Here is a 64,895-nt window from a genome sequence, read left to right as displayed (position 1 = left end):
CACAGATGAGAGAAGGAGTAGACAAGGACACTAAGACAGTAATTCTAATTCTATTCCATATGTTCCAGAAGTTAGAGGAAAATGTGAACATGCGAAGGAGAGGTGTGAAATACGTGAGAAAACCCAAAACAAATATCTAGACATGGAAAATACAATGTCTGCAATAAAAAATACATTGGATAAGATTAACGGCAGATTAGACACTGGAGAACAAAAGACCAATAAACTGGAAAACATAGCAATAAAAACCATGCAAAACAAAACACAGAGAAAATAGACACACAGAAAGTGAACAGAGCACCCACACACTGTAAGACAACTTACAGCGGCCTAATGTAGAGGTAGCTGGAGTTTTCAAAGGAAAGGAAGGAGAACTGAAGAATATGTTGAAAACAGTGGTGAAAAATTGGCCAAAAATGGTGAAAACTATAAACCAACAGATAGAAGAAGTTCAACAAATTCCGAGCACAAGAAACTCTATGACAATTACACCATGCACATAATTAAATTGCTCAAAATCAGTGATGAGAGAAAAATCTTAAAAAACAACCAGAGAAAAAAAGACACATTGCATAAAGAGGGACCATCAGGGCTGGCCCAGTGGTACAGGGGTTAAGTTTGCACATTCTGCTTTGGTTCGCTGGTTTGGATCCCGGGTGTGGACATGGCACAGCTTGTCAAGCCATGCTGTGGTAGGCATCCCACATATAAAGTAGAGGAAGATGGGCATGGATGTTAGCTCAGGGCCAGTCTTCCTCAGCAAAAAGGGGAGGATTGGCAGCAGATGTTAGCTCAGGGCTAATCTTCCTCAAAAAAAGAGGGCCCATCATTAAGATCACAGCAGAAACAGTATAAACCCAGAGAGAGTGGAGCAATATCTTAAAACTACTGAAAGAAAAAAAAAATATGAAGCTAGAATTGTATAACCCGTGAAAATATCTTTCACTATGAAGGAAAAATAAAGTTGTTTTTGGACATACGAAAGCTGAAAGTCACCAGTAGATACTAGTAGTAAATCTAAATCCAACTATATTAATAATCACATTAAATGTACATGGTCAAAACACCCCCTGAAGGGTAGAGATTTTCATATTGAATAAAAAAGCAAGTCACAGCTATCTGCTGCCTACAATAAACCCACTTTAAATATGAAGACACAAATAGAATAAGAGTAAAAGAATGTAAAAAGACATACTATGCTAACACTACTAAATGCAGAACCAGAAAGACCCAATTTGGCAGAGGTCTGTGCAAACAGACTTAAGGGTTTCTGATCACCTAGGTAAATGGTCTTTGATCTCTGATCCAGGATATGTTTTCAGTGTGTCTTCAGACATGGATCCAGAGTGGAAACTTGTCAAAAGGAAGGGCATCTGCTGGGAATCTAGATAAAATGCTTTCAAGTCCAGTCCCAACTTTGAAATCACAAGTATTTAGACAGCTGTGAAAACGGGCACTGTTTCTCTCTGAGGATCCAGAGTAGTTTCTGACACATTTCACAGCAATGGATTGAACAGGAAATCTGTTTAGACAGGCTTGGACAGCCAGGCTTGCTAACAACCTGAAAGGTCTCTGCCAAATCTTCAGAATGGAGAAATGGGATTTAATTGGAATAATTTTCCTCATCCATTGGAAGAAGTGCTCTAACTACACAGCACCCCCATCATTTACCATGACCTCAGCTCACTAATCTGGAGAGGAGAAGAGAAAGTAAAACAAGAAAGAGAAAAGGAAAAGAAACATGTAAAATGCTCTCCTGTGATGTACTCTGTTAAGTAAAGAGCTAAGATGACAGCCCTTGTTAGCTTACCTAAAGTGATCAAAGTTTCAAATGAACTAAATGAATATGGAAAGAGGAGATGTCTTCAGGGTAGAGGTGTGTATTAGTCAGCTTGGGCTTCTATAACAAAATACTAAAGACTGAGTGGCTTAAACAACACAGATTTATTTTCTCACAGTTCTGGAGGCTGAAAGTTCAAGATCAAGGTGCCAACAGAGTTGGTATCTGGTGAGGGAGATAAAGACTTGCCCCCTAGACTTGTGGTGACAGTGGCAGCCCTGATGACCTCTAAATGGATCATTCTTTCCTTTTCTTGAAGGATAACAGATGTTCACAGCTGAATAGCTCTATTTTCTTGGCCTGGAGAATACTGGAAGTCTAACAGCCTTCCTTCATTCTGTCGCATTTTCTATGTCTCTATCTCAGCCGGCAGCGTTTCTGCTGGTATAATCTTATCTTTATTCCTAGCTTCAAGTGAGATGGCTGACGCAATCTGTGGGCAGTCTCTATAAGGAGTGATTGTCCAGCCACGTGCTTGGTGTTCTCCTCAGATCATGCTTTCTCATTTTTTGCAGTACAAATAGGCTGAGAATTTTCCAAATCTTCAAGTTTTGATTCCTTTTTGCTCAACAGTTCCTTCAATTTGTCTCTCTCCTCTTATATTTTACTATGAACAATAGGCAGAAACCAGGCTGGACCTTTGCCTTCAACATTTTGCTTAGAAATCCCCTTGGCTAAATACTCAAGGTCATCCCTCACAAATTCTACTTTCCACAAAACACTGGAACACAATTCAGCCAAGTTCCTTGTCATTTTATAACAAGGAGCATCTTCCAGTTTCCAATAACATGTTCCTCATTTATGTCTGAGATCTCACCGGAAGCACCTTTAATGTTCATTTTTCTGCCAGCGTTCTGTTCATGGCAATGTGTATATTCTTGAAGATAATACAACCTTTCTCCATAGCTCTCCTTTTTCCTTTCTGAGCTCTCACCAGAATTACCTTTACCATCTATATTCCTACCAACTGTCCTTTCAAGGCAATCTAGGCTTTTTCTGGCATACACCTCAGAACTCTTCTAGCTTTGATCCATCACCAAGTTCCAAAGCCGCTTCCACATTTTTAGGTCTGTGTTGCATCGGCACCCCACTTCATAGTAAAGAACTATATTAATCTGCTCAGGCTGCCGTAACAAAATATCATAGTTTAAGCAGGGAGCTTAAACAACAGAAATTTATTTTCCCACAGTTCTGGAGACTGGAAGTCCAATATCAAGGTCCCAATAGGGTTGGATTCTGGTGAGGCCTCTCCCCTGGGCTTGCAGATGGCACTTCCTCAGTGTGTCCTCGAACAGCCTTTCCTCCAGGTGCAGGCGAGGAAGGAGAGAGATCTCTGGTGCCTCTTCTCTTCTTATAAGGACACATCACATTGGGGGTTAGAATTTCGACATATGAATTTGGGGGGGGGTCACAAACATTCAGTCCATAATAATTGTAATATATATATATGTCAGTATATGTAGTTATAACTATATATAAAACTATACATATTTAAAACTGTGTAATCATTCACACACACACACATATATATTTGTTTAATGGTGGGTGAATGGATGAAAGCAAAATAAATGCAAATGAGTAATCTCCTTGGGAAGCCCCAAATATTTTGAAAATGATTTGGAAATCACAGGTTGTATGCGCATGTTTGCCAAATTACTCAACACTGGACTGCTCTAATGTGAGAGGTAAACAACAGCAGTTTTACCTCCATGAACGTCCTGGGAAAGGCAATTGCTAGATAGTCTTGGTATGGAAATCCTTGGTATGGAAATGCAAAGCCACGGCAGCATCTCAGGGAGTGCCCCGTCTTGTGTCCCATGGAATAGGCAGGAGTTGAGATACTTGAGTCAATGCAGAGCCATCACACGTTAGTGTGAAGAGAGAGCTTTGTGATAGGTCATTGAGTAGTGCCAATTGACATTTTCTTGGGACCAGCTCTAAAGAATTTAAGTTTCTTGAGAATTTGGGGAGAGTGCTGTTGGAAAACGGAAATGAAAAATCTCAGCACGTTACTTAATTTCTCAGATCACGACAGTCTCCTGCTTATAACTTCATAGCCTTCCTAGAAACTTCGATGGGAAGCCATGCTCCTTGCCAAAGTCTCTAAGGCCTTGCATAATTTGGCCCTTTTTAATTCTCTAAGCCTGTCTCGTCACACTCCTTCTCATCTCTCACTAAGCTCTAGCTCACTGGCCTCCTTTCAGTTCATTGAACACAGTGAAATCTTTCCTGCCTTTTATTGTTGCTTCTGCCTGGAACACTCATCTGCAGAGCTTCAGTAGTTGGCTTCTTCCCACATTGTAGGCCCCTGTTCAAATATCAGCTCTTCAATGAGGCCTTTCTGTTCTTCATCACATCACCATGCTTATTCCCTTCACAGTACTCACTGTCGTTATCCTGTTCATGATTTAGCCATGTGTTTATTATCTATCTTCTTCTACTAAGTAAGCACTTTGAGGCTAAGTTCCTTCCTTGCTTACTTGTTCATCATTATGCCAAAAACACTGAATGGCACCTAGCATATTGTAGGTAGTTAATAAAAATCAATGAATAAATGAATGAATTTGTTTGTCTTGCTTACCAGGCTATGAGGTCTATAAGGACTAGATAAAAATATGCTTTGCGCACTACTATGTCCCCACACACAGAGGATGTACCTAATGAATATGTGCTGAATAAAAGCGAAAGAAAGATAATAAGTCAAGGGGCACTGTTAAAAATCTAAAAGGCTAAACCATTTTGACCGGAAAGCAGTTAACGATAGCAGCATCCTTCATTTCTGCTTTGTGAGCCTGCATCTAGCTGTGAATGGACAAAGAAAACGCTAGTGCAATGCAAGTTTCCCCAAGATCTCACCAGCCCATAGGAGCATTCAGAGTCACCTGAAGACTCCTGAGATTTCAGGATTTAGTCAGTCCCCTGATCTGCATACTGCTTGTCCTCAGCCCCTGATGCTCCCTTTGGCATTTCTGAGAGTCACAGGGATGTCGTACTTATCATCAGAAACAAATCTAGTCTCCCTGGATATCACATTTCTCCTCCAAGGGTCACCACTGCTCTCCTAGATCCTGTTCGAGGAGCATCTCATTCTTCTGCAAACCTAGTTGCTACTCCACTGAGCAAAAAGGACTTTGGTGATTCGTGACAAGTCGGAGTTCTCTCTCTCCCCTTTGTGACTTTCAATCTGAGAGGTCAAAAACAACGTGGTGCGTGTGTGTACCTTACTGTTTTATGGAGTATTCACTGAACGCTCCTTCAGTTTTTACTTGTAGCCCTCACTCGGCCTAGGACCTAGACATGCATGTATCCGACTGGGCTAGGAACAAAGAAAGCTACACCCAGAATCTCTTTTCTTCTTTGATGACTACAGGTTTGTTACTAGGGATCTGCTTGCTCCTCTCTGCTTCCCCCCTCAGGCTGCTTTCTCTCCCAGGAGACTCTATGACCCCCCTTCAATTTGACTTCTCTCAGAGTATCTCACAAATTCACCTCAAATGCCTTGTAGCCCAAGCAGGAGACCAAGTCTGAGCTCTTTCCCAGAGGTTCTTCAGGCCCCAGGAAAATAGACTGGCTTCACAAATTCCCCAGACATGCTCAGACAGGCAACTGAAGCCCAGGTTCAAGCTGAAACTCTGCTATCCTGATGCACAAGAAAACCTTCAAATGAACTCAGCAGTGACAAACCTTCAAATCATATAAAGCCATGCCACACCTCTGGTAATAGAGCAACAGAGGCCAGGAGGTGGCAGCAGCAGCAATTTAAAGGTCAACAAAAGGAATACAGAAGCCAATCGTCCCACAGGATATTCTGCCAAGGGCAAGAAGGAATTTGGGCTTTCAACAATTCTGCTGACATCCCTCCATGATACTCTTCAAACTAGGGATAAGGTTACTTGTTAATATATAAGTGTATTTACTTGAATAGACTGGAAGGATATAAACAACATTAAAATAGTTGCTATATTTGGATGATGGAATTGTGCTTTTTCTAAATAAAGTTTGTTTTTTATAGTTGCTTACTCTGTTTTCACAATTAAAGGACAAGAAAAAAAAGTGAAGATTGCTGTTATATATCTGTGAGCCTAACTATTCTAAGATCGTCAGCACAGCAATGACTTCTTGTTCAAATCAGGAATTAACAGTTAATTCCCTCTAATACCCTATTCAGTTTGTGAATATGTATGTTAAAAACATCACACAGAAACAGCAGGATCTTAGGTCACAAATTCAAAAGTGCCAGAACCATCATGTTGGCTCATAATCTATAAGTCACTTGGAATCCAACTCCGTGCCCCATTTTTATAGGCTAGTGGGAAATTCAGTGTCACTGGGGCTCCACCTGTCCAAGGCTGTGCCTTGTGTTTTGTATCACCAAGACTTTGGAGGGCCCCAGTCATTCATCATTTGCTCACACTGGTTACTGCTGAACTTCCCGGACATTTCCAGGGGGTCTGCTGCTTTGGTCCACATTCGGGGCCCTGGAATCATCAGGAAGGCTGACAGTATCTGTGCTGAAGGTGGAGCCCTCTGAGTGCCCCCAGGAAAAAGCCAGCTCCTGCAGGGTTCTTGCCATTTCTTGCCTCTGAGGCAAGGAAACGAAGGGATTGGCCACCTGTTTGGAATGAATAATCCCCAAAAAAGCCATCAACGTTAGTTCCTAGAGAACATTTATAACCACTAAAACATAGTTAACTGTGTAACACAGAGCCATGATAATAAACATCATAAGCAATATTCTGAAATTCGAAAATAATTTCCCCAGATTAACTATAGGTCATGAAATCATCTATCTAGCTATCCTATTTAAAATTATATTCTATTGTGTCTCCCATCAGAGGGCCTGAATTAACTTGTTCTCCGAATACATAAAGTAGCTCGAGACCTTTCTTCAGTTGCTTAAGAAAAAAATTTAATACTTGATTTTATTCTAATATTTTTGGGCCTGAAACTTCCTTTTTACTTAATTAAATGTGCATCTTTTAGTGATGGGAACAATGTCCCAATGTTTTCATATTGTTCTCTTTTATTTCAAAGCTCCTTAAGGATTTCATTCGTCCTGAATACGCAAATGCAGCAAGATGTTCATCTGGGGATAAAGTCACCCACCCACAGCCTCTTGCACAAGCGTGTGTGGACACAGATCTGATTCGAGTTCCACTTGCATCATGGCCATCCAGGATAGCGACTGCAGCACCTGTCAGAGGCTCCCTCTTTGCTTATCTTATAGGGCACGGTTGTACAGGGAGTGTCCTGCAGCCTGACTAGTTCTGTCAGAGTGGAACTCATGGACGCCTCAGGGGAAAGAAGGGAGCAACAGGTCCCCTTCCTCTAAAAACAGTCTATGTGAGAAAAACTAAGAGGCTCCTTGCCCGTCAACTCTGTAGACGAGTGCAGGGAGGAGAAAAGACAGAAGAAAAGCAGACATTGGTAAAATGGTAATGTTTATTTTGATACTATAGGTATCTTATAGAAAATAAATAATCAGATTTTTAAAAATGGAAAGATAAATAGGAATTCAAGGGGGAAAATATAGCACTCTTACATTAGTGAGTGAAACTGATGAGGTTAAAAAGAGTAAGTTTCTCTGGAATAGTACTTTAATAAGTTTTGCTATTTAACAGTTGGTAATTTAGAATTCTGAATTGTAGTCATTTGGGAAAGAAATATATCTTACTATACAATCACATCAAATAAAACCATATCACTAGGTATTGATAATGGTAATCATAGTAACCAATCCTAAGTTCCTGGAGGAAATATCAAGAGTGAAACCAAAAATGATGTTTTATACTTGTAAATAACTTCATAATTTTCAAAGTGTTTTCACTTACATGGTCTCATTTGACCTCACATCAGTTTATGAGATAGGCAAAACAATTTTTTTCATCTTTTTGCAGGTAGAAGATTGAAGCCTAGACCAGTTTAGTGACTTGCGCTGGGTTGTATGGCTGGGAAACAGCAAAACTAGGACTAGAACTCTGGACTTTTGCTTCCCAGCCCATTCGTATTTCCAATGGAATGATCATTCATAGCTCTACAGTTTCTGTCACCAAAAATAGTCATTAATTTTCAGAGCTGAGTAAAGTTTGTCCATGGAAAGGTATAATTCACAGTACTTATCCATACTGGCTTGATGCATTTCGTGTTTGTCCCTTTTCAAATGTTGTTAAAATAATATGTGAATCAACTTAATAAACAGCTCAGCTCAGAACTTGCTTTTGGGTTCTCCAAGAGCCTTACTCCTCAATCATAGCTTAGTTCGCAGATGGCTGAGTGTACCATGTGAAGAGCATCACTTCCACCTACTCCACCCTTTGACCCAGTTTCTACCAAAAGTTGGCACCACAGCTATTATATTGCATATATTGCACAAATTTTGAGATTAGTTTAAATGTGTCTCAGCAATTTTCAATCAGGCTATTTAATTCACTTTGAAAAGGGCAGAAGTAGGAAGAGACATATGCAAGGACATTGTCAGGTTTATTCTCTTCCTCACCTATTTCCTAGATCCATCCCTTTTCATCTAGGCCTAGGAGTAAATGTGCAGATGGATTAGGCTGGAAACTCTATCTGGGTCACACAGACCTTGAGAGGGCATATAAATGTCAGCTCTGAAGGATCCCCAGAAGCCATGGAAATTCCACATCTGACACTGTTCCATGGAGAACATTCTGCTTCACTTGGAAGTTTCTGGGTATCCCCTTTACTATCAGAAAAGGTCCACTTCTAGCACTTGTGAGCTCCAGGGTAGGAGTACAAATAGAGGCCTACGTACCATATGTCTAAGTATATAAATGTTATAGGTCAGGCTAACAGACTATAAAATTAAATATGTTCTCTTCTCCTACTGCAACAATAGTATGTCCATTAATAATAAAGTGAGTTACAGATCTTCCTCAACTTAAAATGGGGCTATGTCCCAATAAACTCATTACAAAATGGAAATACCAGAAGTGGAAAATGCATTTAATACACTAACGTACTGAACATCCAGCTCAGCCTAGCCTCCCTTAAACGTGCTCAGAACACTGACATTAGCCTACAGTTGGGCAGAATCATCTAACACTAAGGCTGTTTTATAGTAAAGTGTTGAATACCTCATGTAACTTGTTGAATAATGTACTAAAAGTGAAAACCAGAATGGTTGGATGGGTACAGATGGTTTTAAGTGTGTCAGTTGTTTACCCTTGTGCTCACTTGGCTGAGTGGGAGCTGCAGATTGCTGACTGCCCAGCGTCATGAGAGTATCCTACTGCATACTGCTAACCCAGGAAAAAACTCAAAATCAAAAATTTGAAGTATGGTTTCTACCAAATGCCTATCACTTTCTCACCATCATAAAATTGAAAAATCATAAGTCGAACCATTGTAAGTCAGGAACCTTCTGTACATGTTTAAAGCTATGGCTGTTTGTTACTGGTAGTTGGCAAAATATAAAAGACATGAATTTAATTATTATTCTACATTTTAGAGATTTTTGTTGATGGGCCAGCAATGTTTAGGTGAACAATAACATAAAAGTATATAATTTAGAAATTATTTATTTATTTATTTTAAAGATTGGCACCTGAGCCAACAACTGTTGCCAATCTTCCTTTTTTTTTTTCCTGCTTTATCTCCCCAAATCCCCACCATACATAGTTGTATATCTTAGTTGCAGGTCCTTCTAGTTGTGGCATGTGGGACGCCGCCTCAACGTGGCCTGATGAGCCGTACCATGCCTGCTCCCCGGATCTGAACCAGCGAAACTCTGGGCCGCCACAGTGAAGCATGTGAACTTAACCACTCGGCCACGGGGCCTACCCCTATAAATTATTTATAAATTGATTCATACCATGAATTTATTTTCCTTACTTTCATTAGAAAAATATCACTTACATTGCTTTAATCAAAATTTCTACATAAGTTGTGCTCTATTGAAAGTAAAGAGTTAAAGGACTAAAAATTAACTGTAACTATATTCAAAGCATTTAAAATTTGAATATGATTTCTTCAAAAATTAAATATAAAAAATAAAATTATTTTACATATATTATTTCAAAAAGTTTTCCTCTAAAATATTCAAAATGATATATTAAAATTAAAAGTCAAACTACAACTTCTAATTAATGCACATGAAAAATTTCAATCAAAATGATTTAGAGGCCAGCCCCGTGGCAGAGCGGTTAAGTTCGTGCACTACTCTTTGGCAGCCTAGGGTTTTGCCAGTTTGGATCCTGGCGCACACCTAGCAATGCTCATTAAGCCATGCTGAGGTGGCATCCCACATAGCAGGACTAGAAGGACCTACAACTGGAATATCCAACTATGTGCTGGGGGGCTTTGGGGAGAAGAAGAAGAAGAAAAAAAGAAGATTGGCAAAAGATGTCAGCTCAGGTGCCAATCTTTAAAAAAAAAAAGAGCATCAGTATCATACTTGATCATATTATATCTACATCAGCACTGTCCAACAGAAATATAGTGCAAGCCACATACATAACTTTTAATTTTTTACATTAAAAGTTTTTCTACATTAGAAAAAGTTTAAAGTAAACATAAAATTATTAAAATTAATTTTTGTAATATATTTCATTTAATCCAACATATTAAAATATTATTCCAACGTGTAATCAATATAACAACAATTGATGAAGGCTTTTGCGTTCTTTTGTTTCACACTAAGTCTTCTTCCGTGTGTACTTTATGCTTACAGCACTTCTCAGATGGACTAGCTACATTTCATGTGCCCAACAGCCATGTGTGGCTACGGCTAGCATATTGGACAGCGAGTATTCCTCAGTTGCTGTGTAAACTGTTGCAAATACCACATTGATTGGTGAGGGCCTTCGGACCCACAGATTGAAACACAAAGAGAAGCAAGAAAGTGGATGCTACACACTACCAGGAATGATGTTGAGAGGAAGAACTTGACGCACTAATTAATTTGTCTGTCTCTTCCACAAGGACTTCTACCACACATATCCATTGAAGCAGTATCCATCTCCAGTGTCAGCAGTGGCACAACTCACAAACCTTCCTGGGTGCAAGTGCCTTTTGTTTCAAAGGACACAGAATAGGAGGTTTGGAGAACTGAGATTCTCCTCAGGGCCTGAATGGGGTTAGGAACAAGAGTGGATTTTTGGGGTTATGGATCACACTGTGCAGCACTGAGCACCGGACAACGGGTAACAGAGATCCAACGTGCTTGTTAATAAATTTTTCTGTTGATATGTTTGTTGGGGCCCAGGGGAGGAGCTGCTCTTGCCCTGGTATGATGGAGGTACTGGACAGGGCAGCTGTAGACACAGCCAGGCTTCCCAGGAGCACATCACAATAGGAAGCGACTGGGCTAGACTGGGAGTCCAGGATCACACTAGTTTCTCCGAGTGTTGAGAGTTACTGAAGTGTTTGGCGTGAGGAAACTCACTGGTTCTATTTTCCCCTATGTTTTGCTTCTTGAAGCATTATCTTCAATATCAATATTAAACTTGAAAAAAGCAGGAATGGAAGAGAGGGAGATACCTTTTAACAGATGCGTGACAAATAATGACTGATCCAACCTCCCTCAGCAGCCCCTCACCTCCCTGCATACACGTCCCTTACCACACACACACACATATAAACAGCTCCAGGGGGAAAAGTATTATTGTATTGCTTTTATGTCTTTCTTTTAAAAAATATGTATGATAAAACATGAACTGCAAGTAGCCGTTTGTTACGGTGGTTAAGACAGAATGCTCAGATTATAGGAAGTGTGCAACCTCTCTATGTGGAGCTGCCCACCCAGGTCTTGTGTTAGTCACCACTGGAACAGAAAGATGTGATTCTAGGTTGAGGAGAAAGAGCTAATCAAGGCCTTTGCATTCATGACTCTCACATTTCCTGCAACTCTTTCTTCAAAGGTCACTTTCTTGGTAAGGCCTTTTCTGAGCATCATGTCTTAAACTCTACCACCACGTACCGCACCCCCACCCCACCCCCTGCATCCCCTGATGCATCTTCCTCCACAGCACTCACTAACCCCTGGAGTACTGGAGACTTTACCTGTGCAGCTCTTCATATCCCTCACTAAAATCCTCCACAACAATGAGAACTATTGTCCAATTTGGTCACTGCTATAGCCCTAGAACCTAGAACAGAGCCTAACATAACAGAAGCCACTGAGTAAATAGTTATTGAATGAAGGAATCAATTAATCAGTGGGGTTTATCGTTCTGACACTAGGGAGCCACTATCCTTCACTTTTCCCAACTAAAACTGAAGGCACACACGCCTGTAAAAATAGCATAAACCTCTAAAATATTCAGGAACATGATAAAAGAAGGTAGTGGACTGGTAAATGGAAAGAATATTAGACTAGTAGTTAGAAATCACTTTTCACCTTACCTAAGCCACCTCCCAGCACTGTGATTTTGGGCAAGTCAATTAACTTCTCTAACATTTAAGCTCAGCCAGTTCTAGATTTTAAGAGACTATGCTTTTTAAAAAACAAAAAACAAAGCATATTCCATTTTGCAAGGTTGGTATGTTCCAACTGGCAGAAAGATGTTGTCTGTAGTTAATAATGGTGGAATCTCTTGCCTACAAAATTTATCTGTCTTATCTACCCACAATGTTGACTGTAAATCCTGTTTGTTTGTTTACTTTTTGTAGACTTTTGATCAAAACTCTAAATCTAGCAAAATCTGAAATAATTATTCTTACGTTAGAAAAAATATATATATAACCATCTTTATATATCTCTTTTCAGGTTCCAGCTTTCACTATCCTGAGTTTTTAAATATTAAAATACTCAGCAATTTAAAAATTGCTTTTATCATGAGTGACCAGTTTTTTAGCTTTTTTTTTTTTAAATCTTGGATGTGATAGACTACGTTTGGCTTTAACATTATTCATTTATTCATTCTCACTCTCCACATACTCTGGGAATTCAAAAAATTGCAATGCATATTATGTTCATATTTTAGATTATGGAATACAGCAATGTTTTCTAGTTTATTATGAATATTTTAATTTCCAGATTTGTTCCATATAAGTTTATTAAGAATACTTTAATTTATAGGTTTTTCCCATATAAGTAACTCAGTTAACCTACAAATGAGAAAGAGAACAAGAAAGTGAAAGTAATCTTTTGGTCTCTGGGTTTGCTCAGGTAGCTGCATTCCATGAGTCCGTGGGCTTGGGGCTGCTCTCAGCTGGGAGGCTGAGATGGCTGGCTTCTCCTCCCATGTGGTCTTTCATCTTCAAGGAAGCTAACTGGGCTTCTTCACATGACCACAGCAGTGTTCCAAGAATTCAGTGAGTGGCAAGGCCAGGTCTAAGAGCACAAGTGCATGGATATGGTTAGCAGACCGTGGTCGGACTCAGAACGCACATGCTCCATTGAGTGCTGCTAACCTGATTTTTCCTGGGTGGTCAAATACCTAGATACAAAGATGCAGATTCTTTTCATGATTATTATTATTATTCTGAGTGGGCAGTTAGAGATATTTGTGGCATTTCAGTAAATTGGGCTATTTGGTGCTCTAAAGCCCTAATGTACAAACACTTATCAAGCATCTGTTTGTATTATGTTTGCTGGTGTCCCATTGGCCAAAGCTGATACGTGGGCAAATCCAGAATTAATTTGGAAAGGAACCCACAACTGCATGGATACTGGGAGGAACAATTCATGGGGCATTAATGTGACAATCTACCACAAGATCATTGAAAATTCAATATATAATTATCTTAAATAACTATTAAAATGGGAGCATATTTTGTCAATTAAAGATATCAACCTCAATGCATGGATCTTATTTTATATATTTAGTATTTGCATTTAATATATTAATTCCATTTATTATCAATATTACTTCATGTTTCATTGAATTCATGGATTTTTTTAAAAAGCATTGCTTTTTCTTTTCTTACATTACTCTGCTTCTGTATTTCATTGAATGTAATCAATTAATTTAACAATATTATCATAACAATTATATAGCGAGCCAAATGTTTTATTAGTACTTTTAAATTTTTTCTTTAGTCACAAAAGTTAACCATGTCAAAGGATCAGGAGAGGGTTAATATTTTAAACTATTTTTATGGACGAGTTCCTAATTTTAAGATGCTATTAAAAATTAAAAAAAACAAGTTGCATAGGTCACACAAAACATATCTACAGACTGAATTGGGCCCAGAGCTATCAGTTTGGAAACTGTGGCTCAAAATAAAAGTAAATGCTAAAATTAATGTTTTAGCATAGCAAGCCAAATTTTGGCTCCATGCTAAGTGGTCCAGAGAGGTCTTAAAAGAGTTTAGAATGTTGTTTTCCACCATCTGCTATTTTCAAAATGAAATCCTCGACCTAATTTGGAAAAAAGATCAGCCATACAGCAGACTGTTACAAAATCATATACATATTCATTAGTGATAGGCATAAAATCAGTTTAATGTAGTTATACAGTTAAAATGTTATGCAAGAAAACTTGAATGCAAGTCTTTTAGCCAGAATAATTTTAATTCAGTGCCAATTGATAAAGTTGGCTAAATCAGGCCTATTTTATGATTACTAGTAATCACTTTGTGGAGGCAGAAATGGGATGGATAGGACCGTGCTACTCAAAAGTGTGGTCTGCAGACCAACATCAGCCTTACCTGGGAACTTGTTAGAAATGCAAAATCTTAGGCTCCATGCCAGACACACTGAATTGAAGTCTGCAATTTAACAAGATTCCCAGGGGCTTGTGTGCACATGAAAGTGTGTGAAGCACTGGCCTAGGAAATCTTTCTTGGCTAAAAGTTGTCTTGTTCAAAGGCGCTGGGAAGGACATCATCAGTAAGCTCCTGGTGGTAGAGATGCAGGACGAGTACTTGGAGAAGGGCGCTGACCCTGGCCTTCACGAGAGCAGAGAGGTTTGAATTGGCCATGGAGACCCTTGCAGATTTGTTATACTGCTGCTCCTCAAGCAGCTGAGAACTATTTCCATATGAACGCCAGTTTCCTGAGAGGACACACAGTCTCCGCAAAATTCCTGCTGTCAATAAGTTTTGCTGAAACTTACTACCAAAACTCTCACCAGCATTCCATTTTTTGACTCAACCTAATGGTTTCCCTGAAAGCCTCATGAAGCAGCTCTGTGTAGCAGCTTTCTGCTGCCCTTTCGGAGCCGTGGTGCCACGCAGGATTGCAGGCCTGGTATCCTCTCAGTGCCTCGCTGCAGGAGGCATGTGGTATCAGTATGTCCCATTACTGGTCATGTTAACTTGATCATTTGGTTAAGGTACTGTCTGCCAGTTTTCCATTCTCAAACTTCCTTTTCCCTTTGTAAGTAATATGATCCCTGGAATGATGTTTCAGATTGTGTGAATATCTTGTTCCTTAACAATCCTTCAACCAATCATTTTAGCATCCATTGATAATTCTAGCCAGAATCAATTACTATGGTGGTTGGAAAATCTTGGCTTTTTACTCTTATCCCTTCTTCTGCATTTATTGGTGAGCATTTGTGTCAAAAGATACACAGATGTCACTCATTTACATTACTTTTATAGGAGTTGTAGGATGCCAGCTACTTCTACTTACATCTTCTCATTGTATAATTATTTAAAGCCTGTGGAATAGGAAGCAGTAAGTTGGAAATACCCAAATACCGGGTAAGGTAGTGTTAGCTTCTGCTTTCCTTACTAGTCACATGGAGTTTTACAGGATTTGTGCTCCGTGATATCAAGGAGGACAGATGCTGTGTCACTCACAGCCAGTCAGGGCATATTCACACATTTCAAGCAATCATCGCTTGGTTTTAGTTGTTTTGTAGTCACAATGTTTTATTTTTTGCCTTCTTATTCTTTCTGACTCTGTTATTATTCAGCTTTACTCTTTAGCCCCCACTTTTCTACTCAGATGAAATGTCTGCTCATTTACTTCTGTACTGCTACACAATTTTGAATAAAATCCTTAAGTATCAGTTATAGTGAATAGAGATTTTTATAAATATTCACCAGAAACTATAACCTACTTTTTCCTAGCTAGTAAATTAGTAAAGCTCAATCTTCATAGTGCTATGGGCTTATTTATTTTTGGCAAATGGTTGCCAGGAGAGTGGAGGGTGGCACTGGTGATTAGACGAGCTAAGATGCCTGGCGTGCGTGTGTGTAGAGCCGGTCACTATTCCCGTCACCACCGGCAATCTTGTCAAGTTAACAGGCCTGAAAGAGATTGTGATACATTGCTTTAGTCTCTATTTTCTAGATATATCTATCATATCTACTTATCCATCCATCCACTCACTCAACATTTGCCATCTATATTGACTATCTAGTCATCCAGGCACTGCTCTTAGTACCACAGATACAAAGATGAATATGATAACTAACTCTTATTACTGTGTAGGGATAACTCCTTCTCTAAGGCCTTCTCTCTTCTCCTTCCCAGTTATTTCCCCCAAAATGTAAGCATAGGTTCATGTTGTCCTCCTCAGCGCTGGTGCAGATCAAGGCTCCTTTTGAGGACTCTTATGCACGTCTGCTGCTTCTGGGAAGCCGAAAATTGCTGTGCAGCATCTCTTGGGCTCTCCTTTTAAGACCATTTATTGGAAGAATTGCATGTTTCTCTCACCTGCTGTGAAATGACTGAATGGGAAACACGATATAGGGAGAAGAGAGAGAAGTATTTTTTGTGAGGGAATAGACAAAATTTCTAAAGAAAATTTATATTTTCCTTTCCCAGTATATCTCTATGACAGAGAAAATAATGTTAATGGAATATCTAATCAGAGATGAGAGAATAGAGTTCATGTTATTCTTTTAAAGAACAATGAAAACAATGAACAATTCTAAGTTATCTAAATTACATTTGCGGTGGCTTAATCTGTACAATCCTGTTAAGTTGTCTTGGTGTTGGGGGAGGTTTTTCTACATGGGAATATACTACAGAAACTAGAATAATAGAATTTTTCCCCAAGGAAAGAAATAGTTATCAATGGTTACTCCCTTTTTGTACATACAAACTAAATCTTAGAACATTATATATGGTCACTTAATTCAATTATGACTGAAGAGAGAGAGATCACAATATCTCTTAAAACATCTTTTCAATTTCCAATAAAAATAACTTACTCTCTTTTAAGCAAGTTTATTGGCAGTTAACGATATCAGAGGTAAAAATGCCTTGCTTGAAATATACTTTAATATTCATTATCTCATTTGACCCACATAACCATTATAAAAAGCAGATAGAGAATGCATTCTCTCCATTTATCAGATGAGGAGATTGAGGCATAAAGAGACTAGTGACTTGCCCATGTCTACATACCTGAGGATCAGAGCTGGACTGAGGCCTCTTGATTCCTGGTCCAGGATGCTTTGCCTTGTAACCCACTATCTTCCTAGCTGCTCTTCTTAAAATCTATGATCTGTTGCAGACAAAATGCCAAAGGAAAATCTTAGCAGTAAAACAAGCAAGCTACTAGTTAGGATCTAATAAAATATGCTGAAAATATGTTGCTTTCCTTTAGTCTTACACTTATTTATCAAGATCAAAAAAGAATAAATGCATACCACCAGAAATTTACCATGAGACCAGTTATTTCACAGTTTTGTGCTCAACAGTGATTCACGTATCATCTTTTATTTGGAAATCTTTTGTACTATTCTGGACCAAAACCTTACTAATAATACAAGAAATGTTGCTGAATCTAATTTGTCTTTGGCAATTAAAATTTGTGAGTTTGTTCATCAGTTAAATTAGCTCTACCAGATAGATCTTATTATACACAGACTTGATTTAGTTTCTCCGTAAAATGATTTTCTTAGCTGGGCATGAGGACATAACATTTTTTTCACTTTCTATTTCGATTTTATATCTTGGGAGAATTTTATCATCCTTTATATCCTATTCACTGCCAAATGCCTGCAATTTAATTCTATATACCATGCTCTGGCCAGGACAGCATTTTCCAATTTGTGAAGAAACTTTTCTCCAAAGAATACCTGTTGGCCCCAGATATGAAATTAACTGATGTCAATTATTCAAAAAAAAAAAAAAGTTACGGAAGGCAGCAATGGGGTGGGGAAATCATTCTTGATTTGATTTTCAAAAAATAATGGGGTAGCACCCTGATCCTCCTCAGTGAGATTGTTCCATACATTTTATAATAGAATTAGAGTCTTTTGTCACAGTCTGTGTTCCACCCTGGGATTACCCAACTTTCTAAATGATTAAAAAAAAATTTCATATGTTAAGGTTCACTCTTTGCTGTAAAGTTCTACGGGTTGTGAGAAACGCATAGTGTTATTTATCTACCATTATGGTATCACACAGAATAATTTCACCACCGTACTAGGCATATTCAACCTCCTCCCATCTCCCTGAGTCTCTGGAAACCACAGATCTTTTTAGTGTCTCTATAGTTTTGCTTTTTCAGAAATATCAAATAATTGGAATCATATAGAATGCAGCCTTTCTGGACGGGGTTCTTTCACTTAGCAATGTACATTTAAGTTTCATCCATGTCTTTCATGGCTTCACAGCTTCTTTCCTTTTGTTGCTGAATAATATTCCATTGTATGGATGTACTACAATTTGTTTATCCTTTGACCTATTGAAGAGTAGCTTGGTTGCTTTCAGTTTTTGGTGATTATGAATAAAGGCGCTATAAACATGTGCAGGTTTTACGTGGATATCAGTTTTCAAATCAGTTGGGTAAGTACCCAGGAACACAATTTCTGGATTGTATGGTAAGGCTATGTTTAGCATTCTAAGAAGCTGCTAAACGTTCTTCCAAAGTGGCTGCATAATCTTGCATTCCTGCTGTCAATGAATAAGATGTCCTGTTGCTCTATAACCTCACTAGCAATTGGCATTGTCAGTTTTCTTGGAATTTAGCCATTCTAATAGGCAGGTAGTGGTATCTCAATGTAGTTTTAATTTGCAGTTCTTTAATGACAAATGACATTGAGCATCTCACATATTTATTTGCCATCTATATACTTTCTTTGATGAGTGTCCAGATCTTCCATTTATTTTTAAATGGAGCTGTTTCTCTCATTACTGTTGAGTTTTAAGAGCTCCTTATATAGTTTGGATACAAGTCCTTATCAGATAAGACTTTTGCAAATATTTTCTCCAAGTCTGTGGCTTGTTTTTTCATCCTCTAAACAGTTTTTCATAGAAGATTTTTATTTTAATGACTTAATTTTTTTCTTTCATGGATTGTGCCTTTTGTGTTGTATCTAAAAACTCATCTCCAAAACTAAGGTCACCCAGATTTTAACCTATGTTTTTATCTAGAAATTTTATTATTTTGCATTTTACCTTAGGTCTATGATCCAATTTATGCTAATTTTGGTGAAAGATATGTGGTCTCTGTCTCAGATTTTTAATTTGGCTTTGTGTTGTATAGGGACATACAATTTCTCCAACACCATTTGTTAAAAGACTATCTTGGGACTGGCCCAGTGGCATAGTGGTTAAGTTCGGCACACTCTGCTTCAGCAGCCTGGGTTCATGGGTTTGAATCCCAAGTGCAGATATACACCACTCATCAAGCCATGCAGTGGTGGTGACCGACATACAAAATAGAAGAAGATGGGCACAGATGTTAGCTCAGGGCCAATCTTCCTCACTCCAGAAAAGAAAGACAATCTTTTTCCCATTGAATTGCCTTCATTCCTTTGTCAAAGATCAGTTGACCATATATGTGTAGATCTATTTCTGGGCTCTATATTATTTCCATTGTTCTATGCGTCCATTCTTTCCTCAATACCCCACTGTCTTGATTACTGTAGCTTTAGAGTAAGTCTTGAAATCAGGTAGTTTTAAGTTCTCCAATTTTGTTCTTCTTAAGTATTGTGTTAGTCATTCTAGGTCTTTTCAATTTCATAAAAAACTTTAGCATCAGTTTTACCAATATTTACAAAACAGCTTTCTGGGATTTTGGTTGATGTTTCATTGAATATGTAGATCAGGTTGGAAAGAACTGACATCTTAACAATGTTTAGTCTTCCAATCAATGAACATAGAATATTATCTCTCTCCATTTATTTACATCTTTTTAAATTTACTTCATTAGGGCTTTGTAGTTTCCATAAATAGATCTTGTATATAATTTAGATATATACCTAAGATTAATACCTAAGTATTCTATTTTCTTAGATGCCATTGTAAATGATATTGTTTTTTAAATTTTAAATTCCAATTGTTTATTACTAGTAAAGCAACTAACTTTTGTATATTATCCTTGTATCCTATGAACTTCCTACCTTTGTTTATTGGTTTAAAGAGTTTTTGTTGTTATTGTTCCTTGGGATTTCCCACATAGATAATCATGCCATCTGTGAATAAAGACAGTTTTATTTCTTCTTTTCCAATCTGCCTACATTTATTTCCTTTTCTTGTCTGATTGCACTGGCTAGGACTTCTAGTATGATACTGAATAGGAGTAGTGAGAAAAGATATTCTTGCTTGTTCACCATTTTAGGGAGAAAATCTCTAGTTTCTCACCCTTAAGTATGATGTTGGCTGTAAGTTGTTTGTAGAAATTCTTCATCAGGTTGAGAAAATTCCCTTTATTCCTTGTTTGCTGAGAGTTTTTATAATGAATGAATGATGGGTTTTGTCAAATGTCTTTTTGTATCACAATAAAATCAATACAACTTTTCTTCTGTAGCCTGTTGATATGATGGATTACACTGATTTTTGGATGTTGAACCAGCCTTGCATAACTGGAATAAATCCCAATTGATCTTGGTGTCTAATTATTTTTATAAACTATTGGACTCAATTCGGCAATATTTTATTGAGGATTTTTACATCTATGTTTATGAGAGATTTTGGTCTGTAGTTTTCTTTTATTGTAATATCTTTGTCTGGTTTTGGTATTGGGGTCATGGTGGCTTCATAGAATGAGTTAGAAAGTTCCCTCTGGTTCCATTTTCTGGAAGCGATCGTAGAGAATCGATATCATTTCCTCCTTACAGGTTTGGTAGAATTTACCAGGGAAATCATCTGAGACTGGGTGCTTTCTTTTTTGGAAGGTTATGAATTATTGATTCAATTTCTTTAGTAGATACAGTTCTATTCAGATTTTCTATTTCTTCTTGTATGAATTTTGGTAGCTTATGTCTTTCAAGAAATTGGTCCATTTCACCTAAGCTACTAAATTTGGGGGCACAGATTTGTTCAGAGTATTCATTCATCATCCTTTTAACATTGCTGAGACTAGTAGTGATGACCAATCTTTCACTTCTGATGTTAAAAATTTGTGTCTTCTTTTTTTCTTAGCCTGACTAGAGGTTTGTCAAATTTATTGATATTTTCAAAGATGTGGCTTTTGGTTTTGTTGATTTTATCTGTTGTTCTCATTTGTAATTTCACTGATTTCACTCTAAGTTTTATTTCTTTTTTTCTGCTTGCTTTAGACTTACATCACTCTTCTTTCTCTAGTTTCCTAAGGTGGAAGCTTAATGATTTTAGATCTTTTTTCCTAATATAGTCATTCAATGCTATTAAAAAAACCTCTCTAAGCACTGCTTTAGCTTCATCCTATAGATTTTAACGTTATACTTTCATCTTCATTTAGTTAAAAATATTTTTAAGGGGCCAGCCCGGTGGCGTAGTGGTTAAGTTTGTGCACTCCGCTTGGACAGCCCAGGGTTTGCAGGTTGGGATCCCAGGCATGGACCTACACACCACCCATCAAGCTACACTGGCGCAGCCTCCCACATTCAGAATGGAGGAAGCCTGGCACATGTTGAGGCAGTATCCCACATACAGAATGGAGGAAGACTGGCACATGCTGAGGCAGCATCCCACAGACAAATTGGAGGAAGATTCGTAGGGATGTTAGCTTGGGGACAATCTTCCTCAAGCAAAAAGAGGAAGATTGGCAACAGATGTCGGCTCAGGGCCAATCTTCCTCATCCAAAAATATATATGTATATATTTTTAAATTTCTCTTGAGATTTCTTCTTTGGCCCATCTGTTATTTAGAAACATGTTGTTTAATCTCCAAATATTTTGAGGTTTGTCCAGTTATCTTTCTGTTATTGATTTCTAGTTTAATTGTACTTTGGTCAGAGGACATACTTTGTGTGAGTATAGTCTATCTTGGTGAATGTTCCACACATGCTTGAGAAAAAGGTGTATTCTGTTGTTGTTGGGTGGAGTATTTTATGTCACTTAGATCAGGCTGCCTGATAGTGTTGTTTAGGTCAACTATATCCCTACTGATTTTCTGCCTGCTTGACTTATCAACTACCGAAAAATAGATGCTGAAGTCACCAGCTATAATAATGGAGTTTTCAATTTCTCCTTGCAGCTATATTAGTTTTTGCCTCATGTATTTTGACATTCTCTTATTAGATGCATACACGTTAAAGATGTATTATTTTCTTTATATTTTGCTGAACTTGATAAATTTTAAATGGATTTTTACATCAATGTTCATGAGGAATGTTAGACTATAATTTACATTTCTTGACAAGTCCTTGTTAGATTTTGCTATCAAAGTTATGCTGACATTATAAAATGAGTTAAGAGGAGTTACTGTCTCTTCTATATTCTGAAGAAATCTGTGTAAGATCAGTATTAGTTCTTCCTTAAATGTTTCATAGAGGGCAATGATAGTATCTAGGCTTGGAGCTTTTTGTTGGGACATTTTAAAATTATAAACATAATTTCTTTCATAGTTCCAGGGCTATTCAGATTTTACATTTCTTCTTGTTTCAGTTTTGATAAATTCCACTTTTCAAGGAACTAGTCCTTTTATCCAATTTATTAAATCTTATAGCATAAAGTTCATAATATTATCTTATTATCCTTTTAGTGCCTGTAGGTTCTATAATAATAACTTTCATCTCTATTTTTTTTGTTTAGCCTGGCATACAGTTTATCAATTTTCTTAATCTTTTCAAAGAATCTACTGTTGGCTGTGCTGATTGCTAATTTCCTCAATTGGCTATTTTCTGTTTCCTTTTATTTCTGCTCTTTATTATTTCTTCTACTTACTTATATTCCAATTTACTTATTTCCCCCATCTCTCTAAGGTAGAAGCTTAGAATACTGATTGTAAATCTTTCTTCTTGTCTAATAAAAGTATTTAAAATTATTTATTTCTCTAAAGGCTACTTTAGCTGAATCCCACACATTTTAGTATGTTGTGTTTTAATTATTACTCAGTTTGGGATATTTTCTCATTTCTAACTTGAATTCTTTTTTAACCTATGAGTTATGTAACATCATGTTGCTTAATATACAAGTAGTTAGCAATTTAATAGGTATTTTACTGTTATTGATTTCTCATTTAATTCCCTTGTGGTCAGAAAATATAGAGTATATTATTTCAACTCTTTGAAATTTATTGAGAATTATTTGATGGCCCAGAAAATCATAGATCTTTGTGGATGTTCCGTGTGCACTAAAAAGAATGTTTATTCGGCAGTCATTGGATATAGTATCCCTTAAACCTCAACCAGGTCGAGTGGTTTACACTGTGATACAAATCTATATTTTTGCTTATTTTTTGTTCATTTATTCTACCAATTATAAGAGAAGGGTATTAAATTCTCTAACAATGCTTTTGAATTTGTCAAGTTTTTTCCTTAGTCTTTAAAAAAATGGCTTCATGTATTTTGAAGCTGTTATAAGGTGCTTACCTTTTACTGACCCTTTTCTCTCTTCTAGCTTTGGTCTGCCTACCTTTTCACCTTTTTAAGTCAGAAAAAGAAAAACCCTTCTATCATGTTTCAGGGACTCCTATTTGGAGTTTTTCTGTAATATATATCCAGATATAATGCTAAAGGATACAAATAGTATGCTTGAAAAGTACAAGATACCATGGAGGTGCATAAAATAGGGATCTAACCTAGTTATGGGATCAGGAAGAGCTTCTCCATGGAAGTGATATATTAATGGTAAGGCGGGAGTTAGTGCTAATAGGAAGTTGTGGAGGAGCATTCGAGAAAAAGGGGAAAGTCATGTGCAAAAGCCCTGAGGCAGGGAAGAGCTTGGCTCGTTGGAGAAAATGAAAGAAGTGCAGAACAGCTTCACTCGAGAGGGAAGGCAGAAGTGGCAGAGGCATGTTGGACAGGGGCATATGTGGAGGCTTTGCAGCATCCTGAGAGCAGTGGAAGCATCAAGAGGTTTTAAGCTAAGAAATGTTATTATCTGATGGGCAATTTAAAAAGAATACTCAAACTGCTATGTGAGAATAAACAGTGGAAGGCAAGAAATGAACGTCTGGAGACCAGTTCAGAGGTGACTTAGCTGACTACAGTGAAGAGGAGATGATGGGGGCTTAGGTTCCAGTGTATGCTATAGAGCTGAGGCAAGTGGAAGGAGTCAAGATATATTCTGCATGTGGAATTGATAGAAGTTGATCACGGATTGCCTGTGAGTGGTAAGGGAGAACAAAGTGTCAGTGATAACTTTTATGTGTGGAAATAGAGAATACGAAGGAAGAACAGATTAGGCGGAGGGAAACAGGTTTTCACACGCTGAGATTCAGATGCCTGAGGTACATCAAAGAAAAATATCACATAAGCTGTGAAATATATGAGCTTGAAAGAAGGACTTAAGCCAGAGATACACAATTGGGAGTTATAAACAGATGGCAATCAATGCCATGAGAACAGATCAAATAATTTAGATAGGAAGTATAATATAAGAAAAAAAGAAGACTATAATGCAATCAGAAATAATTCTAACATTCAAAGGTCAGAAAGAAGAGGAGCTGGTGAAAAAGAATGAGAAAGAGGGACGAGATATATAAGTGATGCTAGAAGAGCCAATATTTTCCCTCAGTTGTTATTTGTCTTTTAGTTTTGTATACAGATTCTTCAGGGTCAAGGCTGTTTCTCCAAGGTCTGAGGGAGGTCTTTCACTTTTGTGTGGTCATTCATTTTGCGTGAGTCCCACTGCAGAGCTGCTGGGCCCAAAACAATACAGTCATTACTAGCAAATTTTTTTAAATTCATTGACTTATAGCCATTTTCCTTAAGGCAGTCTCAAAGTATCAGGATGGCTGCTGAAGAATGGCTTCTGGAATCAGTTAATGCTCAGAATGCTGGCCTGGAACCCAAGAGTTGGGTTTTTATACTAAGTCCTAGAAATACAGCCAGTTTATTTCCTTTATCACAGTGAATTAATTTCCTCGCAGAGGCCCCTTTTGTCTTCTCCTCCGGTGAAACCAGACTGATCTTTAGTCATGACAACAGCAGGGTGAAGAGGCATTCTCCTTAACACTTTCCATTTATTATCAGATTTCTTGGTCAAGGTTGACATCACTGGTCAAGATGGAGATGTTATAGGATATAGTAAATTAAGTAACTGGAAACCCAGACAATATTCAGTTGAGAGTGACAGAGCTTTCTTCGGTGTAACCAAGCCAGGAGGAACTGGCAGAGATGCCACAGTTTGGGACTGTTATCACTATGACCTTGAATGAAAGACCTGAAATGTGGTTACACAGCCTTGAAGTATGGCTATGTGAAGAGAGATTGGAGCAACGGCGTTGACCTATAAAACAAAAAGACTAGAGACTGGGTGTACAGATGTACCTACTGGGTGACCCCCGAATAATGAATATACAATGCAAGATATTTGTGGGTGAGATTCTTGGGAAGGGAGGAGCATCTGTTCCTGGAAGTGTGGATCAGAACTGCTCAGGGTTATACAATTTGAAAGACCATGAGGCATTCTGATGCATAATTCTGGTGGAACTAACTTATCCTGAGCTTCCAATATGCCCTGTTAAAAATTACTGTAATAAATCCAGTATAAGACAAATAAACTGGGAAAATATATTTGCAACATATACAGCAAGCTGTTTATAATCTTATTACATAAGATCTCTTTTAAATCTATAAAAATACAGACAATAGAAAATGTGCACAGAATGCAAATAGTCAATTCTCAAAAGAAAGAAACTAAAACGCCAATAAACATGATGAACTGTTAAGTAACAATGAAATATCAGTATTTGCCTATCAGATTGGTAATGATTGCAAAGCATAATTAAATTCAGTAAGGAGAACAGAGTGTGGGGAAATGAGCACACTTTCATAGATTTTGGTGGAATTGTGAATTGATACAACATTTTTGGAGGATAATCAGGCATCACGTATCAACATTTTTAAAACTCCCTGACCCAGAAATTCCCCTTGTAGAAATTTATGCTAAGAAATAATTAGACAAGTTCACAAAATTGTGTATAGAGGGCTACTAATAGCCAAATTGATATTATAGCTCACACTGGAAACCACCTAAATGCTCATATATATTGTACTGGTTAAATAAATTATGGCATATCCATATGATGAAATATTAAGCACTTCTGATGTATCATTAAGTCTTTAAAAATAAGATTATGGAACAGCATTATAATAAACAACCCTTTGTATAAAGAAAAAAGAGCTTATATAAGCAAGTAAAAATCTGGACAAATAATCTCTATTAAGAATGAGAGATGAGATTATGGGGGGATTTTCACTTCATTGCATTGCCACTTTTTCAACTCTCATGCATTATCAGGAGAATATATGTCCATTTAATAAGATAAAAATAATTGTATACAAGGTAGCAAAAAAGTAAACATCTTAAAAATTCTAAAATGAAAGATGCCTTACGGCAAACACTGTAATTCCAAACTAGTTAAGAACGTCTATTATGTCATGGGTACTACATGTTTTTCATCCTTGTGGAGTTGGGGAGGAGTGGTGAGCAGAATAGAACAAAAGACTGGAACTAACAGACAGTAATTAGTATCATTGAAATTTTCTCCATTGTCTATATTATCCATTTATCAAAATTTACTTCTGTGAGACTGAGGGTCTTTCTACAGTTCTGCTTTATCAGACTACTTCCTTCCACTCCTGATTCAAGAGGCTCCCAGGTTCACTGTTCTTTGAAAGCACAGGTTGCTGACACTATTGCAACATGGAAAGAGGGAAATGCTAAGAAGAAAAAAATGGATAGCTTGATTCATGTTGTTAACTCTGTATAAGCTGTAAGACATTTAAATATATTTTGCTCTTTTATAGAAAATCTTTTTTTATTATAATCATATCCTCTCTGTTAGTTTTTGTAGATAACTGTACCTTATTTGGATTCAGTCCACACCAATGAATTCTCTGTTCTCAAAATTTTGCAGATACTATGGATACTCGTGTTTGATGTTGTCGTCATGATGCCACCAAGATCTTGGTTAAATGGCTGTCACCGCAAGTGAGTGGCCATGCAAGTCTCCTTCCCGTTGCACAAACACACCAGGTGGCCTTTGGTGCTGGTTAGTCACTGGTACTTGTAAACCACTTGTGAACTGAGTGTTGGATTGTTAGTCTCCATGTTGGGTAAGAGGACTTCAGAGCAGGTAAGTTCTAGGGCTCTGGTTCCGGGCGTATGTTTGGACAGCTCAAAAGTGCAAATAAACAGATTATTTTCCAGGTGGAGCATGGAGGAAGTGTAAGCGTCACTCCTGACTTAGATTTGTCATCACTTGTCTAGGGTTTTCTTATATGAGACAGGCGCCCCCTAGTGAATAGAGGGACTTAAATTGGCCTCCACTGCAAGAGAGAGACTGGGGAAACAGCTGAAGCAGTTTCAACAATTTCACATTGTGTTAAACAAGATGTTGAGGTTTTGTGTGTGTGAATGGGGGTGAGGGTAGGGGTCTGTTCCCCGTAAAAAGCATCTAGGATTTTACAATATAAAAGTAGTAATCAATTTTCTAGGTGAAGTTCAAACTGATCTGAACTTTGCTAATCATCAAAGTACATGAATAGAACATTGATTTTTATCCACTAGCCAAATGTAGAGACTTCACTAGATTTTTTTTCTGTAGCTACTAGAATCTGTCTGATACACAACTTGGGGTTGAGACTTCAGAGACCATAATTTCAATCCAAAAAACTTTAACCTGGAAAATATATTCGATAAATTACATTTTATTTGGTTAATTTCAAGAATGGAGCATTTCCTGGAGACTTTGGTTCCTTAAGTGATACAATAAATCAGTTATTTTTAATTACCTTCTTCTCTCCCTAAAGCTCCTGCCACTTATAATAGTCTTTATTATGCTCTGACAGAAGTATAAATTATAATTTTGTCATCATTATACTTACTAATTATTATTTATAGCACTGGCTTAAGTCCTCAACAAGGAACCAAAAATAATTCTTATCCTCTAGGATACTTCCAATATAAATTATAGTCAAAGAATATATGACCAGGTCTACTGAAAAATAATTAAATAAATATGATGAAGGATAGCATTCACATCATTTTAACAGTGTCAAAGGGCAGAAATAATCACACAGTTGACTCAGAGGCCTTTAAATGTGGCATCCTAAACCAACAATTGGAGAAAAGGTTAAACAGAAAGTAGCTGATACGTTTAAGTAAAAAGTAGGTGAAAAGGTTATTGGATTGTTCTCAAAGGTCTAGTCTGATGCAAAACTATCAAATTATGAATTCTAGGTAGTATATTTTTGCTACTTTTCAAAGGTTCACTTTTCAGGGGCAGATTTTCTTATTGCCTCCCGCCTTCTTGTCTAAACAATTTTTTAAATTAAAAAATTACTTTTTCCTCTCTCACCTAGATTGCCCCTTGTTTCCTGAGCAATTATCTTTTAAGATTCACCTTAACTCCTTCAGGTCCAAGCGGACTTCTTGAACTGTAAGGCCCCTTTCCGTCCTCTCTCTTCTCTGAACTCCTCAAGGCCTCATTTAACACAATTACCTTGCTTTGGTTATCCATGTATATTAAAAGGCTCTACAGAACACATGCACGCACTCATTCAATCATTTGTTAATGAGCATCCTAAACCCCAAAGTCCATTCTCCATCACTGTAGCATGGAAGACAAACATCCCTTCACTTTTTTAGAGGGATAACTTGTGCATTTCCTTTGTCACGGTGACAAGCATGTGCTGGTGGGGGTGCAGGATCAGAACACAAGGGAAATCGAAGTGAGTGCCAGGTAAGGACCAAAGCACCTCGCCCACCTCATCCTGCTCCTCAAGATGCCCATTCTTCCTTGTCCTGTTTCCTAAGACGTATCCCGGGCGGACGCGAGGTCACCAGTAAGAAGACGACGTACTCCTCCGCAAAGGCCTGATGCTGGGGACGGAGGCGGGGAAGGAGCCTGGGAGACTCGCGGCGGGAGGCGACAAGGAGAGGGCCAGGTGTCGCTCCGGCGCCACCAGGGCAGGGGGTAGGAGGGAGGGGTGCGGGCGGCACGCGCCTGCGCGGACCTAGCTCCGGCCGCCCCCCACCCCCCGACCGCAGCATCCCTGCGCAAGAGTCCCCGTGCGCGGGCGGGAGGAGGGGCGCGCCGGCCCCTCCGCCCAGCGCGCACCCACGTGACGCGGGCCGAGGAGATTGGAGCTGCGGCGCCGGCAGGCAGGCTGGTGCAGTGCCCGGCGCTCACGGCAGGATCTCCTCCTCCTCCTCCTCCTGGGAGTCTTGACGGTACCTTTGCCACCGCCGCCGCCGCCGCCGCCGCGTCCCCGCTGCCGCGGCGCTCCGAGGAGGAGGAGAAGACGCCGCTGGGCGCCGCCGTTAGAGGGGTCGCCTGCTGCCGCTCACTACCTCGGCCGCTGCCTCCGAGGTCAACCCTCCCGCGGGGTCTCCGCTCTCTCCTCCCGCCGCCGCCAGCGCCCGCTTAGCGCCGCGATGGGGCTCCTGGACGCGGAGCCAGGCAGTGTCCTGAACGTGGTGTCCACGGCGCTCAACGACACCGTGGAGCTGTACCGCTGGACCTGTTCTTTCGCAGGTAAAGCCGCTGGCTTCCCCATCTTCGCCCGGCCCTGCGGGAGACACCAATCCCCGGCCTCGGAGCGCCCCGGCCCTTCAGCCCCCCACTCCCTGCGGCTGTTGGGGTGCTGCGGATCAGAGGAGGTGCCGGGGCGCCGGGGCCGCCGTGGGGCACTGGTTAATCTGATCCGAACGTTAAGGCCTCCTTCTCCCCCCGACGCTCGCAGGGTTTTCCTCTGAGCTTCCACCATCTCTCATCAGCTTCTCAGATGCAGGAGCTGATATATCAGATGGAGCCTGTGCAGCTAAGAGCTCGTCGCAGGAACCGCCCCACCCTGTACTCCTACATCTGCCCATCTCGTCTGACAGTTCTAACTTACGCGCAGGACTGGCTTTAACATTTAATAATATTCCGTGTGGAGAGATGCCTGGAGGAGGGGGAGGCCCCACTGGTACCTGTCTTTTTGCTTCTTCGCCCCCCTGGTTGCTTTGACATCACCTACTAATGTCTTTTAGTCTAGCTCATCCATCTACAGTATAATCTAGAATGAAAAGTAAAAACCCATTGTTTGGGTGCTTGCACCTTGGAGAATGCGGGTTTCTGAGGCACCTTTTCAACGGCACATACGTTTGAAGTGGTTGTCTGTGAACGGTTTGCGCAGTGCAGTGCAGTCAGCGGAAGGGGGAGGCTGAAACGCCGGGAAAGAAGTCAGTCTTTAGGCAGGAGTCTCTGCAGCAGCACCTGGAGCTTACCCCAACGCCTGCAGATGTGCAGTTTTCTTAAAGCAGCAAACTTTTCCCTTTAGCTGTTGCAGTTTACTTGACAGGACTGTCAGTTGGTTGATTTATGCAGCTCTTCTGGGGAAAGCAATTGTGATATGCCATTTTTATGTTTTACCTTTTGTTTTCTTCGTTTGCTTCAGTTGCTTTTAAAGAATTTAAAAGTTTTTGAAATAAGAAATTAGGGTAACAGGATTTTAGAAATGATCTGATGATTTAAAAGTTTCTAGTCCTTTTGCACTGTTGCACTGCATCCCAGCAGTGGAGGAAATGAACGTTCCTCCTGATGACTCTGCCTTCCATCCCTGGAACTGAAAACGTGTCCCTGTTGTTTTTGTGTTTGTGTTAGAGTAAGTGGGGTAGTGGTTACAGCATGAGTGCAGTACAACACATGGGATGTATGTTGTGGAGACAGTGTGTTGCTGGACTTAGTGCTGTGTGAGACAAAATGGTTCTTTGACATTGACGTGGCTTTAACTTCTTTAGAAAAGTGTTTTTTTTTCTAGATCTCCTTTGACATCAAGAAATAAGCTGTTTAATTAGCCATTGCAATTGAAAATGGTTAAAAGGCAGTTTTTAATGGATTGTTTTCCTTTTTAAGTCTTTTTTCTGTGTGCCGTTACACTGAGGATATGCTGTACCTACAAAAGCTGGGAAGGGTGTACCCTTCCCCTCCTCTGTGATTTAGGTTATTTGAACGTTGCGTTGGGGCTTCCCACTGCACAGTTGTTCAGAGCCGAACCTCAGACCAGCTCTTTGGCAGGTAATTGCACCTTGCATACTTTGGAGTTCAGACATTGTTGAGGTCCTCCAGTCTTCCCAGAGAGCCACACGCGGGAGTTCTCATCCCTGTCTGTCATTCCCTTCCTATCGCAGAGCTGTCCCATCTCCTGAGTGGCAGAAAGAACAACTGAGAGCACAGGTAGACTACACCTTCTGCGATGGTTCCTAACGATGTTTGCGTAAAAGATATCCAATGGGAAATTTTGCGCGGTTGCCTCATGTGAAAGCTTGCTACGCCTGTGAGGGCATGTAAAATAATATAACACTGCGGGCCAAGCCTGAGAGGTGAGAGTAGCTGTGGCACACCAGCAACCTCTCACTCGGCAGGGGCAGGCGGAGGGAAGGTGTGCGCCCATGCTCTGGGGATCCACTTACGAAACCTGAGACTGCGCCCTTGCTCTCTGCAACGCGCTACCTGTGTGTGTAGAAGGTATTTCTTAACCGACAGAGAGGCTTAGTGGGATGCAGTCTGCTCTGCCTTGCTGGTGTGTGAGGAGGAATCTTTTTCAGATTTAGGCAGAATAGACCTGAAGCCTGTGGTGTCCCATTTCCTCTTGCCGCCTCCCGCCTCCTTTCCATGCTCTCCACGTTCCTTTTCTTTGACTGATTCACACTGCTCCAACTCCAAGAGGATCCATCTCCTCTCACTATAGTTTCATGAAAATCTGGGTGAAGGAGTTTTAGAGTAGAAAAGTAGCTGATTAGATGAGGCTGAAGAAAAAGTTGGTGAGTCAGATGTTTGGAAAGATGGAAAAATAAAAATGGGTGGAGAGAAAGATGGTCTTGAGAACCAGTGGGGTGAGTATGGTGAAAGGATGCAGATTACTCAGGGAGAGCAAGGATAGAGCAAGGCGCCCTGCTGGGAGGGCCCACATTCCCGAACTGGTGACACGCCTCCACCTTCCTGTTTCATCTTATTAAATATTCTCTCCACCAGGGTTTCTACCTCAGTGTGAATAACCTGTATCTACTTTGTTCTGTCATGAGAGGAGCAGTTACAGATCGGTAGAGTGTATTTGACCATACAAGAGATTTTTGCCTTAGAGCAAACAGTTTCTGGAGAAAGATCATTTTGAGCTGTTATATCAAACGGTACTATTTAATGAAATACATCCAAAGCAATGTTTAAAAAATGGGCTTTTCATGGGTACATATCTAGCAATTACAGAATATGAGCCATAGTGTATTAACACAGAAAATGTTTCTTTTACTCTATTAGTAACACTTTATACATTGGAATTTGAATTTTGAAAGAGCTGTACTTTTAGAAAAGCATCAAAAATAATTTTCTACTTGCCTATATTATATTTTTAGATGCTTTGAACAAGTAAGTTAATCTTGGTTTATATTATATAGAGAGAGACTCATGTGGGGCTATACCAGTTAGTGGTATGGGAGTAGGTACCCCGATGTTATTATGTTTGTTTTTTTCTTCTATTCTTTCACTTTATGAGTACATTAAAATTAGTAGCACTGGCATTCTAGGCTCAAAGTGTATAGCTAATCAAGAAAAGTTGTCTGTAAGTTTTTAAGTTGACGAATCTTAATATTCCCCAATCTGTAAATACCCAAATTATCTATATTATCCATTGCACTCACTTATTATGTTAATAAGTGCTTGTCAGTAGCCTTTTGTGTAACTGACATTTAGCATAGAAACATCCTGGAGAGCCAGCATGCCCACAGTAAGGCCAGATGTCTCCTGAGCCACCATAGTTCTTTTTGATCACATATTTTTTAACAGCCATTGTTGGTGGAGTGTGTGTACGCGTGTGCACGTGTGTGTGTGTGTTGGGGTGGTTGGCATTGCTCTCTGTTCACAGATATAGCACCCCACATTTTGGTGACAAATTTGTGTCTCCTTGGGAGTTGAAGTTAGAACATAAAAGGCCAGCCTAGATGGCTCCTTAAATTCGGTTTCGAGGGACCAGAAGGGAGAAGGAGATGCATGGTGCAGGAGGAGGAAAGACTCCTATAGGAGATGATAAAATTTGAAAGCTAGGCTTATAAAATCATTCATTCTTTCCACATGACTCGCCATGTACAGTCTCATACATGGGCTATGGGGAGAGACTGAGGGCACTTGGTCATTGTCCCTATGCAGCTTACAAAGTCTAGGGCATCACGGCCCTGGTCCGAAGGTGGTGTGATCTGTCAGTCAGGCCTCGCTGGGGCCCAGGGAAGGTCAGAAAAGTCCATCTCTACTCTTCTCATCTCTACTTCTACTTTTACTGCAGTCTTGAGTTGTGACAAGAATATATGAGCTCTGTTTTTAGAATATTTCAGCTGTTTCACCATGTGAAGTTGATGTGGGTGCTGTCAGAGAGTACTTAAATAGGTAGATTAAGGAAAAGGGCATCAAAAACTAAAAATCCCTGGAAACGGGAATGTGTCTAACCGCCGTTGAGTCATCTGGTTTGCCAAAATTGTGAGCTTGTGGGAGGGGATGTTTGACTCAGCTGGAGCAAGCCCGGGTAAGAGCAGGTCTGTCCCAGAGATTGCCAGGCCCCAAAAAGCATGTGGCTTAAATTGTATAGTTACATTAGTTTAATTATTTGTCATAGTTAATGTTTGGTTTTTCATCCATGTTATTGTCTAAAATAGGGGCTTTTTTATTTGGCCTAGCCTGGGTCGAAGTCACCATTTTTGATGTTTCTTTGAGAGAAGACATTCTGAGTTCTAGGCGACTAACCAAAGTCAAGGGGAATATTACTGGCTGTTAATGTGGAATCTCCCTTGGTCAGGGCTTTCGATGATGTTCTGCAGTTATCCTTTTCTCATAACCTCCCTGAGGCCTCTGGGAAGTCCATGCCACGTTAGGGTTTTGTTTGGTTGGTTCTTGTTGTTTTTCCCTCATCACAGTCTGGGTTCTGGTGGCAGACTCCTGGACTTGAGTGGCTGGTGCTCTTGTCCATTCCCCAGCCACACAGAACAGAACATCCTGTCACAGATGGAATTCCAGGAGAGTAAAGCAATGCAGATTCTAAAACTGGGGTCAGGGCACAATTGTATACAGATTCTTTGGCTTCGGGAGACATTGTTTTAAGAATTACACAGATAATTATATCAGACGATGCTTTTCTGATCTTGAGAGCCACAAAGAAGTTGGTCATCCTTTTCAAATTCAATTTGTTTTATTTTTTCTCAAGTCATATGTTAATGTCATTAATAAATGATTTAATATTATTAATATATGTGTTATTTTCGATTTATTGAGTCGCTTATTATTTTGAATTAGATGTATATTAGCATATAGAGAAGAGTGGTGTAATAGAATTTGTCTGTTCTCACTTTAGATGGCTCTTTTTTCTTTTTCATTATCAAGACATTCTCCTGTTAACAAATCGAGGTGCTATTTTTACTTTTCCCTTGGAATGAGAATGTACTAGAATATATTTTTAAAAATCATATGGGTTTGGACTTTTAGAAAATAAAAGGGAAGAAATACATGGCCTTTCCAAAACCAGTTTCCAAATTTCCATTCTGATGTGGTCATTCCAAATTTCCCTGCCCACAGACCTGCCGCTCTAGGCAACTTGGGTAACTTGGCTGTTGAGTAAAATGTGTATATGCCCAACTTTGTCTCCCATCACACTGTTACTTTTGCTTTTACTGCGCTTTCCCCTATTTGCCTCTCCAGATGCCCTTTCATCAGAGCCCAGCATAGGGTCCCTCCTTCGTAAAGCCTTTCTAAGTCTGGTACCCTGGAGCAGTTCATTCCTTTATCTGGTCCCATTGCCTTTGGCAATTACTTATGTATATCTTTGTGCCATTCTTTCTGTGACTCTCTTGTTTTGAACTGTTTAAACCTTCATTATTATTTACTTTTTCACTTCTTGGTACTTTTCTCCTTAATGCTAGGGTATGCCACATATATTTGTTGATTTGATATGTATGAAGAGATGACCGCCTTAATCTAGCTTAAATTCAAATAGCAATCTGGTTGCTAAAAACTAATAAGGTTTTGAACCACACCAAATTACAGAAAGTTTTTTTTAATGATCTTCATCATAAGTTAGTCATAAATTCACTTGATATTGACTAAATTTAATGAAGGAATCCAACCACTAAACATTTATTAGCATAAAACAGTTACTTTCGAGAGATATAAAATCAGATACAATTCTTCTTCTCTCTTGGTTGTCTGTGCAGAGGCACTGTCATGTGTGTGGACGTGGGGAGGGCAGCGTGGAGTAGAATGGAAAGAGCTCCAGCCTGGGGTTCACATGCCCTGGGCTTCAGTCCCGGACCTCTGCTAATTAGCCGGGAGAGTTTGGGCAAGTCCGTTTGCTTTTCCAACCTCAACTTTTTTCATCTGTAAATTTGGAGAGTTGAATTAGGTCATCTGTAAGGTTGCACCTGGCTCTAAAATTCTGGATGTAGATGCAACCTTTAAAAATTCTTTAGATAGGTAAAGCAATTTCAGGTAAACATACATTAATCAGTAATTGAAAAACCTCATTCAGTGCAATAATTCCAATCATTTCCAACAAAACTTTTATCAGTGCTGCCCAAATAGTAAAAAGAACAGATTCATATTTAGTTTTTTTTACTTTCTGTTATCTGCTCCATAAGAAATAGCTAAAGGAGTGGAAAAACAAAGGGATACAGATACTTAAGCACTGCTTTCACATGGCACTGTGTTTGTTGCCATAATACTATACCTATTTAATTATCTAGATATTCCTTGAATAACCAGGACTTAACTGTTTTGTCAAAAGTAGTAGCAATACATTAAAGAGTAAGTTTATTATACCTAATGTATGTAATGTATGCAATTATACATTACATTTATTATGTGATATGCAACTTTGGAGGATGGCTTCTTGGGCAGTCTTGGGCAAGTTATTCGTGATTTTTGGCTCTCAGGTTTCTACATGTACCATGAGAAGATTGAAACTCGTGATTTCCTAAAGCCACTTTATTGACTCTTCATAATATCTCCTAAAGCGTTTTCTATAAAAAATGTAAAACTTTAGCATATATCATTATGAAAGATTTTCAATTATGGGCACTTTATCTTTGAGCATTTCTAACTTAACTTTGGAAGTATGGCTTAAAATTTTAGTAAAATTGCTGAAAATATATTAGGTCTTAAAATATGGGAAAACAAAAGAAACTAAGTGGTTTTGGTGTATGTTCCTTAACCAAAATGTTGTTTTAAAAAATCATACTTTTGTATATTTTTCTTCATGGAATATTGACATTCTTCAATAAATACCTCAATTATGGTTTTTTTTAAAACAAATTTATAACTCTATTTTTTTAAGATTGGCCCTGAGCCAACATCTATTGCCAATCTATCTTTCTTTCTTCTTCTTCTCCCCAAAGTCCCCCAGTACACAGTTGTATATTCCAGCTGTAGGTCCTTCTAGTTCTGCTATGTGGGATGCCGCCTCAGCATGGCTTGAAGAATGGTGCTAGGTCCACACCCAGGATCCAAACTGGTGAAACCCTGGGCAGCTGAAGCAGAATGCAGGAACTTAACCACTCAGCCATGGGGCCAGCCCCCTCAATATGGTATTTTATTTGTGATTACATTTTAATTAGAATATAAGTCTTAGAATTTGAAAGCAGATGCATGAATCCACCACAGGAATCACTCACTGTTAGGTGTGATCACATAAAGGCATCTATGAGTTTGAACTGGAGTATTCAAAGGAATGAGCTTCTCTGTTTCATTTTTATTTGTTTGTCAAATGAAAACTTAAGCACAGATATGTATTGTGAAAGAGTTTCATATATTTTTGCATAGTCAGGTGCATAGTGCCATTATTCATGGTAGCCAAGAGGTGCAAGCAACCCAAATGTCCAGTAATGGATGAATGGATAAACAAGATGTGGTACAGACATGCAATGGAATATTATTCAGCCTTAAAAGGAAGGAAATTCTGACATATGCTACAACATAGATGAGCTTTGAGGACATTTTGCTAAGTGAAGTAAGCCAGTCACAAAAAGACAGACAGTTATGATTCCACTTACGTGAGATCTCTAAAGTAGTCAGATTCATAGGAACAGAAAGTAGAGTGGTGGTGGCCAGGGGCTAGGGGGATGGGGAGTTGTTGCTTAAAGGGTCTAGAGTTTCAGTTTTGCAAAATGAAAAAGTTGTGGGGATTGGTTGCACAACAGTGTAAATGTACTTAACATTGGACGCTTAAAAATGGTTAAGATGGTAGATTTTATGTTATGTGTTTTTTACCACAATTAAAAAAAAGAATTTCATACATTATGGAATTAATATGATAGCACCTCTAGATATGATCTTTCTTCAGTGTTCAGTGGGAAAACAGTTGATTCTTTTATTCTTTTGTTTTTTCACTTTATAATAAAATGGCTTTATAAAGACAATGCATAGCTGTTGCCTTAAAAAAAGTACCCAAGGGGCTGGGAAGTAGCAAATAACTAGGAAGACAACCTTGCCTTTGTATTTTGCTGTACAGTTTTACCAAGAACCTCGAATAACCCTGGAGATAGGCCTGGTAGGCACTGTTCTTTCCGTATATTGGCGTCCCTGAGTCCTAGAAGCTGAGTAACTTGTGGATGCGCACTGTGGTGGAAATGGGTCTAAATGGGTTGTTTTGTCTCCCTGTCACACTAGCTAAGCAGGAAAACAATAATCAGTCCTCTGAACTGTGTGTCTTCTCTAATTTTACCTTGTCTTATACTGCTAGCTTATCTATACAGTGTTGCTATTGAGAATAATAATTTGAACAAAGTCATAACACTACCAGAGATAATCTGAAGAAAGACGTAAGAAGTACTGAAAGGTGCTGTAAGGGCTGTTGTTTGAGATTAAACACTGACATTTATTTATATAAATTTACATATTTCTACCATATATATGAATATATATAATTTATATGTAAAGTATAAAAAGTGGTATTTAGCTTGAGAAGATGAAGTTGACTTCCATATGATGGAGTATCTAGGACCATAAAAAAATATATTCAAAGTGAATTATGGAAGTGTTTGGCACATTTCATAATACAACAACTAGAAACTGTTGTTAATTACCGAAAAGGAGTAAATTCAGGATCAACAGTATTTTACCCAGAAGGTATTCAGCTTATAGAACTGTTAGCCAGAGAACATTTTGGCCAGAGTCTCCCTTGAAACACATGTACACACTCTGATTGGATCTTCAGTCTTTTTGTGCTAAAGGGAAACACCATTTCAATTTTCTTAAAGCCTTAAGATCATTGGCAGCACTAAGGGGAATGTTTGGACTTTAAACTCCCAGATTGGCACAGGGAGGCGGTTTTATGAATGCTTTTGCTGAGAATCTCAGCAAAATGTGAGAACAGGGTGAGAAGGAAGACTCGGTATCTGCCTTCCATCTTGGCTTCCAGGATGTGAGGCGTCATTCTCCTGCATCAGATATATTTGTAAATAAAATATATGTTTTTCCCCCAGCAGTTTCCTCCACCTCCCCAGCGTTGTTTCCCTTTTCCCTATGAACTGGTTTTTATGTATGTGTCCTTTTTTCAACCGTGAATTTAGATATCATGTGCACGTGGTGAAACTCACTGCATTTATTGAGCTTCTAGCATAGGACCATTGTGGGCTGTAAACTGTTGTAGTATGCATGTCATACACCTCATCTCATTTACTGTTCATAGCATCCCTATAAGGCAGGTATTGTTTAACCATCCTGTCATGGAGGGTAGACTTGAAACTACACAGCTGGAAAGTAACAGAGCTGGGATTGACTCAAGACCTTTCTCCTTCCCACATCGGTGACCTTTTCATAAAGCAGCACAGTCTCTGCTATGCCACAAATACTGTTTTATTGCCTAGTAATAGTAGTGAACATGTATGACATGCTTGCCGAGTGCCAGGCACTGTGTCAGGTGCTTTGTGTGGATTATCACATTTAATCCTGCTATTCCTGTGGGCTGGGCACTCTTGTTACCCCCATTTTCTAAGTGAATACACTGACTTTCCCTGGATCTTATCTATCTGGTGCTAACCCTCCCACATTGACCCTCAGAGTGATCAGTCTTCAGCTTGACTCGAGTTGATTCCCTCAGCTCATCTATGTTACTGCCTTTTCTCCTTTGCAGTCTCCGAATCCCTGTTTGTCTGCTTTCAGTGGGAAACTTTATAATTTCTCTAACTTTCTACCTTTATCCTGATGTCTGTTCAGGCAGACTTGGAACCGCAGTTCTTTTTTCTTCTGTTTTATAACTGCTCCCTCATTCTTCTAGGCTCTTGGGTGACTGTTACACAGCTGAGTCACATAGAACGTCGTTGGTCTCTTGTTCTGACCCCCTCTGGACTGTTCTCAGGCTGTCTGTTCGCTGCACCTTCAGACACCGCAGCAAACCCCGCCCCTCGCGGTGAAGACCCCTCTTCCCTCCTGTGCCCATCACACCCTGACCTCTTGGTCATTTTTTAGCCCAGCCTCTGCCTGGTCCACCTCTGCGTTCTGCAAAAGCTGCCCTTCCTTCTGTTCATCTGGGTGCTCTTCCAAACCCTGACCTTCATCCTCGTTCCTGAGTGCACGGGGTTAAAACAGAAGTTTCCCCTCCTCATCCTCCTGACTCCGTAGGAAACTGATCTGGCTCTCATTCGTCCGCCACGTTCAGAATCTCTGTTTATTTCTAGAGCGTTTTATTTGTCGAGCGTCTCAGATCATTCTCTGCCCCCCTGTATCCAGTGGTATGCAGACCCTTTCTCCTCGACCTCTCCCTTCACACCTCACTGAGACCCAGGCTCGTACTTGGCTTGGAGAATATGTTAAGAACCGGAACCTCGAAGAGGCCTTACGGTTTTATTGAGTTTATCCCTGTCAGATGAGATCTTTCTCAAACTCTTCTTAACAGTAGTCACATATGTTTTTCGTTAATAGTCCCTTTTAACAAATGTTTGAGGGCGCTTGCATGCTAGGCATTGTTATAGAGGGACATGAAGGGATCAGGGAGGTGGCCCAGGCCTCAGCATCTCTGACACACAGAGGAAGACATCAACCCTCCTTAAGAAAAGGACTGCAGATTCCCTTTGGGGCCTTTAGTGTACAACGTGACATTGAATAACCGTTATTTTTGTGCAACTGGTAAAGGCAAATGGATTTTTAACGATATCACTTGCATCTTAGTAATTAGTAGCCAGATATAAAAAAAATGGAGTTGATTTGCAGCTGTTGGTTTTAACTTATTAAAGAAGGATGAATAGTTTTAGAGAATAACGTGTAGTACCTACTTCTTGACGTCTTGAATGTGCTCTGAAGCTACTCAGTATCTCTGGTTGGTTGTTACACTTGTGTTTTTCTTTTGCTTATGGTACGTTAAACGGATGTCGATGCCGTCAGAAGAGAAGGAAGTGGCTGGCCTATTCAGTAGACTCTGGGAACAAGTCACACTTTTATGACTTGGTGACATATTATGTGAAGTAGGCCCAGGTTTCTGAGTAGACTTAGAGCAGTGCTTCGTAGACTCCGTGTGTAAACCACCAGGAAACCTTATGAAAATACACATTCTGGCTCAGTAGGTCTGGAGTGCGGCCTGAGACTCTGCATTTCTAGTGAGCCGCTAGGCAATGCTTTTCTGTTGGAGCATGGACCACATTTTGAATAGCAAGGGAATGGAGTGCTCCTAATTTCTCTGGTAATCTGCTACTGTGTAGTACTAGGGAAAAGGAAGAATTTTAAAATGTTCTTAAGCTCTTAATTTTAAAATATATTTAAGAAAACCAAATAACAGCATGGATTTTTAATAGAATGTTTAGTTGTTTTTCACCCCAACAGGGACTTTGTATATCTTTTAGAACCATATTGACCAATAACTGTTGCTCATTTTACCTGAATCGAAGGGAGATTTAGAAATGTCTTGAGTGTTTATTCTCATAGTAGCAGTGGCTCTAGTAATAATATTTATTTTCTAGACGTTTGGTGGCCTTCGTTCAGTCTGCTAGTCCTCAGGCGTTTGCTGGGTGCGTGTGCTGTGTGAGCCTTCGTGGCTGTAGAGAGAACAGCCCAGCCCCCACCAGCTCTGGTATGGGCCACGATTGAGCAGACAGAGACTGGACTGAGCAGACAGAGACTGGACGGTTGCATGGTATGATAGAGGTAATCACAGTCTGCTTTACAAACTTCAAAAGAAATACGTAGTTACTACTTTTAAGTGCAAAAACAGTTCATGTTGGGGGCCGGCCCGGTGGCATAGTGGTTAAGTTTGTGCATTCCACTTCGGCAGCCTGAGGTTCGTCAGTTGAGATCCTGGGCGTGGACCTACACACCGCTTATCCAACCATGCTGTGGCAGCGTCCCACATATAAGATAGAAGATAGAGGAAGATGGGCTCGGATGGTAGCTCAGGGCCAGTCTTCCTCAGCGAAAAGAGGAGGATTGGTGGCAGATGTTAGCTCAGGGCTAATCTTCCTTAAAAAAAAAAAGTTCATGGTGGAGGGTCTTCCTATGGAGGGTTTTCAATTTGAGCCTCAAAGCAGCTCTGTGATTTGGGGCATCTTGTCGCCCTCGTTTTACATGGGAGGAAGTGTGGCTCAGGCAGTTTCAGGTTCACGGTCATGGGGCTGGACAGTGACTGCTAGGGCCAGAATCCAGTTCTTCCTGCGGGTCCTGTCCCTGACTCCTGTGCCACACTCCCTCTGCTCCATGTGACTTCCCAAGTCATCACCTGACTGGGATTATTTCTTCCTATAACCTTGTGCTCTTTCTGGTTAATTCTAGGAATTTGGATGTTCTAAAAATAAAAAAATTTTACTGATTTTTCTTTTAGGATGATGATCAGCTTAGACTACTTGGGGGAAGAAAGTTCATTCCGACGAGTGGAAATCCTAAATTATGAAAAGCTTTTAAAGAAATCAGCCCTTAAAAAAGGAGGAGGTCTAAGAGGGATTTTTAAGGAAGTTGCTTTAGTATATACACAGTGATAATTTGTTGTAAGAATTAATTACAGTTGTTTGTATAGAAGTAGAGATTTCTAAAGGACTTGGGTTACTTCAAAACAGTTGGATTATAAATATTTTATTATTAAAATCTGGTTTACATTATCTAAAAAAGAGGGCTTTTTTTTTAAGAAAAAGTCTTTCTAAGTAATTCAAAATTCAGAGTTAGACTTGTTATGTATTTGATCTGAATAAATTGTAAAATCTGCTATCTTCTCAGTATGTAAGTTATCAAATGTCCTATCTTTTCAGTTTAAACTCTCCTCCTAAGATTAGTTAATGATGGTAATTTTCCTTTAATTTGGTTTAACTCTTCTCTTGGAAGAGAGGAGGATTTTAGTGGTTTGATTGTTGTCAATAATAATGACAGCACAACATTGGCTGGGCTCTTCCTCTGTGTTGGATGTTGTCCATATAGTGTCTTCCTCCTCCCAGCAGCCCTGCTGTCATCCACAAGGCCAGAGAGACTGGGTAACTTGCTCAGGTTTATTCAGCTGGTAAGTGAGGGAGCTGGGATTCTGATGCTGGTAGCCTGACTTGAGAGTCCTGTTTGCAACATAGAGAACTCCTCCAGATCAGGACGAAAAGGCCTAGAAGACTTGGAAGGGCTTGACTTTTAATGGGAAGGGCTCAGATTATTTTTGACATAAGACACACTTGTGAGAAGATGTGGCGTGGAGAGGCAATCAGGTGCCAGAAGCAGTGGCTTTGTGGTGTCCGTGTGTGCTAGGGACGTGCTCACTTAATCATCACACACCAGCCCTGTGAGGGACCTGCTATGCCCTCGTTAGAAAGCATAGGAAAGAACAGGTGATTCTCGTCTATAGCGTCAGCGCCTACTCCATCGCTTTGAAACGTCTTATTCCCTTGGTCTCCATGGTGTCATTTTCTCTTTTCCTCGCTGGCTGCTTCGCTGCCATTTCTCCCACTCTTTCTTTGAGTGTTCCTCGGGGTGCAATCCTCCATTTTATTCTCTCGTTCTTTGTGCTGTTTTCCTTGCGACGTCAACCTCCGAGGTAATTTTCATCGCCAGGGCCCCCTCTGTGTATCTGCAGCCCTGGCAGCTCCTCTGCAGCTCCAGAGCCTGCCGGATGCCTCTACTTGGGTGTCCCACAAGTACTTCAGGTACAGCATGTGTGAAAACTCACCTGATGGTCTCCTTCCAGATCTGTTCCTCTTCCTTCACGCTCCACCCAGATCATGACTTCACCATTGATGCCGCCGGCCAAGCCAGAAATCTGGGAGTAACCCTGAACTTTTCTCTCTCTCACCTTTCACAGCCGTGTTGGTCACCGAGGGTAGATTTTACTCTTCTGGCTTCCACGTCTGCAGCCCCCTGAGTCCAGGTTTCCATCATCTCTTGCGTTATATGGTCTCCAAGTCTGACTGCCCATCAGTCATGGGGGAACTTTGAGATCATAGTAGAGAGGCTACTTCACTGGATCTGGGGCGGGGCCCAGGAATCTGTATTTTTAACGAGCAAGTGATTCTTGTGTGGGCAGCCTAGCAACAGACAGAAATTCGAGAACCACTGATCCCACTGGTTTCCTTGCCTCTTGACGTATCCTCTTCCTCTTGAGTCCATCTCCCGCTGCCTCCACATGGTCTTTTAAAAGCCAAATGTTATCCCCTAGTTTTAACCAATCAAGTATCTCCCCATTATCTACAGGATAAATTGCAGCCTCTTCAGCAGAGTTTGAAAGACTATTCCTGGTCTGATCTGACCTATAAATCAATCATTTCCTGCCGTCTTTCCTTGGATATATCCTTTACCTCAGGCCTGCTTAGTTTCTGACATAAGTGTTTTATTTCCTGCTTCTGGGCTATTTATACATATGGTTCTCTCTGCAAGAAGGCCTTCTTCCCTCCCTGTCTGCTTGGCAGATTCCTGAGAAACAGTTCCCAGGTCTGCTCTTGAAGTGTGCCTTGCCCCGTGTCTCCTGCCCACCACTGCCCTTGAGACTGCTCTCTGACACTGCACTCATCACGCTGCAGAGCAGTGGATTTTTCGTGTCTGTCTCCTCCACTAACAGATGACGAGTTTGGAGAGGCCAGGGACCAAATAACCTGCCCCAAATGAGTCACTCAGCTCAGAAGAGGCAGACGGTCTGACTTCAAAGTCTGTCCTGTCTATCCTGCCCTGCTGTGTCATTTTAAGATACAAATCAAGTTAAGAATAAAAACCTTTTGGTGGAGGATGTTCAAGGGACGCCCCACTTTAGATGGACCATTTTTTCCTCCCATTTTTTATAAAGGAATAATTTACATATAATAAAATTAACTCTTTAGTGGAAAGTTTGTGAGTTTTGACAAACACGTATAGTTGTATAACCATTACTTGGCCTTTTAATACAGATAAAATTGTGTGATTGCTGACCAAACTAATGTTTGTAAATAAATCAATCCCACTCAACATGAGCTTTATGAAACAGTCAAAATGTTCTAAGTGGACACTATTTCACCAGAAAGAGTTAACCCTTAAGGGTCTGGAAGGGTTTAGATAATATGTCTAAGTAGTTATTATTATTAAAATAAAATTTCTTGCTCCTGAACTTGATTTGCTGTAATACTTAGCCTTAGGTTTCCTTAAATTGTTGTTTTTTCTTTTTGGTGAGGAAGATTGGCCCTGAGCAAACATCTGTTGCCAATCTTCCTCTTTTTTGCTTGAGGAAGATTGTCCTGAGCTAACATCTATGGCAGTCTTCCTCTATTTTGGGTGTGGCACATCTCCACAGCATGGCTGACGAGTGGTGTGCGTGTTCACACCCAGGATCCGAACCAGTGAACCCCAGGTCACCGAAGCAGAGTGTGTGAAATTAACCACTATGCCACTGGGCCAGCCCCTAGCTTTGCTTAAATTTAATTTAAAATCAAAGGAGACAGGTCTTTCTACTCATAGAAAGAAAGACCCAGTGGTTAGAAATTTTCTGAGTTTAGGTGACGTTTACCTCCCTGAAACAACTTCTCATTCTGCCCCCTGGAAATAGAGAATAACTCTAATCTCTCTTTAGGTCTTTTAGTATTCGAGGAGGCCTCTTTCTTTTTCCAGGCTCGACTCCTTAGTCCTTTCCCACCACTCTGTGTGTCATGGCCTCGGACCATGAGTGCTTTGGAGGCCATGGTTGAGTATCTCTTTTCCTCCTTTCTGTGAAAGGAACTTTGGTAGGTCTCTCTTATTTTCTTTCCCGTGAAGGAACATGGTTGGAGTCACAATTCTGTCTTAAAACATCATTTGTACCAATAACTTAGGAAGCAGTCGATGGGAAATTGTCTCCCTTAACGTGAGGTGCGTGGTGACTGAGTGGCACTGGAACAGCAGCTAGGATACATGAGGCTCTTGCTGTGCCTTCTTGGGCAAGTCTCTTGACCTCTCTGAATCTCATTTTTAAGATAAAGGGATTATTTCTAAATCTACAGTTCTACAATTCTAGTTCAAATAAAGGTTTACATGACAACATGAAAGGCTTAAAAATTGTTAACAAATAGGTGCAAAATAAGAGCAAAATCACTAAGACATGAAGCTATGAACCTCATGTTACTAAACATATTAATATATAAAATGCACAGATAAGACAGTTTGTCAAACAAATTGACTAGAGTCGATTTATATTTGTGCCATATTGATTCCCCCTCAAAAAAGCTTTTAAATAGAGAATTTCCAAGAAGGTGACATAAAACACATTTGAGCCTTGGTTCCTCGATGACAGAATTTGCTTTAATGGTGGCAGGAGGGATAGGGTTTCAGTAGAATTGTTTTCTCAGGTTTTTTCCCCTAATAAATTCATGGTGTGGAACCCCACCCATAACTGGTGGGATTAGGATGTTGACGACGTTTAGAAATAGATCTCTTACTCTAATACGCGTAATCTAAATTTGGATTCAGTGTAACTCACATGAATAATGGAGGATTTAATTTAGCTTTAAAATACGTTATTTAAACATCTGAGTTAATGAAAACCTGGAGAGTTCATTATTTTAATGTATTTAGAGATTATATAAAATACACAGAGCTTCCGTACTCGCGGTTTTCCTTTGCTCTTATAATCCACCGTCATTCTTTGCGTTCAAGGGACCTGTTAGTGGTGGTGAATTTTCATATCCTTGTATGACACTATTGTGACACACTCAATCCTTATTTTTAGTGGAAAAAGGAATAGATAAAAGAAGTGTAGGATATTTGAATCTTGTCAGAAGTACTAAAGGAAATATTAATGCAAATAAATGCAGAAAGACATAACTGCCAAGAGCTGCAGAAATTTCATGCAAATATTATCACAGGATGGGAGCTGTTACAGTGCAGTTCAGGTGCTGACCATTCCTACAACTTCCGTAATAATCATTGGAGGGGGATTTTGTGAGACTCTCTGACCCTTGTCACCTGGAAGGGCTAATTTGAGAAGGATGTGGTGTGAAATGTGGCCATTTGTAGGCTGAAAACTGGGCTTTGTTATGTGGTTGCTGAATGAATGCGTGACCTGCATTGTTGGGCAGAGAAGTGAGGGCACTGCCTTCTTTCCCTGGAAAAAACAAGGAGGTCAAGAGGTTGAGCCTTATAGGGCACACACGTACTAAGTACTGGGTTGAAGTGTTGTGGACTTGAGGTTAAAATTGGTGCCAACGTAGAGGAGGATCCAGGCAGAGCTGAGGACAGGCGTGCTGGACACTGAAGAAGCTTTGGTACTAATCAATGTGCTGCTGGATTTCACTGCAGGGACAGAGAATAAAGCACTAATATGAAAAAAAATTATCCACCCCTCATTTATTCGTCAAATAAATGTTTAGGCACCTTGATAGGCCTTGCAATACAAGAATGAAAGACCCAGCCCTGCCTTCAGGGAGATTACTTTTTAAAAGAAGGTCACAGGACAGTGTGAGGGTGCTGTAATGGAATAGAAACATGCGCCGGTACCCTGGCAGTGCACAGTGGGTCCCCTGACTAGTTAAAATTGCCTATTTTCTTGATCTAGTTTTTCTCACCTTCAATTCCATTCTTCCTCCTAATTATTGTTGTTAAAAGTAACAATTTTCAGAAATAAAAAAAAAAAAACCTAAGGGATCAACTTTCTTGCTATTCAAAGGGTGGCCCATGGAATATTGGCATGGCATCAGATGGAGCTTTCTAGAAAGTGCAGAATCTTCCTAAAAATGGGCTGCACTGTAGACCCACTGAGTCAGAACCTGCGTTTTAACGATGCTCCCTAGGTGGCTGTTTTTCTCCTTGAAGTTGCAGAAGCACTAATGCAGTTCACCTGCTCTCCGTCAGGTTTTCTAGAAGAAGAGGATGAGGAGGGAGTGTGCCCTGGGGGCCTTTGACTGATAGGGTTGTGCCTGCCTTCTCCCGGGCCTTGGTTACTTCTTACCCGCGCTCCGCCCCGCCCACCCCTTTGCTCTTCTCATAGCCTCTGTGTTTCACGTTGTCAGACCTGCAGCTTCTTACTCCTGTCTCCTCGCTCTGCCTTTGGTAGTTGTCTCTCTAAGTTTCTCTGTCGAATGAGAGAATGGTACAGGTTTCCCACCCTATACATCAACAAGAATGAGCACTTTTATTTCTTCGTGATTTCTGGGAAATTTTTGGACCTGTTTCTCTGATATTTTTCTACTTGCTGCTCAGCGCTTAAAGGAAGTCAGTAGGAATTCTGTGAGAATGAGAAATAGTCCATGATGTTAGAAATTTGAGTCTCCTTACAGATCAGTTCATCTTCCTTTCTTTCCTACATAGATTATCCCATAACAGGGTCCTTTGGCTCTTTGCATCAGTCTCATGGTAAAAACAGTGTCTGCCCTCTGGTTCTGGGTGGGAGCAGCACACCACAGTGCTCCTCCTGCTGTGACCTGGTGTGGAACAGGGCTCTAGGGTTTAGGGGGTTTGTATTAAATCTTTTTTCTATAATATAGAAAAGGATACTAAGTAGATAAATATCCCATGTTTTAAGGGGGCCTTAGGCATGGAAAGATATGGCCATAGAAGGATACTATGACAACTTTAAAGAAAAGTGAACAGTCCCTGATAAGATCGTAGTGACGGGGCTGGCCCGGTGGCAGAGTGCGCATGTTCCGCTTCGGTGGCCCAGGGTTTGCCTGTTCGGATCCCAGCTGCGGACATGGCACCGCTTGTCAAGCCATGCTGTGGTAGGCGTCCCACATATAAAGTAGAGGAAGATGGGCATGGATGTTAGCTCAGGGCCAGTCTTCCTCAGCAAAAAGAGAAGGATTGGTAGCAGATGTTAGCTAAGGGCTAATCTTCCTCAAAAAAAAAAAAAAGATCATAGTGGCACAATGTTTCCAACAGAAGTCAGCCACTCCCTCCTTTTAAGAGGTTTACCTTCTCTTCTGTCTTTTAATGTTTTAGTTTACCTCTGGAATATGTTTTGATTCGAGTGATAGAACCATAATTTCCATGGATAGATAGATGGTAGGCCTCCTCTGTAAACTATGAAGTAAAAGGAGTTTTTCTAGTTTACTTGTTCTCCTGTGTGTTTTCTTTCAAGTCACTATCCCACCTTTCTAACAACTGTTTCATAGAAACCATAGTTATGATGTCACTTCCTGACTTTGGAGGCTATGTGATTAAATGTTGTTCTGCTTGTGTTTCATGTCTTGTATCTTATTTTCTATTGACAATTATAGAAACAGATTAATTTATTTTTAAGTAAAGTGTTTTGAAACATAATTATCTAATCCAGAGCTTTTTATCATATATAATTTTAGTAAAACTGTCAGTATAATAGGGGGACATTGTAATGAGCAATTAAATTTATTTAGGCTAGGTTTAGGAACTGGCTGAAAGGTAGAAATTTTGGGTTTTTTTACTATTTTAAAAATTTATAATATTCCTCAGAATAGAACATAGAAATGTTTTGCATTACCAAGAATAGATTAGACATTAGATGCACAACCTTTAAAGTGCTTTTTAGCTTTTAGAAATATAAAAATTAATTTCAATATCTTTTTATAATGTATTACAATATTACTTTTTGTTAACCGCAGATTTCATTTTCATGCTTCTGTTAGAAATGTTTTACTTGTGGCAAAACTGTATTGTAAAATTGATTCATTCATTATATTTATACATATGTAAAGTAAATGATTTATAGCTTTAGAGAAAAGCACATAAATTGGTTATCTTCATGGGTTAAGAAAATAGACTCATATCCTTAAGGAAAAAGTTAGAAAAATGTCTTGAATATTTAATCATTTAAATAGATTACGGAACTGTGATGATCTCTAACTTAATCCCCGAACATAACTGGGCTCCTGTGTCGGGCGTCCGCTGGCCCCCAGCTGCTCACGCCCTGCTCTGTCCTGCATTAGGCACAGGCGCGGCTGCCTAGCTGCCCTGGTCGGTTTCACCTCGTTAATGTGGAGGATGAGTTTTCCTCTTCTGTCTGTGAAATCTTTCATAAACTTTTCATCCCCAGCTTGTTCTGTATTTTTGGTGAGCTTATTTCTTCTGGGCTCTCTATAAAACATAATGTGCACCATATGTAACAAAACTTCATTTTCAAAAGCTACTCACAGGATCAGTCTTGTTACTTTGTTTTTTTTTTTTTTTTAAGATTTATTTTTCCTTTTTCTCCCCAAAGCCCCCCAGTACATAGTTGTATATTTTTAGTTGTGGGTCCTTCTGGTTGTGGCATGTGGGACGCCACCTCAGCATGGCTTGATGAGTGGTGCCATATCCGCACCCAGGATCCGAACCTGTGAAAACCTGGGCCGCCAAAGCAGAGCACATGAACTTAACCACTCGACCACGGGGCTGGCCCCGTTTCTTTGTTTTTTATGCCTTGTATTTTGTTGAGACTCAATGGACAGTGATCTGTATTTGGTCAAATTAGGAAAACCAAGTTGAGACATTATAATTCCTAGTAAATTCATTTTTAAAACATTTACTGTGTAATGAATTTTATGGTATTTTGTTCCCTCTGTAGATAAGCGTGTGGAAAACTGGCCTCTGATGCAGTCCCCATGGACTACGCTTGGTATCAGCACTCTTTATCTCCTGTTCGTGTGGCTGGGTCCAAAATGGATGAAGGACCGAGAGCCTTTTCAGATGCGCTTAGTGCTCATTATCTATAATTTTGGCATGGTTTTCCTTAACCTTTTTATCTTCAGAGAGGTAGGTTTATTCAAATCAGTCTATAATAATTCCCCAGGGTTATTGAAATTGCAAAATGAAAATGTTTAAAACCATCATTATACATTGTACCCCAAGATAACTGTTAGCTACTCTAAAAATAAATTTTCTATTATTGACGTTTTTCATTTTTGGATAACAAAAATATGAAACATACATAAAGTGTGAGACAGTTATTTAAGATGGAATTTGGAAGCAGAGAGACTGGATTCTAAAACAACCCTTACTAGCTTTTCTGACCTTGGAAGTTATTTAACTTTTCTAAGACTCATTTTCCCCATCTGTAAAATGAGAATAATACCTACCTTTTGGGTATCAGAGATAAGTGAGACAGTTTTGCAGTGTTTGGCACATATTAAGCGCTCAGTGAATAGTTGCAGCTATTTATTTATGATTCTCATTCAGCAGTGTCGGATTTGGTAAGAGATCCAAATACGCAGGTGTAAAATACAGTTTCCAGTTAACTCCCGTTACAGAATGTCGGTGTGTTTTGAGTTGGCACTAAAGTGAGTCAACTGTTAACACAACGTTGCTGCTAATCGGCATGTTCTTTTCTGGGCACCAGCAAATGCTTCATGACATTTTGAAGGGAAATCCTAAAGGCTGGATTGACACAGCCATTTTTCAAGTTGTGAGAGTGTAAGAAATTTGTTTTCCAAGAGACTCCTCATTAAAATTCTTTATAAACCGAACTGGATGTGATACTGGGAAAATAGAATATGCTCCTTTAAAAAAAATCTTTCTTTAATTGACAACTTAGCCTACAGAATCCAAAGTTTGTAAAAAACTTTAATTTATTTGGATACTTTTACCTAATTTTTTAGATGCACACCACTCTGGATCAAGACTAGAAGTCACTGCAATTCTTAGCTCTGAGCCACAGTTTATCAGAGTTTCTCTTAATATTCTGAAGTAGGTAGAGTTGATGTCTCAGTCCAAAAGTTACATGTGATTTTTAAGTTAGACTTCAATTTTAGAATAAATTGACACACAGTAAATGTTAGAAATTCTAACACATTTAATGTGTTTGTTTAATATGTTAATGTTTAATGCATTTGGAATTCTTTTAGACAATACTGCTTTTTAAAATAATTTGAAAAGTTGCATATTGTATTTAGTATTTTTAATGCTGTATCTACTAAAAATACTGTTCCTTTTTTTTCCAGTTATTCATGGGATCATATAATGCAGGATATAGCTATATTTGCCAGACTGTGGATTATTCTGATAATGTTCACGAAGTCAGGGTAAGTACATTAAAAATACTATTACTCAGTAGAAGTGGGTTTAATATTATAGTCCCCAGTCTGTACAAACGTCCTTTAATACAGTGGTATAGTATATTGGATTGTTTGAGTCAGTAAAGCTATGGTTTTCTTTAAAAGTGCATGATGGAAAATCTGTTTTTGTACCTCCAGTATCTCTCCTTCCATTTGGTGGTGTGAGAGTAAATATGTGTTGATTACTAGAATGTAGTACTTAAAAAAAAGTTTCGTATTTAGCGTAAAGATGATAATTTAGATTTTTGTTGTTTTTGGTCAAGGATAGAAACTCCTAGAGTCTAATTTATTTGTTAAGAAAGTCTGAAGAAAAACAAACATTTTATAAATGGTGTGGTGTTTAGCAAATTAAGCATAGCACAATTTGTATAGGTATAAACTCAGTTTGTATTGTAACCGCAGAAAAATAAACCACTGGTAATATAATGTTATAATATTTTACTTTCCAATCACCCACATCAGTAAAATTACCATTTTACTCAGTGGAAGAAGCAATCAATTATTTTATGATTTATTGAACTCCTCTAGTGTACTTTCGTTCATGTGAAAAATTATATATACATGAGACATGTATATAAAACATGTTCTGTATTTTATGTTACATGTAATATATGTAGTAATGATATATATATAGTAGCTTCCATTGAAAAAAATAACTTTTTGTCATCAGAGTTGGACAAATAAATGTCAATATTTATCAAGACCCAAGACCAGATTGCTTTAGTGTCCTTGCCGTTTTCTGTCTGTGTCTTCATTTCCCTGTTAGAAGACTTACGCACGGACGAAAAATCACCCCACTGGTTGTCATGTTGGTTTTATTCCTCCGGCAGATGTGTGTTGAACATCTGCTGCGTGCAGCTAGAGCGGGGGCCCTGGGCACACGGGGGAGAGAGAGATGAGCCTGCCTTTATGAGCTGTCATTCTAGGGACGGAGGGAGAGGCAGACAGCCGTCACGGCGACAGTGGTTAGCAGCAAAGTAAAACCCGGGTGAGACTGAGAGAGAAGGAGGGGAGATGCTTTATTTAGATTTATGGGCTAGGAAAACCTTTTCCTCTGATAGCTGCGTTGCCAGAGACGCTCCTCAGTGGAGAGCCGCCCCTGTGGTCTTGCCTGGTTTAGGGGAGGGGAAAAGGAGAAGTGTTCAGCTTGCTTTCTTCTAGAAGTACGCTTGGAAAAAGCCCTGGATAAAACAACACACTAACATTTTTAGGGTACAGGTTTAAAAATACGACTCTGGTAATTGTGAAGCTACCCTCCTGGCATGCATAAAAGGCCAGTTCTTTTAAAAACTAGGTATTGTGAGAACTGTCACCTAGGGGAGAAAGAACCAGAGATTCGCAACAAACTGCATTTGAACTTTTCCTCCCTCTCTCTTCTCTTCTCTAATGTTAAATGTAGTAGAATAAACATTTCACTCAGAGACTCATGTTTGCATTCATTGTTAGGTGGCAAAGAAGTATCACTTTGCACTTTGATGTAGCCTATTCAAAGACAGTGCAGTTTACAGACTAAAGAGGATTGCTTGTAACTGTTGGTGAATTGTGGCTAATTCCGAGGCCCGGATGGGGGAAAAATAAGACATTCTCTCTTACCTTCTAGATAAAGTTTATTTTGCCCAAATGGGAATAGTTACTTTGTTTGAAAGTACTAACATAATAGTGAATATTAAATATAGTCCTGCTGTGAGTAGTTAACTATTTCAAGCCTATTTTCAACCAGTTTTATCATTTTCAACAATACTTTTGCTTAAGCAAATTCAGTAAATAATTCTCAACCTGTAAATACAAGACTTTATTTATTTATTTATATAAATATTTATATATTTATTATATATTTATTTATTTATTGGGCCTTTCCTATAACATGAGGAAGGGAGCTTTCAACTCTGAAACCCCTCTGCCTGCCTGTGAATGCATCCCTCAAACCCTGACACACAAAGGTTTATGTTATCATCAGATTTCACTTATGACCTGCCCTTTTGGTTACTTGTACATAGGACATTTATCATAGGAAATATTTGACATAAAAAAGTTGAGTTTAGATTACTATTATAGTAGGATTCTCGTGAAATATTTTAAAACATATATACAGAGGTCACTTCTTACTGGGTCTTTGGATCCTTAATCTCAGCATGTAATGTAATCTTTCTGCACCATCTGGTATCTTAATTAGAGCCAGGGAAAGAAAAGACTTATTCATGTAAGCAGGATTATAGTTATGACCTAGGAAATATTTGTTGTTTTTGCTTATTTGTTTCAATTTATCATTTTAAAGATTTTACTGCCTAATACAAATTATTGTGATTGGGAACTGACTTTGTTGCACATGTTAAAGTGATAGAGGGTCAGGCACTAGCAGAAACCAGTTGCTACACAAAAATACTTGCAAGAATATCTGAGGTACAATACGGCTAAGCGTGAACAACTGAAACACTTTACCAAGTGAATCTCGCAGCCTCTCCACCAGCTTGCAAGGCTTCTCAGTGTGCAGCTCCGTGTTCACCGGTTTGGTAGTACATGGCATCCAGCTACGTACAGATGGAAAAGTTTCTCTAAATTGTTGGCACTGTGTACAGAGAGCTCTGGCTCTTTCTTTCCCATTTTTTCCCCATGGATAGATGCCTAGGTTTCACACCTACTTAGGCAAAAATGAGTCTATGCCTAGTACATTTTGTGCAATGAAGATTATTTAGGACTTATTTACAATGAGCAGAAAACCACACGATAGTGGCATTCTGGCGTTTAGAACTTGCTTTTCCTTTATTTTTACAGATAGCTGCTGCTCTGTGGTGGTACTTTGTGTCTAAAGGAGTGGAGTATTTAGACACGGTGTTTTTTATCTTGAGGAAGAAAAACAATCAAGTCTCTTTCCTTCATGTATATCATCACTGTACAATGTTTACGTTGTGGTGGATTGGAATTAAGTGGGTCGCAGGGGGACAAGGTGAGCATTTTCAGGAAAATATCTGTACGTGTTGCATTAGATAAATGTGTCGGTGGAAAGTAATGAGAACCTGGGAATTTGACTTGGTCTGTCATTTAACTTGCTAATTATTTCTGTGTTAATTTCATTTTAAGGAAATTTGAAGAAAGTAAAGCTTTAGCTTTTTATCTGTGACAACTTTAACACCTAAAGATTTGCCCCAGAGATGAGCATAAACTAAGCCTACTTGTAGCAAATAATATTTTGATGAGGAGCAGTTCTAGTGGTTCGCATCCAAAGGATGCCGAGACATGACCCCTCAGGCTGACGGCTCACCTCCAGGCCAAGCCCAGAGCCCGCACCTGCTCCGAAATAGGCCTCACGTGAGCCTGTCAGTTCTTACTCAGAGGAAATTGTATTTATAGCCTTGCTGATATTAAGGAGGATCTGAAGTCACAGTTTGGCCAAGATCTGCCTTCAGCTTTTCAGATGCCTGTAGATTGAAGATGATTCACGTTATTGAGCTGGAAACAGATGGTTCCTCTGACGGGGACCCAGGGTGCGGTCATTATGGTACAGTTCACCTTGCTACTTTCAATTTAAAACTATTTAGAAACCTAGGCAATAAGTACTGTTGTTGTAGATATGTATATTGGCACATCTAAAGACAATAATGACACATTTACAAATCTGCTTAAATAATGGTATGTACCATGACTTTTTCCCCAAGAATAATAGAATGAAGAGTAATACAGGCACTAGTTCTGTATCAAAATCCTTTCCATTTGAAGACCACCTATTTTTATTTCTATGGTAAAAACTTGAGTCTGAACTTTAGCAACACCTAACATGATCTGAAGAGAAGGCTTTTCCATTAGTACTGCTTTACAACTTTTATTCCTAATCTGTACTCATGATTAAATTTTAGAAAATAATGTGCATTCATTTATTTTATGTCCAAATGGTTTATTGCCTAGTAAGGTTTTCTGTATGTTGTAATTACCTCTTGTTTTTCTCAAGCTTTTTTCGGAGCCCAGATGAATTCCCTCATCCATGTGATTATGTACTCGTACTACGGCTTAAGTGCATTTGGCCCATGGATTCAGAAGTATCTTTGGTGGAAACGATACCTGACTATGTTGCAGCTGGTGAGTTAAATGCTTCTAAAGTTTCTTCTGGTGAAATACTGAAAATGTTTCAGTTGTTAACTGTAAAGTGCCGAGTCATTTTTGACAATTTTCTGTTACAAGTTGACTTTCTCTGTGCTCCAGCTCTGGGAGCTGTGGCTGCTTGGCTCTGAGCTCCCTGCTCATAGACTCAGTGGGGACAGCCACTAGCTTTTTAAATGCCCTTAAAAGACTAGACACAGCTCTCGTCTCTCTAAGAGAAATACTCCTTAGAGACATCTGTGAAATGGGTTAGTCAAGATCTAAACACACCACAAAGGACGTAGACTCATGTATGACTAGAAAAATAATAGACCTTTTCTCTGAGGTGATTTTTTTTTTGTTTTTACTTAAAATGTTATTATTACTTCTCTTCATTCTGTCCTTGCTTAAATTTTCAGTTTTTTAGTCCCTTTTTCAGTCCTTATTAACAGATCTCATACATTTAGAAAGTAAAGGTTGAAGAGAAGGCACAGAGACAAGGAAGGCTGGGGTAGAGGGAGGAACAAGGACAGAGACTCTTAATTCTCCAGCGCATAGTCCTTGGAGGGCAGAGCTAGGTGTCGTCACAGCCGGTCTTTAGACCAGACCATTTCCAGCACATAGCCCGAGTAGAACTTCTTGCAGCATCTGGGTGCATCAGTGTAACATTCAGAGTTAGGCACTAGCCCAGAGCCAGACTGGAAATCCAAAGCCACCCTGATAGCTATTCTTCAAGCCTTGGAATTTATTATAATTTGCTTTAATCATAGCGTGTGCACAATTTTATCCGTGGGATCATGTTTGGAAATATTATCCGCCTCTACTTTAAATTGCTAAACAGCTGGCTAACCAAACAGGAAACACAACTTTTGGGGAATGCTGTAGGTGAAGGATTCGTTTGTAACCAAAAAGGTGCAGGAAGCTTCTTCCAGTTTTTGTGGAAGCTGTTTAGACAGTTTGTGTAATTCATTTCTCTCAGTAATTAGTAAATGGCCCTAAGAAAATGAAGAGAGAACACAAACGTGAACGTTTATGTCTGTTTTGCTGATGCTGCAAGTGGCTGTCCTTGAGTGACGCCAACTCTGTCACGCCCGTGCACACACCCTTTTTCTGTGATGCAGGTTCTAAGAATCATTGTGAAATGAAAAGTACTTAAAATCTGGATTTTTGCCACAGAAAATTTTAAAAATTTGTTTAGTCTGATGGGGCTTACGTGGAATAAATTGTTTGAATAATGTTTAATATAATAAGCAGTATTGATAATGATGTCCTTAAAAGAGAACGCACGATTGCCCATTCCAAATGGCAGGTTAATTTTGTGAAGGGGAGTGTATTTCCAAGCCACAAGTTCTCACGACAGTTAATCAAGTAAGTTAATCTTATAAAAAGTTAACCTCTGTTAACACCATGGAATTCATATTTCTTATATCAAGAACCATTCATTTGTTGATATATCAGAATATAAACTGACTTGCCTCATCTTAATTAAAGGCATCTTAATTTTGGCTTTTCTTCTTTTAAAAACTCCTAACATTGAAAGTGATTTTCTCTTTTGCAGTTATTCTCAAGTATCTACTAAATTTTACCTAAAATCTTATTTTTTAAAGGATAGTGTGAATTCTAATGCATATTTACCTGTCTGCTATTCTGTAAGAAACAAATAATGAACCATTTTGATAAGTTCATTTTTAAAAGTATGTGTACCAGCTTGCCGACAGTTTTGTGGAAAGAAATCGGTCTAAAATGTGGGAGGAAAACAAAGATGGAAGAGCCTACAGTACTGTTGCTTTACTCTCTTAGGCCCCTGATATCCCCTCTCCTTAGAGAGCATTCCTCAACATGATCCAGAAAATATTCATTGAGTCCAGACACTGTGCCAAGGATACAGGGATTATCAGGGAGCAACACAGGGCCCTGCCCTCAAGTTGCACACAGTGGAAAAGTGGACGGTCGAGAAGCCAACCAACACAACATACAATTTCAATCATTATACTTCTTGTAAAGAATGAAAACCCACACAAAACCAGACCCCTGTGGTTAGGGGGGTTGAGGGCCCCCTAGGGGGAGGGCACTTAGCTCTGGTCGTCAGGAAGCCCTGGCCGAGGGGATGGCATTCAAGCAGTGGCCTGAGTGAGAAGGAACCAGGCGTGGGAGCCAGAGAACTATTAAATTTTGGATAGTTTGGCAAAATTCGGGCCTGTTTTAGCTAGGTAGAATATTCTGATCTTGTTAGAAGTGATGTACTCCTTGAAGTAAACATACCCTGCGTTGTTTCTGTTTTCCAGATCCAGTTCCATGTGACCATTGGCCACACAGCACTGTCTCTGTACACAGATTGCCCTTTCCCCAAATGGATGCACTGGGCTCTCATTGTCTATTCAATCAGCTTCATACTTCTCTTTCTTAACTTCTATGTTCGGACATACAACATGCCTAAGAAATCCCAAACTGGAAAACCAGCTGTGAATGGTATTTCAGCAAATGGTGTGAGCAAATCAGAAAAACAGCTAGTGATGGAAAATGGAAAAAAGCAGAAAACTGGAAAAGCAAAAGGAGAGTAAATTGAACTGGGCCTTAACTGTTGTTGACAGTGAGGAAGCTCCCATTTCGTATAAAATTTCAGGGAAACAAGCAAATGAGGGTTTGAGGGTGGGGAGAAAAAGGCAAATGTGCTCTCTGTATTAGTAACCTTTAGACTGAGTAAAGTGTTAAATACGATACCCAGATGTTTTATTTATGAAGTTTTTATTTTAAACATTTTTTTATTAGCCTTGATGTTGTCCAGACCAAAGCAATCATTATGTGACTTTGGAGATGCTCTGCCATTCACATCCATTTGTCCAACGCATGAGATTTTTCATGTATCTTAAATACAGTCATTCTCCAGTCTGATCGTCAAAGAAACAGTCTTTATGAATTTTTCGGCTAAATCACTAATTACCTACTGAGTAAAATCAGTTACCATACATTTTCTAGTCTAAAGCTGGAAATGCGGATACTTTAAAATTTTGCACATTTGAATTTGTTTGCTGACTGGAATGGTCGAATCTCTCCACCTCTAGTCTGAATATACCCCTTCGGTTGTAATTAAATTTTAAAAATCTGGTGATCTTTGTAGACTCTTAGAGACTTGATGATGATGGTGTTGGTGAAAATAGGAAAGAATTACAGTAAAATCCTGTCAGGTGACCCAAAGGTCACCATGACTTGCGTCACAAATCACTGTGGGAAACAATTTTTGTGATGAAAAGGTAGCCTTTCAATACTCCTGTTACTATCAGAAGTAGATTATGAAAATTAAGATTATTGTCTGATTGGAACACGAAGCAATTCCTGTCTTTATTAGTAACATCATAAAATAGTGACATTTCTGTGCTGTTAGAAGAGAGTATGTTGATTTTTATCTGGCTTTCCTTGTTTTGATTTGTGGCTATAACCGATTTTTCATATGTGGAAATATACCTACCTCTTCTGTTGGAAAGAACATTTAAAATTAAATAAATTTTAATTAAAAATCAAGGAGTCCTCTAGTGTAAATTTTAATATTAACTTTCGAATCCACTAGTTTTTTTTTTTTTTTTTTGCTTTTTTACAAATAGTTTACACCAAACTTTTCTGTGAAATGATCCTTCTCTTTCGTTGTGTTTAATTTTGGAGTGATATTTTCCTTGTGGAAAAGTAGCAAGGTCTTGTTTATTAACTAGATGTGAAGAGTAGCCCCTTGTGGTACACTATTCTTGACTCCTTGGTGCTAAGGATCATTAAATTCAGTGCTCGATTGTTACAAGGTGTTAATTGTTAAGACACAACATGAATAAAAGTGAAAGTAGACAAAACTATAAAATTCAATTTACTATTTACAGATGAAGTATCTCATGTAATATAAATGGACAGCCAGAGACTCGCTGGGAAAGAGAACTTGCACAGCGTCTTATTATGCAGGTTAATTTGTTAGGGTGTGTTGCACAGGAATCATTATAGAAAGAGAAAATGTGACCAAAAAAGCATGAATATTTCTGAATATCTCAACATGTCCAAACTGCATGTGTGGGATGCCTGCTGTTTGTGCAGGCAAACTATCTCAGCAAATATTGTAAACTATAAAATGTTGTGCAGTAGAATTACACACTTTTCCCCTTGAAGGCATGCAGTCATGAGAATTACAGAAAATTTGCAAGACAGATAATAGTTTGATCTAAGAGGATTCAACACCTTTGTTTTGCCGCTCAGTGTGTAATGACCAGAGGTTTGTAAATCTTTGTGAATGTCCGCCCTGGTTCCCCAGCGCAGTTTGTTCCCTGCTACCTGATTTCAGCACAAGAAATAAACTACTGCTGTGGGAAAAAGATTTTTTTTGTTAATCATTTTATTGTAATGCAGATTATCTGCTACATCTTTATTTGATTCAACTGTTAATATTCTAAATTCCTGCTGCCAATTTCTAATGGAGAAAAGAAATGAAATTAGAACTTGGGTGTCTACACCTTCTGGTAAAAGGCTTATTTTTTTACACTAGCATCTTTTTACTTTAAAAGTTAGTTGCCTTTGGAGGGGCTTTTGGATCCAGACATAAAACATATTATTTTCTTCTGAATTAGTCTTAGATTTGTCATTTCAAATGTAAGCTTTAACACTTTTAATGCTGTGCTCTTTTTTGTTCCAAAAATAAAGTTGGGGAACTCTTGTGTTCTTATATTTAAATCATTCAATCCTTACTGTACTTTAAGGTTCTTTATCAAAGATGGTTTTAAGATGTGATGAATATAGCCTGTTCTGATAGCTCTTGTAATTTCTCTATCAGCATCACGCTCAGTTGCGTGCCTCCTACCTAAAGATCAGTGGTGGGGGATCACGTCCTCTTTTTGGTAAAACTTTGTCACTTACTGAAGAAAAGTTTTCTTATATAGAAAACGGAATTTATTAACTATTTACAATGACTAGAAATAGTTGAGGTGTGTAACTGCGTGTTTTCCAGTAGAATCAATGACTGCAGCTCTTCTGTTTTATCTTTTCTATGTTACTCTTGACTCTGTTTTGCTGATGGACACTGACTGTTGACTAGTTTTAATTGTAGCCTTATTAATTTAGTCATTCTCTTTTTCTCTTTTCACACACACTCTAGGCATTCAAAAATATTTTCATATGGATTATTTCACAATTTAAAACATGGAATCTAGCAATGTTTTATAGTTTCTTAGGAATATTTTAATTTACGGGTTGGTCCATATATGCAACTCAGTTACCCTATAACTAAGAAGGAGACCCTTGAGGTGGAAATAATCTCTGCTGTCTTATCCATTCGATAATACAATTCACGCATTACAACGTATTGACTACCAGGCATCTCACCTTCATTAGAATGTGGCATCCCACTGAGCTGTTCACACTCTCTCAGCTCTTTCCTTGTTACAGCCTTACTCTCAGCTAGCCATATTCGTAACGCTGTTGTTATCGAGAGAAAGACTGCACATGTACGGTGTACAGAGCGGCATGCTCAGCACAGACTGGGTGACTTAGACTCAGGATCCTGCTGGATGGCAAATGGGCTGCAGTGCTGAGAGGCACTGTGATGCTGAGCTTACATACACAGTATCTGAGCAGTAACCATAAAACCCACTTAATGAGATTGGTCACCTGTCACTCAGCATGCAAGCAGTTTTGATAAATAACCTTGGAAAGCAAGTCCTTAATAGTGTACTTTAGAAGCCATGCTTAATCTTAGGTATTTCAGGCAGATGGCATCTGAACCAGAAGAATAGTTGTGAAAAGGAAGAGAAGTAGAAACAGCTTCCTTGTTTCAAAACATCATAAATCATACAAGTATTACAAGGGTGGTTTTCCTGATATAAATTATGGAGGCAAGGAACGGCTGTGAATTCAAAGGCACAGCTTTTTCTTTTTAAGTTTTTAAAATAGGAGGATGTAACATAACTCTGTGTTCCTGAAGGAGATTCAGAGATCTAAATTAAAAATTATGATTGACATGTAGAACAACTACCAGATGAAGACAGATTCTAGAATGTAGCACTGAAAGAGCATTGTGACTTATGGAGAAGGTGCTCAATAGCTGTATTTAGATGATGGTTGATTAACAAAGATTTTAGATGGACAAGAGAAGATCTGAGTTACCCCTTGATGTTCTTTGAGACTTACAGGTCTAGGTTTTGCTGTATCCTTTGAGAAATTAAACTTTTTCTACCTGGTAAAAAAAGCCCAGAACTTAGGTCTCCTTTCTCTTTGCCTTTTTCATTTTACCATATAAAGGGATGTTTACATGTCCACATGTGAACAGATTTTCCTTCTTGTCTTTATTCCTTGGAGATCCATCTGGCCTCAAATAGAAATTCGTCTAGAAGTTTTTTCCCCAGTCTCATAGTTGGGGTTTTCCCAGGGAATGTGTTCTTCAAGTAGCGTCTCCTTGGAGAATAAATGCATGCTGAAACGCATCACTTGATATCTGTCTACCTAATTGAAAAAAAAATTCAACTGAGTAATTTTGAAGATCTAATTGGCTTTGTTCAATGATTCATGAGTTGGGCAGCATCCCGTGTAACCGAGAGAAGAGCTCTGAGGAGCTGGACCCAATGGAAGGCTGCTACAGGCAGAAGGGGCGGGGACCGCATGGTTTCAGGCAAGGTCGGCTTCCTTTAGGAGGTGAAAGGGGTCTACCAGGCAAGTTACCTCACTAGTGCTGACCAGGAACTTCCAGCGTGACCGGTTAGGATTAATTCCTGGGGGAGGTTGACACTGCAGTTAGGCCAGGCATTAAGTCTCAATTTGGTGACGTCGGCTTAACACAAGTGACTCCATTTTGGGCCTGTTGTCTTTTTTAACAATTTTCCCCTTTTGATCAGTCTCTCAGCTTAACTGAGAGATGTTAACGTATTTAAGGCATTAGTGCCATTCCTAGCTATCACTCTGAGTTTCTTGCAGTTTTGGTTGATCTTTTGTGTGATATTCACAGGTCAAGATGTTTTTTTTTGCTTAATCTCTGTCATATTGACAGGCCATAATTTTAGGCTTGCAGTTTTTAAGTCAGTCATGCTCTTCATTCCTTTCTGATGTTCCCGTCTCGGGAGGTTATTTGGTAGTTAGCACTTCAAGCTTTTCAGAGAGTACAGGGCCCAGGGAGACTGCAATGACTCTTGTAAGCAGGATAGTGCCCGATGTCTGGGGTGCACTTGGAGCCGTGGTCCCAAAGACCAAAATCAATCAAAATTGAATAAGCCAAAGAAAGACCCCATTAAAGGAATCAGCTTTTTAAGCCAAGTCGCTTACTCAGTGATCTTATGTAACTGAGTGTCAACTTCCCCCGCAGTGTTAGACCAGGTACAGCAGGTGGTGGTGGCCACAGCACAGAAACCTCCTTGCTCAGCTAAAAGGTAATTAAGGGCTATCCTATTGTCAACAACAACCTTGGCCAAAGAGCCTAAGAATTTTGGGGGAGCAGCTATTGCTTTATCATTGGGTTCCGCAGTACTTTTAAGAGTTGAGAGGCTCCTGATCATAGCCTCATTCACACTTACTCCTAACCAGGCACATAGGGCCCTGCCACAGCAAGCACATCCTGAATCATGCATGCCAGCTCTAACTCCCATTTGAATCTGTGGCTCAGCACTGGAAAGGTGATAGCTACGGAGGCCAGTAAGATTTAAAGTGTCTGTAGGGCCAGCCCAGTGGTGCAGTGGTTAAGTTTGCACATTCCACTTCTCGGCGGCCCAGGGTTCATTGATTCGGATCCTGGGTGTGGACGTGGCACCACTTGGCAAAAGCCATGCTGTGGTAGGCGTCCCAGATACAAAGTAGAGGAAGATGGGCACGGATGTTAGCACAGGGCCAGTCTTCCTCAGCAAAAAGAGGAGGATTGGCAGTAGTTAGCTTGGGGCTAATCTTCTCAAAAAAAAAAAAAAAGATTTTAAGTGGCTGTAGAGCACACAGGCAGTTTTATTCTGGTTACCCTTGCCTTGTCTCCCTTTCTTTACATAGACCCTGGACCCAAAGTTCCCCAAGTTTGGGGTTGTTGATCAAAGATGGGAAATGGACCAGGGGTTTTCTAGAATCATAGAGAAGTTTTATGATAAGTTCAGCAGCCTGAAAGGTTATCCCCTGAACAATGGCCTGAGAGACGCAGATGATGGCATTGTCTTTCCAGGCCAATGCCAGACTAAAGGAAAGAGAGATAAGAAGAGAGGTTTCATGTTTAAAGTATGAAGTCTTGATCCTTGGAAGGAAGCAGTCTCCCTCAGTGTTGGCTGCTTCTTTTCCTAGTCAATTTGATTTGAGCTCTCCAGTGTTTGCACAGGACCAGATGTTAGGTGGAGCCTTCTTCAGCTGTGAGATGTGCACCCAAGGCTGAAGTCCCTAGAATTTGGCTGCCATCTGGGTAGTGAGGAGGACCTGGTATAATCCCTTCTAAGAAGATTCAAGGGACGTCTTAGTTCTTGCTGATTCCAAATCAGAAGGGTAGGAGAAAATGGGAAATGTTAGTTTGCTGAGTTGTAGCCAGATATTTGAGGAAAGTAGAATTCAGGATCCAGTCCAGTTTATAGGTATATAACAAAACCTCAAAGACAGTTAACAGGATTAGAATCTAATACAGACAAAGGTGCAAAGAATTTTTTCTCTACAATTATCCCCATTTCTTTTTTCCAATGATAATCACAATAAAACTAAATAGTTGCCTTAGATGTGGCCTGATTATTTACTTAAGTGGAGCCAGAATAGCACTTGGCCACATAAGCTTATTTTGAGACTGCTTTACTTGAACTTTGTAAGCAAGGCACCAGGTCAATTTTTCCAAGGGGCTTTATTGGCTCTGTAAAGTCAACCTTTAGATACTTAAAACTGTCTGGCCGTATCTGAGTCTATGGACATCTCTCAAATATGACATTCCAGTCAAAGCTTTGGTAATATAAACAATGTTTCCAGTTGTGTCATATTACCAGAAGAACAGATTCTTAATGAACTTACACAAGTAATCATTCTGCCGTGAAAAGAATACTCAAGAGGTTCTGAATTCTGGAGGGATCAGGTAGGGAGAAAAAGTAAATGTTTCATATTTGTTTAAAAAAGGTACATTTGACCAAATTGTTATAGATCATAGACAGCTTGAGAGAAAAAGTTTCCTCAAATCTGGAAAAACAAAACATGAAAGAAACAGCAGTTTCAAACAAGAAGTCATAAAAATTATAATCATGCTTTTCAGTTCATTTAGTCCCATGTTATTAATTCTTGTTCTTCTTGAATCCAGATTTTTTCCATTAGTTCTGGAAATTCAGTTTTATGATCTTAAAGTTATCAGAAACCTGTGTTTCGTGGAGTCCTTTCTATAAATCTCCTTGAAGATGAAGCACTTTTGCAGGAACACTTTTGCAAAGCATCAGAAAAAAA

At 39.3% G+C, this 64,895-nt stretch overlaps 1 protein-coding gene and 1 long non-coding RNA gene across 3 annotated transcripts; one reads left to right on the top strand and one right to left on the bottom strand.

Moving 5' to 3' along the window:
• Positions 1 to 7,264: 7,264 nt before the first annotated feature.
• LOC123280377 (uncharacterized) lies at positions 7,265 to 28,938 on the bottom strand. 2 transcript variants are annotated; one of them, XR_006519234.2, is made up of 5 exons: positions 28,799 to 28,938; positions 17,112 to 17,211; positions 16,175 to 16,429; positions 14,456 to 16,006; positions 7,265 to 13,136 (listed from the first exon to the last, which is right to left on the bottom strand). It is a non-coding gene; the product is annotated as an uncharacterized lncRNA (long non-coding RNA). The 2 variants fall into 2 exon arrangements; XR_006519233.2 differs by having other exon boundaries at positions 7,265 to 16,006.
• Positions 28,895 to 59,024, top strand: ELOVL4 (ELOVL fatty acid elongase 4). The gene is made up of 6 exons (XM_014859760.3): positions 28,895 to 29,568; positions 49,949 to 50,136; positions 51,321 to 51,401; positions 54,207 to 54,378; positions 55,378 to 55,505; positions 57,791 to 59,024. The coding sequence occupies exons 1-6, from the start codon at positions 29,469 to 29,471 to the stop codon at positions 58,064 to 58,066; spliced, it is 945 nt and encodes a 314-aa protein (XP_014715246.1). The 5' UTR covers positions 28,895 to 29,468; the 3' UTR covers positions 58,067 to 59,024.
• The last annotated feature ends 5,871 nt before the right edge of the window (positions 59,025 to 64,895 follow it).

The sequence above is a fragment of the Equus asinus genome, chromosome 24 (assembly GCF_041296235.1).
Source record: "Equus asinus isolate D_3611 breed Donkey chromosome 24, EquAss-T2T_v2, whole genome shotgun sequence".
NCBI classification, from domain to species: domain Eukaryota; kingdom Metazoa; phylum Chordata; class Mammalia; order Perissodactyla; family Equidae; genus Equus; species Equus asinus.
The sequence above is the reverse complement of the archived record's forward strand: the minus strand, read 5'-3'. Positions and strand labels throughout refer to the sequence as shown.

What these genes read in the sequence shown, in the direction of transcription:
- ELOVL4 (XM_014859760.3), top strand. Translation starts at nt 29,469, where the DNA reads ATGGGGCTCCTGGACGCGGAGCCAGGCAGTGTCCTGAACGTGGTGTCC. An exon ending in GTGGGTCGCAGGGGGACAAG is followed by an intron (nt 54,379 to 55,377) that starts GTGAGCATTTTC and finishes GTTTTTCTCAAG; the next exon opens with CTTTTTTCGGAGCCCAGATG. An exon ending in ACCTGACTATGTTGCAGCTG is followed by an intron (nt 55,506 to 57,790) that starts GTGAGTTAAATG and finishes TCTGTTTTCCAG; the next exon opens with ATCCAGTTCCATGTGACCAT.